The sequence below is a fragment of the Triticum aestivum genome, chromosome 2D (genome assembly GCF_018294505.1).
Source record: "Triticum aestivum cultivar Chinese Spring chromosome 2D, IWGSC CS RefSeq v2.1, whole genome shotgun sequence".
Lineage (NCBI taxonomy): Eukaryota > Viridiplantae > Streptophyta > Magnoliopsida > Poales > Poaceae > Triticum > Triticum aestivum.
The window spans coordinates 564,952,656-565,024,744 of NC_057799.1; the positions used below are offsets into that span (position 1 = coordinate 564,952,656).

Sequence of the window (72,089 nt, forward strand, 5' to 3'; positions counted from 1 at the left end):
AAAGGAAAGGAAAAAAGAAATAAAAAACCAAAGAAGTAAAGAAAATAGACAGAAGCAAGGAAAAGGGAGAGAAAAGGAAAAAAAAAGAAAAAGAAAGAAAAAAGAAAAGAAAGAGAAAGAGAACAACAAAAAATCTGGTTCGGGAACCTTCTAGAAGTTTCCCAAAATCGTAAAAAACCGACTGGGAACCTCTAGAAGGTTCCCAAAACAGGGAATGCCGAAAACGCTTAAACGGGCCCAGCCAATCTGAGCGATCGCTAGATCGCCTGTGCGAAATAGCGACATCTTGCCGCAGCGCGCTAAGAATAGGGAATTCCTCGATTCTTTGCTTTCGCTTCAGCATGTACCGGGGTTTGCGGTGCAGCTCGCTTGCCATAACCGTGTCTTACAGCCTATGGGCGCTAGCATCTTGGAGTTGTCAAGTGACAAGGAGATATTGATGATCTTCATCCGCTGCCCTGCTCCACTCCCCCTTGCACTGCCCCCTGCTCCACGCCTTCCAAGAGCGGCCACTCCTCCTCCTCCTTGGCCCTTGGAGGTCGCAACCGGGCAAGGTTGTTTCTACTCCTTGCATGGAGAGCCGGCGCGTCACCACGAGCAAAGACAATCACACTAGGAATGTGCAAGAGAAAAGGTTGGATCACAAGAAATCAATTGTTTAAGCAAGAGAAAAGGTTGGATCACGGAGAGCCCCAAGAAAAGGAGCACGAAGACAAGTATTTCACCATGAATCTCTTTAGGCATTTAACGATTGCAACGAGGCAGCGCCAAATCCACGAGGTCTCCGGCGAGATTTACGGCGCTGCCAGACAACCTGCAGACTCCCGCCGGCAACGAGTGGTATAGGTACGGCGAGGCGCCTCGGGACTATGTACAGGACAGGGGATGCTCGCTCGCAATGGGAGAGCCACCGACGAAGGAAGGGGACTCTACACGGAGTCTATAGCAAGTACAGTAAGATGACATAAGCTTAAAATATTATATTTTTGCTTAGTTAGAGGGGAAAGAAGAGGAGGGAAAAGAGAAGCGAGCTCTTGGTTAGTAGCCGGCTACAACACGAAACCCAAGACACTTTGTGAAGTTGTAAGATGGGTCAACTTTTAATAAAGTAGTACATATCTAAAATTTACTATTGTACATGCCGGCTATGTGGTTAGCTCTAAATGCCATGGCAATTCCTTATAGCCAACCGTTGGCTGTATTATTAACCATGCTCTTAGGACGAGGGGAAAAGACAATACATTTACAGTTTTGCTGATCTCAGTCTGACTTAGACTTCGTTATGTCTTAGTTGATGCTATATGCCTTCGATCTTGTATGAAGATTCGTATAAAATTTCTCTTTTCAGTTTTCTTTTTCTTCTTACACACTAAATCACTTGACTGAGACTTGGTTAAGTCTGAGTCGACTAAGACCTAGACACACCTATACATTTATTCAAAAAGTGTCTCACATTATGGGACAGAGGGAGTACTATAGATGAAAGAAGAGAAAAATATGTTTTTGGTCTCTTAAATTTGAAAAAGTAGACATGTGAGGAGAACGACATTGTGGAGCACCCCTGGAGGCCTTTTTTCAAATTCAAAATTCATACTTTTTTGTTTCAAAAAAAGGGAAAAATTTGTACAAGTACACAAGGATGTGATCTCCATGTGTGTAAAATTTCATAACGGAGTAACTTAAAAATGCGACCTGTTTAAAAAGAACAATTTTTTGGATTTTTGGAAATAAATAGTATGATTCGACTCAGACATTTCCGTCTTCTACCGCTGCGCTTTCGAGGGCCACCATGACACGATGTACGCGCACTCGCTCCGTCAGTTCTACCGCGACTGCCACATCGTCGGCACTGTTGACTTCGTCTTCAGTGACGCTGCCGTTGTCTTCGAGAACTGTCACCTCCTGGCCCGCGCCCCGCTCCCGGGCCAGAAGAACTTCGTCACGGGCCAGGGACTCGTCAATGGCTCCAGGAAGAGTGGCTCCGTCTTCCAGTTCTGCAACATCTTCGCGCACGACGACCTCCTACGCGCGCAGGCCAACCAGGCCGGCAATCTTGGTCCAACAAATATTGGACCTTAGTGCGAATTAAATAAATATCAATATTTATAGTAAAATTAATACTTATTAATTTATAAGTAAATTTTTTCAAACTCACAATGATTGCTAATTTTAAGATAAATTTATACATTTTTGTAATTAAAATACAATCTCTTAATAAACACACCTTAAAACATGTTTAAATCTATTAAACTTAAATATGATAATAAGAAATGACAAAATTCCATGTCTCCTTTGATTTATTTGCGAATCTTGTTTTAGTGTAGCATATATGTATGTGTTTGGGAGCAACTAGTTAGCGAGCGCTCCTTCGGGAGCCTCGCAACGATCAGCGCCACTTGGCGCGCTCTCAGCCATTCGCCACGTGTCGCGCTCTGGACGCTCCCATCGGATTTTGTTTTTTTATTATTTTCCCGCACGCGTTTTCGGCTTTTTATACGGTTTCCCCCCTTTTTTTCGACGTTTTGGTTTTCCCCCGTCTTTTTTAGCTTTTCGATCAAAAAAATATTCAAAAAAAAATTTGCTCGAAAAAACGCATTTTCTTTTTTTTCACTTTCGCGAAAGTCACGGTTTTTCTTCCGCAAGAGGCACGGTTGTGCTTTATCAAGAGTCACGGCCGTGCCTTTCGGAAACGAAAAAAAAGAAGCATTTTCTGTTTTTTTTCTTTCGCGAGAGGCACGGTTGTGCTTTCGCGAGAGTCACGGCCATGCCTCTCGGAAAGGGAAAAACAAAACACGTTTTCTGTTTTTTTTCCTTTCGTGAGAGTCACGGTTTTGCTTCCGCGAGAGGCACGGTTGTGCTTACGCGAAAGTCACGGCCGTGCCTCTCGAAAAAGGAAAAAAAACGCGTTTTCTGTTTTTTTTTCTTTCGCGAGAGTCACGGTTTTGCTTTCGCGAGAGGCACGGTTGTGCTTTCGCTAGAGTCACGGCCGTGCCTCTCGGAAACGGAAAAAAACGCGTTCTCTGTTTTTTTTTCCTTCCACGAGAGTCACGGTTTTGCTTCCACGAGAGGCACAGTTGTGATTTCGCGAGAGGCACGGGCGTGCCTCTTTCGGAAAGGGGAAAAACCGTGCTCCCGGTTCGGTTTTTTCGCCCGTTTTTTTCGTCCGTTTTTTTCGTGAAAAAAAAGTTCGTCAAACCTATCAACATGGGATCTACTTTTGAACATCTTGACGCGAGGAATCCAATGGTGAAAACGGTTCGAGATTTGGACGCACGGTTTAAGAGATAAAACGTTTTGAATAAACGGATCTACGAAAAAAGGGAAAACTCCCTGGTTGCGACAAGTGGCGCGCTGCATGGGCGCCACTTGTCGCGACCTGGGAAAGTGGAGTGTTCTTTGCAACGAGTACTCCTTAATTAGTGATTTCGATGTGTTTGTCGTTCTTAATAAGTGTGTGGTATACAAATATATCTTGATAATGGACTTTACAATTAGATATTTGCAAATAGAAAAATCTGGAGTACACTAATGTTTATGAGGAGTTTGCTTCCTAATAATTGGCATATGTTGCTTTATTCATTTTTTGGGTCAAATATGTGGAATACGATATGGCAAAGGCGAGGAATATGAAGATGGTTTTATGTCTTTTTGAACAACTATCAGGGTTGAAAATCAATTTCAATAAGAGTGAATTATTCTGCTTTGGGCGCGCCAAAGAAGAACAAGATAATTATAGACAGTTGTTTGGGTGTGAGTTGGGAGCTCCCCCATTTAGATATCTGGAAATACCAATTCATCACCGAAAGCTAAGCAATAAAGAATGAGAATGCATTAAGGATCGATTTAAGAAAAAATGAAGTTGTTGGAAGGGCAATCCTGTGTCTTACAGGGGACAGCTTATTCTCATTAACTCCATGCTGACGACTATATTGATGTTCCTTTTGTCTTCCTTTGAAGTACCTGTTAGGGTACAAAAAAGATTAGACTTTTATCGATCATGTTTTTTCTGGCAAAGCGACAGAATAAATCTAAATACAGGTTGGCTAAATGAGACATAATCTATAAACTGAAGGACCAAGGGGGCCTAGGGATTGAAAACCTTGAAGTAAAGAATAGATGCCTACTTAGCAAATGGTTGTACGGACTATCGGTGGAGAACGAGGGAGTGTGGATACAATTATTGCGTAATAAGTACTTACATTCCAAAACACTCGCAAGTGACGGCCTATCCGAATGATTCATTGTTCTGGAAGGGATTTATGTGTACTAAGTTAGCCTATTTCAATAGGACCAAATTCATTGTTGGGAAGGGTAGTACCACTAGGTTTTGGGAGGACACATGGCTAGGGGACAAGCCGCTCGCCATTCAGTATCCTACCCTCTACAATATTGTACAATGGAAAGAGGCTTTCACAAGTACTCCCTCCGTCCAGAAATACTTGTCGGAGGAAGGGATGTATCTAGATGTATTTTACTTCTAGATACATTCATTTTTATTCATTTTTGCGACAAGTAATTCCGAACGGAGGGAGTACAGTTTTAGGATCAGTTCCCTTAAACATTCAGTTCAGAAGATCACTTGTGGGTGAACGGTGGGATAGATGACTACATCTCGTGCGTAGGTTGATGGAGATCGGCCTATCAGATAAGCCGGATACACTATGCTGGAGACTGTCGGAATCAAGAGTATTATCAGTAAAGTCAATGTATATTGATTTAAATACTAGACCAATCCCAAATCGCTACACATTTGAAAATTTAAGGTGCCTCTAAAGATAAAGGTTTTTATGAGGTTTGTTCACAAGAAAGTGATCTTGACAATAGACAACCTGGTAAAACATTGTTGGGAGGGTAGCAAACGGTGTTATTTTTATGACTTGATGAATCGATTCAACATCTGTTCATTCAATGCTCATTGGCCAGATTATTGTGGCGCACAGTGCACGTGGCCTTTAATGTTAGTCCACCTAATAACATAACACTTTATTTGGGACTTGGCTTAATGGGGTGGAGCCTAAAATAGCGGCGCACATTTGAGACGGAGTGTGCACATTACTTTGGGCAATATGGACCGAAACGACGTCATTTTTAAAAGACATAGTGTTACCATTTTTTGCAGGTCATCTACAGAGCAACTTACTCGATCCGTACGTGGTCATTACTTAGTCGTGCAGAAGCCAAGAAGCATATGGCTTATGGGTGCAACCGTTGAAAGACATCTACAACTGATTGGATGGTGGTCCAGCAATAAAATATGTATATAAGCATCAAGTTTTATTTATGCCGGTTGTGGCTTTGTGTATCTTTTATTTCTTTTTCAAGACTTTGTACCGCACTTCATTTTTTTTTGCAGCCTTTTTGTTTTGATAATATGGTTGCATATGATGCAGAGTCCGGGGGGCAATTCTCCTTTTAAAAAAATGGTTTTTGTCTCGAGGAGGTGGTGAGACGCCACTAGGTTGGTTACCCTGCATTGAGAACTTCGGGTTATACGACAGTGACTGGCCGAGGTACAAAAAATGCTTACATACTCTACGCATGGACGACTTGATGTGTATAATCATGCGAAAATCTTCCAAAATCCGCCGTGTGTGTAGCATCACTCTCCTGCATTTCTTACCGGCTCATACAACTCATGCCTCCACCCACTTACAAAGCTCCTCACGATTCTTGTCACTTATGGTCCAACTATACGCAAAAGATTGAACAATGGAACAAGAATATTTGTGTTGCAGAGAAAATGCATGTACGCCAAAGAGCTATAGATAACAGAAAGTGATGGCAGGTATAATAAACTGTGGATGAGATATGTTGGGTGGTGGGTTTTTTTTTCCATTGCAACGGACGAGCTTGTTTACTAGTCTATTTAAAAAGTAGAGTATGATAGAGCATACATCACGGAAATGCTAAACCGAGACCGAGCTTCATGGAGCACTTTATTTTCAAAATTTAAAAATCTCATTTTGAAGTTTCAAAAATTCTAAAAAAAATCACACGTGTTGATACGGATGTACAGTACAAAACTATGGCATACATACATAAATCCCCCCTAATCTCCCACACACGCCCCTGAATTTCGATGTGAAGCCTGCGATCATAACCAACAAAAAGATGCCACGGCACCTCGTGAGTTAAAACGGTAGCAAAGCTCATCATAGAGTTGGCACCTATAGGAAGTCCTATCCACAGCTAGTTTTACAGTCTGGTGAGCAGAGTGTCAACTCGAATTCCGGCGAATTCTGTTCACTCTGTAGCGAGTTTTACAGTCCGGTGTTCGGCTGATCTCTCAGCCAGTATCTTCTTCACCTTGGCATCATCAAGGTAGTGCTGGTAGATGTAGGACAAGAAGCCCCATACGGCAACGAGCATGGCCAGCACCTTCACTCCGTCCATCCGGTCGCCGAGGAAGATGACGGCGATGATGGGCGACAGCGGCAACCCCACGGTGCTGATCACGTTGGTGAAGAGCGACGACACCGACGCGACGAGCCCCATCAGGCCCATGGTGGTCAGCTGCCACGATATGGCCGTCCACGCCAGCGTCATCCCGTAGGCCACCCTGCCCTTCTTGTACCCGTCCATCTCGCCGTGCAGGGTGCTCCACTCGCCGGAGATGAACAGCCCGGCCACCGACACGATGGCCGCGGCGGTGTTGCTCCAGAACTGCATCTCCATCACGTCATAGAAGGTGTCGCTCCTGAGCACCTTGTCGAAGGTCAGCTGCATCAGGGACAGGATCAGGGAGAAGAGCGCCGACGCCGACAGCGTCAGCGCGAACCCCAGCGGGAACTTCCCCGGCGGGACGCTGCTGTTGGTCCCGTCCGAGCCGTGGCTCACGCCGACGAGCGCCGCGGAGAAGGTGAGCAGCACGACGGAGTTGAGGATGAGCGCGGTGAACTTCTGCTTGTTGAGGAAGTAGGAGAAGACGGCGTTGAAGGAGAGCTGCGTCGCGCAGACGAGCGAGTAGGTCGACAGCGGCAGGTAGAGCAGCGCGTAGGAGTACATCAGGTTGTCGCCGGCGAGGAGGACCCCCAGGCCGGCGTAGATGGCCGAGATCTTGAGGAGCGGCGGCCGCGTCACCGCGGTCGCGGTGGCCTTTGGGCGGCGCCCGAAGTAGAGGAGCAGCGGGATGGCGAGCGGCGTGCCGCAGGACTGAACCACCGTGGCCATCCACAAGCTGCCGCCGCCCTGGTCGTAGTAGATCCTGCCGAGGAGGTTCGCCACGCTCTGCCCGGCAAGCACGAGCACGATGTTGACGAGCACCACCGCCCACCATTGTACGCGCTCCGACACCGACGGTGGCGCCGGGGACGTGCCATTGCCAGCTACGGCTCGAGCTTCATCTTCGCCTCGTGTACCTGCATCGCCGGCCGATTAGTCCGGCAAATGGATCCAGCGGCCTACAACCACAAGAAAGTTCCAGTATCAAGAATTCAAGATGGAGGGCGAGAGGGACCTGCAATCTGAAGATGAATTTCACCCGCATCGCCCATATCCGCACAGAGTCCTCTGTATCCTGCAAACCCGAAGTGCCGAAAAGGATGTGCAAGAGGATAGCAACCGGGGCAGGGGAATAATCTGATCCTCTTGCACACGGATGCGTGTCGTCTTCCTCCTCCTCTCGTTGAAATCGGAGACCACCGTCGATCGAGTAATAAGGCGGACAACAATGGCGCTAGCTAGGGTCTTAATCTGCGGTCAACATGAGCTTGACTTAGCTCAGCACCGCACCGTTGCGCAACGCCTCTGCCGTGAGTCAATTTTCCCGGCCCCTTGGAGGAAAAATAATCCAGACGGCGCCAGCGTCGAGCACTGGAGCCGTTGATCGTCTGGTGAATCCACACGAGAATCAAAAAATATCTCCAGCTTAACGATCTCGTCTCATCCTAACGTATATTTAGGGATCTGACAGTTCATCGCAATTTTAAATCAAAGTATGCGAGATTTTTCTCTCCCCAGGTGATCGTGTCCACTCGTCCATCTGACCCCCCCCCCCCCCCCCCTCTCAAACCCACACCTACCATGGTGATCCTGCCCACCACTCCTGCGTGCCCTCTCTTTCTCTCTCTCTCTCGTCATCGTCAACCCATGTGATATTCTGTCCCAGCCTTCTCTCTCCTGCAGGCGCGTTCATGTGACCCTCCGAGTAATTTAATTTTTTTACCAAGTTGGAATTTGAAATTTTCAAAATTTTAAAAGTTTGGAATTGCTGAAAGTTCCTGAAGAAGAACAGCACGACGAAGGGGCGCCTCCCCTTTTAGTATCATATATATACACAGGGCGTGTCTAGAACTCAGTCGACTGAGACTTAACGAAGTCTCAGGCGAATGACGTCAGCGTGTTTTTTTTTTTGCTACAAGAGGCACGGCTAGATGCTACAAACGGCGGCAAAAAGTGTTGCGACGACATTACAAGCAACAATAATAAATGCTACAACCGTTCTAACTAAAATGCTACAACCGTCAATGAAGATGTTGCAACCATTGAGATGACGTGCTACAACCGATGAGGGACGACATGTTACAACCATCAAGACGGATGTTACAACCGGTTGAAAAAAATGTCGCAAACGATGGCATAAAATACTGCATGGTCGACTGAGACTTCGTTAAATCTCAGTCGACCGATTTTTAGCAGGATTGATATACATATGCAAGAATATGGGGTTGTCATTAACGCCATAAGGGCAACCAGTGAAGACCCCTCTAAGGCCTTGTACAATGCTAGGTGCTTAGGGAGGTGCATCAGATTTTTCTCAAGCACCGGTGCTTATTTCTACAGGAGAGACGCCTTATTAAGCGCCTGCCTTGTAAAAAAAAGCCTGGTTTATTTCTCCAAGCACCTCTTCCTAGCACCTTGCATTGTACACGGCCTAAGACATAGGAGCTATCTATCAAGCAGGTGTGTCTATGTAATAAGGAATAGAATTTAGATTTTTTGTCTATCTCTAAAATAGGGAGACGTGATTTCTCAGTAAGTCTGCTTAACTATCTTTCTGGCGGGATAGACTTTGCTTGGATTTCATGACCGCCTAGAGGTCGTTCTGGGGGCATTTTACTTGGCGTAAATACATGGACTATAGATGTTTTGGCTAGTTCGGATGGTGAGTTTCATGTTAAACTTCATATTCGCAAAGCCGACAACTTCACATAGAACCTCGTCGTCGTGTATGGGGCAGCCGAGGATGAGTTCAAGACCGATTTTCTTCAGAACTGGTTAATCTTGCGAAGGATAATCCCTACCCCATTCTTATAAGCGGGAATTTCAATTTGCTACGATTTCCAAATGAGAAAAGCCACGATAGGTTTGATAATTATTGACCTTTCCTTTTCAACGTTGTCATCGACAGTCTAGATCTGCGAGAGATTTCCATGATCGGAAAACAGTTCACTTGGGAGAACAGTCTTTCGAAGCCAACATACAAGAAACTAGATCGCATGCCATGTGCTCAGGTCAGCCGCTGGGCTAGCTGATGCCTGAGTATCCAGACACCCAGGAGTCAGACACCATCGACGTTGATGCTCCTGACAAGGATGGTGAGCATGTTCATGTGCTTGATATCAAGAGGAATCAGGGAGGCTTGATGGAGGACGTTGGTGTGATAGTTTGTAAAGGTTTAGTAGTTGTGGGTAACCTCGCCAAGTGTGGTACAAGGTGAGCACAACTCTATGCTGGTATGCAACCAAACAACATGCACTCGTATGAGCACAGACAATGCGAGCAACCAAATACAATGCGTAGAGGCATTGCTACGATGCAGGGAGAGGATATGCAGGCAACCAATCAACGTCCAGATGATGATTTTTTGCCTGCATATGCTTAACAAGGCCCCAGTGCAACAAGTATGCAAAGTGCCTAAAAACGATGCTAGCAACCAAACGCATCCCTAGTGGACAAGACAGAAGGAAGAGGAAAAGAGCGGTCACCGTTCGGCGGATCGATGTGTCCGCCCGAACGAAAAGTTCTGACGTGTCACCCAATATGCATCAAGATTCGTGCGCCCAGAATCTAGTGGTATCCAACACGTTCGGCCTGAATATCTGAATTCCTAACACGTGACACTTATCATTTGGAAATAAAAGCAACCTATTTTTATTCAGTAGCATACATAGTACTAGATATATATACTCTATAAAGGAAAAAGGAAAAATCCTGCAACATATAGCATTAGCAAAGCTCCTAAATATAGCTAGTTTCCTCGCAGCTAAGAGATGATCAGGAGAGCAAAAAAAAGTTAATTCCTATCGATGGCACGAAGGAGAGGAGCATATATACTAGCTAGCCACCAGCTGCGGCCTTCCTAGCTTTCTTGTCATCGATGAAGTGTTGCATGAGATAGGAAACGAAGCCCCAGGCGGCGATGAGCATGGCAATGATCTTGATCCCGTCCATGGTGTCGTGGAAGATGAGGACGGCGAAGAGGGGCACGATGGGCAGCGAGACGGTGCTTATGACGTTGGAGAAGAGCGAGGAGACCTCGAAGACGAGCCCCACCACCCCGACGGAGGTGATCTGCCAGGACACGGCCGTCCACACCAGCGTCATGAAGTAGGAGAACTGGCCGGAGCGGAAGGTGTCCATCTCCTCCGTCATCATCCTCCACTCGCCGCTGGCGAAGAGGCCGACCATGGAGGCGACGGTGGCGACGAGCGCCGTGTATATCTGCATGTTGAGCACGGCCGTGTAGGTGTGCTTCTTGATCACGTTCTCGAAGGTGAGCTGCATGAGGGAGAGGATGAGCGAGTAGGTGCCCGACGCCCCCAGCGTCAGCAGGAAGCCCATGAGGTACTTGCCCCGAGGCATGCCGCTCATGTCCTCCGTCTCGTCGTGGTTCACCCCGAGGAGCGCGTCGGACAGCGTCAGCAGGATCACGGCGTTGAAGATGAGGCCGGTGAGCTTCTGCGAGTTGAGCACGTAGGAGAAGACGACGTTGAAGGCCAGCTGGCTGGCGCAGATGAGCGAGTAGGTGGACACCGGGAGGTACTTGAGGCCGCTGGCGTACATCATGTCGTCGGCGGCTATGACGAGCCCCAGGACGACGTAGATCACGGCGACCTTGGCGACCGGGGCGTCCCCGCTGGCGCCGCCGCCGCCGGACGACTTGGGGAAACACAAGAGGGCGAGGAACAGTATGGGGAAGCCGGCAGTCTGCACGAACGTTGATATCCACTTGCTGCTGCCGCCCTGGTGGTAGTAGTACCTCCCCAGCAGCGTCGCGGACGTCTGGCCGGCGACGACGAAGAAGACGTCCACCGACACCATCATCCACCACCGCCAGTTCTTGGCGCCGGAGTTCTTGGATGGTGCCCCCGGCTCGGCTTTGGGTGGCCCTGTGGTTTAGAGCGAGAACTGTAAAATTCAGTGACGTCAATGACAGAAATGTGTTCTGTAGAAGAATCACTAGGAGTTTGATTTTGATATACAAGTAAAATTATTTTCTTTCCCTCATGTTCACATTTCGCTCTTCGAAGAATAACACTGTAAATCAATTTAACCCCGCGTTGGCGCCATGGATGCCCGAAGCAACGAACGGCAGGACGGATTGAACAAATGAAACCCGTCCAGGAGTGAAAATTCGACAACCGGAGATGGAGTGGTCAGCACTCGCAAACTGACCTGCGGGGATCTGTATCTGGACCTCGGCACTGCTCGTGCTGCCCGCATTGTTGCCGGCGCTGGCGTCGGCCATCTCATCCGATCGAGATCCAAGTCAGGAGAAGGGGGAGGAGGAGGAGAGGGGAGGCGATTGCAGATCGAGAGGACGAGGAGGTTTAGCGGTGGAGAGGAACAAGAGGGCATGCGGAGGTGCGAGATGGAGTGGAGATGGGTGGGAAGAACAAGAGCCCGAGTCCGCCCGTTAATTTCTCTGCCGCTTTCCTCGTCTCGCTGTTGCCCGCTCACTCTAGAGCATGCAGAGATCGATGCACACGCAGAGTTTTACGGGTCAATGCAGGAGCTGTCCGTCTCCATGCATGTGGTGCAGCAGAGGGCACCAGGTATGTGTACTTCGGTCGCCACGTTTGACAGGCCACCGCCAGGGAAAACCGGGCCAGCCGTTGTGGACAGTGACTTGCGTACCACACGATCGTTACTCTGTGCTGCCCATCCATCACTGCAACATGCTCCATGTTGCAAACTTCGTTGCAACACGTCCTTTGTTGCAGAAGCACCTCCAACGAGTCGTCGGCATGACCCCCGTTGCATGCATCTTTTGCGAGTCCCCCCTTGGAGCACGACCCATATTGCAAGAACCTCTGGCATGTCCCCCTTGCTGCACGACCCATTGCAAAGCACTTCCACTCAAACCCCCATTACATCATCCATGCTGCCATCTCCGCCATCCTCCACATAATCACTGATGTTGCAATCGATGCCCACAACATCGTCGGCATGTACCATCGTCGTCACTCCCACAGCACCAGCAATTGTGGCGTGGCAAATGTTGTGATGAGGCAGATCCCAACACCATTTTTCGGTATTGTGCTACCGCCGTTGCGGCACCGCCATCGTTTGCGGCGGGCTAGTCTGCAACATCCGCGCATGTTGTGTTGGCCGACCTGCATCACTGGTCGTGTTCCCCATGGCAAGTGGTGTTGTGATCTCTGTCGACAGATGATGGAAGAGGAGCGTGAGAAGAGGATGAGTCTCCCTTGCAACCCATCGACAGTAGAGAGAGAAAGAGAGACGCCATGGCTAGATTGTGGCTTTGTGGGGAAGAAGGATGAGTAGTCGCTCCTAGGAGAGAGAGGAACGAGTGGATAAGTGGTTCAACGATGTGATGCATGGGGTTGGGTATGTGTGGACTAGCGCTAGAGAACCCAGGCGACAGATCGCTTGGTGTAATCGGTCGGTTGATTATGATCATTTCCCTTTCCATTAGGCCATGCTCGGTTAAACCTCCTACCAAAGAGATTGGAGTGGATTTTTACTCTGAGGGTATTTCATCTCCCTCAATCCCTTTCATTCCTTGTCAAATCAAGTTGGCCAAACAAGCCCTCAAGGGAAACCCAAACATGGACATCAACTCGTTACTTGTGGCTCAACCCTCCCACCGGCTATGTGCGCCGGCTGAGCCCACCTACAAGTATGGGTGGTGTGGGTGTAGAGTCATGTGTATCATGTGTCATCGTTGGTGTGATCTGGGTCACGAAAGGCAGGAAAATAACCGTGGTCATTGCCTCAGCAAAGTGGGTGGGGTTGTTGTTTGCCGCTCTTAGTTGGCTTTGTGGTTATTCGGAAGGGTTGCAAAGCTGCTTGGTTGCCAAAGGGAGCGCTTCGTTGCACCATAGGCCTTCTGTTTGTTGGCGCCACCTCTCTTGTCTTGCTCGCTCCGGGGTGGAATTTGTTCCTCTATTGAGTGCGAGCCAGGCTCCATAGCCTTTCTATGTGAAGTTTCACGGGTAGAAGTGCAAAGAAGAAGAAGAAGAAGATGTAACCCTACTATCAAAAACACCGCGACAAAACCGTGTGTCTACTTTTAGTCAACGATGATAATGTCTACCTTTTTAAACATTGTGCATCCACATCGAGTGAGACTAGTAGTGTCGCCAATATGATTTTACAGTATTAAAAAACTTATACACTCGTGTGTGTGGTGGTAAAAGAGCAAAGTTAATGGTTTCACTTTTGGTGAGCCACCTTGGAGGTCCGCAAAGCTGCATATCAGCGATGGAGCCTCGTCGAGCTTGGGTGAGGAGGTGATCCATCGTTTTTTTTCTTTGGTGGCTGCTGTGGTGGTGCCAAAGGCAGGTGATGGGCGCTGGTGTCAAGTTCAGAGGATCCGTCAGTCTTGATTGTATTTTTCCTTCTTGGCTGATGTTCCTTTGTGCAAAGACTAGCGTTATGCTGTCTTTTCAGTTTTGTCAGGTCGGTGTGTACGTGACTTGTACTATGATCCTTATATGATATAAATGAGACCCATATTATCATGCAAAAAAGCTACAAATCCTGGCATTTTTATGGTATAATTATGCAGGCCGAAGCCCATGGGAGTGCGGCTTTATGCCCACATAGGGCCCTCAGATTGTTCAGATAGTGTATATAGCCCCGTTTGTGAGGGCGCCCCTATGTGTCACCTGACGCGATGTGGAAACAACCCTCGCCCGCTCAACAACGTCTTCATGGGCCAGCTGGGCCGCAGGAAGTTTATAACAGACTCACTGTACGACATCATCAACAAACATGCACGAGTCACAGTGGCTCGAGTTGTCAGCCTTGGTCAATGCGGCGCGGGGTCAATACATTGTTTTTGCTTCCATTTTATATTTTGTTTATACTTCCAAAATATCCTCTCTCTCTCTCTCTCTCTCTCTCTCTCTCTCTCTATATATATATATATATATATATATATATACACAACATTTTAAAAATGTTAATCAAGCATTTGAAAATGTTAATTGTGTATAGAAAGAATGGTTCTCCTATATATAAAAAATGTATACAAAAAATATAACATGTGTATGAAAAATGTATATAAAAATGTTAGTCAAGCATTTGAAAAAGTTAAATGTGTATAGAAAAAATGTTTCGCATGTATACGTAAAGTATAAAATTGGTATGAAGTTTTTTGATCAAGCCTTTAAAAATGTTAAATATCCGATATTTGTCTTTTTTTGTATACAAAAAGGATAGAAATGTGTATGAAAAAATGTTGATCATATATTTAAAAATATATTAAACGTGTATAACAAAACGTTTGATAATGTATTCAAGAAATGTTAAACGTGTATAAAAAATTATTGATCATGTGTGCAACATTTTTAAATGGCAATACAACATTTTTCACACACCCTGTAGCTTTTTGTATACATCTAGGACATTTATTTTATACATATTTAACATTTTTAACAGAATTAACTTTATATATATATATATATATATATATATATATATATATATATATATATATATATATATATATATATATATATATATATATATATATATATATATATGATGTCTACTTTTGCTTAGCGTGTGTCCTACATTTTTTGTATACATGATCAACTTTTTATATACACGTTTATCATTTTAAAATACATGATCATCATTTTCTCATATAAACAAAATAAAAACAAAGAAAACCCAAAAAAAGAAACAAAGAAATAAAAAATAAAGGAAAAACCACTGCAGAAAGAATAGAAAACAGTAAAAATGGAGCATGAAAGAAAGAAAATGAAGAAAACAGATAAAAACAAGAAAGATACAAGAAGAAAATCGAAGAAAAAGAAAGAAAATAAAAAAAATCAATGAAAACTAGAAAAGAAACAAGAACAAAGAAAAAACCCACTGAAAACCAATAAAGAAACAAAGAAAACCCGTGAAATAGAAAGAAACATAAACCCAATGAAAAACTGAGAAGAAACAAAGAAAATAGAAACGAAAAAAATATTTTTAAAAGGAAACCAGACCAACCAGTACAGCGATCGACACCTCGAGCGAGCGAACGCAATAGCGAGAAGAACAAATGGGCCGGCCCAGATAGAATGCAGAGGCGAAATCCTTGAGGGGAGTGTAACTTCGGTCTCGTTGAAGAATGAGAAATAGTGTTTACGCGTTCATCAGTAGTCATCAAAAGTTAAAGAAAATGTCAGTTGGGAGCAACTAACCAAGGATACCCCTTGCGGGAGCCCCGCAAGGATCAGTTTTTGTCAGCTAAGAACGCGTGAAGTGGCATCCTCTCAGCCGTCTTTATGTGTCGTCTACTGGGCGCTCTCTCGTGATTTTATTTTTTATTTTCTGTACCTGTTGTAGGGTTTTAGATGGTTTTTTTGGGTTTATTTTGGCTTTTCGGTTTTTGCCCACTTTTCCGTATGTTTCTTAGAAAAGAAAATTTGCGTGAAAAAATGCGTTTTTTTTGCTTCCGCGAGAGGTACAGACTTGCTAGTCGGGGAGCAACAGATTTGATTCCGTGGGAGGAACATATTTAATTTTCATGGAGGCGTATGTTTGATTTCGCGTTTGGAAAGAAAAAAGACGCTTTCTTTTGCTTTCGCGAGAGACACATGTTTTTTTCTTATGAAGGCACCGTTTTACTTCCACGAGAGGCATTATGCTCTCGAAAATGAAAAAAAAAAAACAAGTTATTTTTTTTGTTTCCATGAGAGGCACAGTTTTGCTTCTCGTGGAAGCACAAATTTGCTACCGCGAGAGGCACATATGTGCCTCTTGAAAAGGGGAAAATGTGGGGAAAAACGTGCTTCCCGCTACTTTTTTATCTTTCGGATTTTTTTGGATTTTCTCGAGAAAAAAATTCATTGAAACCTATTAATATTGGATCTAGTTTCGAAAATCTCAACGCGAGAAATCCAACAGTGAAAACAGTTCGGGATTTGAACGCGTGGTTTAAGAGATAGAACATTTTGAATGTACGAACTACAAAAAGAAAAGAAAAAAACTCTCATGTTGTGACAAGTGGTGTACATGCAGTGCGCTACTTGTCACAACCTGGGAAGGTGCGAGTAATCTTTGCAAGAGGTACCCTTAGTTAGTGATTTCCCCATAGGTGGGCATCTCGCCTCTGCAGATGGGTCTCTTCAGTCCTGACTACTAGCCCCCGAACAACAAATTGGTGAAGCAACCGGTCGATCGGTCGAGGAAGTGCATATCTACCCATGTATGGCGGTAAGAAGCGCTGAAAATGCGCACCCGCACCCCCTACGCCCTTTTAGGCCACCCCAGGTGGGCGAAGAGCGCCCTTTTTCCTCTTTGTTTTTTTTCATTTTTCTGTTTTTTATTCAATCAAACTCAGGATTTCCAAAACATGTTCGTAAGTTTTAAAAAACAAATCCTAAATTTCAAAAGATGTCCATGAATTTGGAAAAAAAATGTTCATGGATTTCAAGAAAATGTCCGCCGATTCATGAAATGGTCATAAATTTCTAATAAATTAACATAATTTGTATTTGATGAACTTTTTTTAGTTTGATGAACAAATTGTGAATTGGATGAAGCAAAATTTTGAATTTGATGAACATATTTTGAAAATCATGAAAAAACTTAAAAAATTGAGCATTTTTTAAATTGTGAGAAAATTTTATGTATTTTAAGGCGCTCTCCCTCCTGTATGTACTCTTCCATGTGGTGGACTACGTAGTAGACGTCCGAATCAATGTTTTCTGGTTGCTGCAGACAACGGAGGTCGGTTTTATGGCCGAAGCGTACCATTTTAAATTTGGCAAACTCGCGATATCCCTCTTTGATAATTCCTTCCTGACGAGTGCTTCATCCAGGACCTTCTTGATGCCTCTGTAGTTTTCCTTGACTTTGCCCGTCGAATCCAAAATAGGACATATTAAGTGCTAGAATTTTAATGAAACATAAATTAATCAACATTTTCCCAAAACATGGCAACTCTATACATTCCTTGCAAAAATATACATATATAGCCTGAAACAATTGCGAGCAACACAAAAAATATGTGCACCTAAAATTCAACTCCATTAATCACTACAACAATTAAAACTACAAAATTTCAACGGCATTCCATCGTATAGATCACCAACACAACTCACAATATTAGAACTACAACTAATTTACTCTAAAAATATAGCAATTAGAACAAATGTGTCTGATTGTTTTAAGACCTCACTTGCCGACGAAATCGGGCGGATAGGGTGGGAGAAGGACGGCATTGGGGCGGGGGGAGGACGCGGACACAAGGATACCGTCGGCGCTGCTAGAGGCGAGGTCGAGGCGGTTGGATGTGGCGGCGCGAAAAGGAGAGGTTGCCACGAATGGGGGCGGCGTCGGCGAGCAAGGATCTTGACGGGGGCGGCGGTGCCGCGGGAGGAGGAGTACCCTCCGGTCGTTCGCACGAGAAGAGAAGGCCAAGGCGCGAAATGAAATTTTGGAATTCAAGCCACCACCCCCCCCCCCCCCCCCCCAATGGATAAATCAAGTGGGAAAATACCTATGGTGTTTCCGACGTCAGCAACGCCATAGGTATGGTTATCTATGGCGCTACTGATGTTAGTAACGTCATAGATATTTTTTTCCTATTCACTAATTCCCTTTGTTTTCCATATTTTAGAATAACAGTAATGTATATTTATTACATTTATACTAAAATACGATCGGTATCAATGCTGAATAATAAAATATACATAAATTCAACTACAGAGATGTCATTTCTCAATTCTCTCAGCAAAAGTTTCTGACTCAGACAACGTACTTTTGCTCCTTTCGGTGCACTATTTCTCGTTCTGGTCGTCATCTTCTTCCACTGGATAGATGCCAGATCGGTCAAAGTGTTCCTTCTTGGCCAGCTCTTTGTCAAAAAGTTTTCTTGCTTCCTGAACCTCCGCACGACCTTCTTGTCCGTCCAGATGATCTTCATGTTCGGCATCGGACTCGTTCTTCCCTCCTTCCGGCTCATCATCGAGAGGGTATCTCGCTTCCTCATATGTTGCCCTTTCAACGTCAACATCCTCCTCGTCCTCACTATGACTTGTCCATCATGTGTAATGAGGCATGAAATCATGTTTCGGCAAGTGCATCTTCACATGACTAGTAGAAGGGTTGATCAAAATTTTGTTTTTGCACTTCTTGCACAAACATAATATCTTTGTTTTGCCCTTACAATTCTACCTTCCAACGCCACCTTGAAGAACCCGTTTATAGTTCGATCCATATATACATGAATCGTTCAATCGATCCAGTTGCCTACAAGGGTAAAAAAAAGGGCATTAATTGCCTTTGCTAAATATTTGGCATATATGCCGAAATTTGGGCATTACCTAGATCATAGACGAACCGGTCACGTATGTTAGGATTTATAGAGAGATTGATATGAAGAGATGATTTTGAGAGAAGAGTGTGGTACAGGTGAGATAATCTGGTCAGATTGACTATGCAAATATTGATGGCGTGCCACTTTTAGCAACACCAATAGTAATTGTGACAAAAAGTGGACCCCACATTATATAATGGTGATGTGGCAGAACGAGTCATGCCACAAGTAGTCCTAATAGTGGTGTTGTAGGCTGGTTTGCCATGTGATGTGGACATGGCCTATATAGATACGACCAACAATATTGTCCTCATATACAACAATCAGGTGATTTCTATTAATAATTATATGAAATATTATTTTGTTGCTCAGAATAGAAATACGACACAATCTTTTATTAATTATTATATGCAGAATAAGAGAATATTTTTACAAGCCCAGTGTGAAAATGAGGAGCAGCCACAAATGCTTTTTTTTCATGTGCATGGAACACATACATGCATGGCCGTGTGAAGATGAGCAACCAAAGTGTTTTTTTCATGTGCGTGGAACACATGCATGCATGCCATCCAACGCCCTTGCATGCATGCCTCCACACCGAACCATCCATGCATGCATTCATGTGTACAAGGGCCACGACCAAAGGACTTGATGAGGCATTATAATATTTGGACTCTGCAGCCAGGCCAGCAACGTTTCCGCCGGTGCAGGCCCACCCGTGGAGTTGCACCTGAAGCCGTCCGTGTTCGGATGAGACACAGCAAATCGACCGGCGGCACGTGTGCCTCTAATAAATACTCCCTCTGTATCGAAATAGTTGTCGTTTTAGAATCTTAGTATAATTTCCGTCACGCTACCAGTTTTCTTCCATTTCCCATTTTGCCCTCCCACTCGCATCGACCAGGCGACCACTCGCTCTCTCCCCAGTCGCTCCTCCCGAGCCCAGATCGCTCGCCGGCCAGTCGCCGTCCACTCCCTCTCGTCGGTGTCTTCCTCACCGTCGTCTTGCTCCTCTACCACCCCGATTCGTGCCCCTAAGGCCCTAACCCTATTATCCCGCCTGCTAGCTCTTGGTCAAAGGTAACATTTTTAGAGCCGCTGTGCTCTGTCCGTGGGCGGCGTTGCTCAATCCATGGGCGGCGGTGCTCGATCCATGGGCAGCAGTGCTCGATCTGTGCTGGATCAGCGGAAGGAGGACGGCAGTGCTGGATTGGAGCAACGGGAGGAGGGCGGCGGTGCTGAATTGGAGCAACGGGAGGAGGACACCGGTGCTGGACCGGAGCAGCGGGAGGAAGATGGTGGTGCTGGTCCGAAGCAGAGCGTGTCGGAGCTGGAGTTCGAGGCCTTCATTCGGCAGCACGTCACCGCCGCCGAGGCCGAGGCCCAGCGGGGCAGGCGCGGCCATGGACCAGACGACAGCCGGTTCGGCGAGCACGGGTGGGACGACGGCATCTTCTTCCCTGGCGATGGTGCCAGACCTCTGCTTCGGTAACTCGGTGAGCAGCTGCTAGTATTAGCTCAGCCTTTAACTGAATTTCGTGCGTTTAACTGAATTTCATGGGCGGCGATGCGTTTAACTGCAGGAGTAGTTCATGCGCTTCACTGAGTTTCCTCCTGTGCTTAACTGAATTTCCTCCTGTGCTCCAGCAGAACTCCCAGGAGCTGCAAGAGAGCAACGCCGGCCAATTGTGGTGGTCCGAAGGCCTCCGGGCGCCAAACCACCACACAGTCCCGACGCCGACCAGCCATCTCCGGTATGCACAACATACTCCTTCAGCCTATTTTGCTTGAATGTGTGTTTACTGAATGTGTATTTTGCTTGAATGTGTGTTTACACAGAATGTTGTAGGTTAAGTCAACACCTGTTTTGATTGAATGTGTGTTTACTGAATGTTTGTTTTGCTTGAATGCTGGAGTTTGTGAGGACAGTAGGTATACATTAGATATATAAAAAGCTTGATATTCTGAACAAGCTGGAGTACATGTTTCAGTACAGTAGCTACATGTTGGAGTACTTTTGTGTGACAGCAAAACTTGATTGTATCAAAACAGTTAGTTTTGTTAAGTTGGAGAATGTTCAGAATGGTACTCCTACTTTGTCAAATGAAGTATTGAAGAATTTTGCAAATTCAGTAAACAAAATTTCTATTCTTAGAAGTAGCTTGAAGGAGTACAATGCAGCTTTTTTCTCCTCTTTTTCTTCTCATTCTCTTCTCTGCTAACAAGAGCACTGTAAATAATTTTGGATAGGATAAGCCTGACAGCAACTACCTCATATTTAGGGAAACACAAGTGCAATAGTTAAAACTTAGTTCTTGGACTAGGAGTATGGTGTAGGATCTCTTATCTTCTCCTTCCTTTTCTTGGATTTCCAGTAGCAATTCCAGTAGTAGTAAACACAAATTCTACTCCTTAGAAACCACTCACCTTTAAGTTAATTAAGGTGCAGTATGATGAAACTTTTAAGTTAATTAAGGTGAGTGAGATGAACCAAATGAAAATTTGAAGTTAATTAAAACTAAATGAAACTTTTAAGGTAATTAAAACTAAATGAAAATTTTAAGTTAACTAAACTAAAATGGAAATTTTAAGTTAATTAAACTTAAAATGGAAATTCTCCTCTCCTCTCATCCCTTCTCCTCTCCTCCAACATAATTCGAAAATCAATTAAATAAAACTAAAATAAAAAACTTGGAGTAATTCAAACTAAATTCAAGGATGCATCAAGGAGTTACACAAACTCCAACAAGGAGTTTCATCTTCTCTTTATGTTAATTTACACGAGAGAGTTGCCAATGTTGAAAGACAACAAAAATAATTGCTGAGCATGTACAGTTTGCTTTCAAACAATCCAGACAAAAGTTGAATTATGAGCCTGGTTTCAGGATAATAATCCAGTTAGTATCCCAAGAATCTACTCCTTGTTGTTGATCATTAAGAGTACTTGGATTAAAAATGGAGTAGCTAACCTACTGTTGATCTTGCTTTGTCAATTTTCTGCTGATTTTTCAATCTTGCTTTTGTTTTCACAGGTGGACAGATGGACAATGGTCAATCCAAGCAATTCTGATCAAGTGGAGTAACACAATGGGAGGACCCATGTTGCTGCAACACTTCTGATCAATCCAAGCAATTGATCAATCCAAACACATACACCTGTTGGTCCCTGTTGCTGTTCACAAACAGAGCCCTGTTACAGGTAGCAATTCACAATTTGGTTGGTCCCTGTTGCTGTTCTTCCTCCAAACAAACCCATGTTGATGTTCTTCCTCCAAACAGGAGCACCCCTGTCGTTGTTCTTGCTCGATTTGCTTGGTCCGCCCGTTGGGAGGCTGAGGTGCTGGAGTCGCCGGCGCAGGAGTCGCACAGCAGGCGCGACGGGCAGGAGTCGTCGGCGGCTGGAGGCGCTGCTGCTACAGCGGGCGCGACGGGCAGGAGTCGCCGGCAGCTGGAGGCGCCGCTGCTACAGCGGGGGCGACGGGCAGGAGCCGCGGGCGGTTGGAGGTGCGGACGTGACAGGCACGAGGGCCGGCGGCTGTGCTGCTACAACGGGGCCTGGAGGCTGGGCGGCCACGGCGGAGGGGAGGAGCCTGGCAGAGGGAAGACGACGATTAGGGACAATTTCGTTTTCAAGTTAGGGGTACTTTGGTACATTTCCCCCTTTTCACCTGGTCGGAAATTCATTCCAGCAACAACTATTCTGGAACAGAGGGAGTAGTTATCCTAGATTAGATTTTAGACCTGGGTTTTATTGTATTGTCTAGCCATCACTACAATTAGCATCTACGAGACGTGTAGGACTACCGCCTTGTCAGATCCACCATGGAACCCTAACTTTTCATCTAGTTCGTGTACTCAATTTATGATCCGCAATTTCAGTTGCAATTCACCTTTGTTCTTGTTGGTTCTTCAATTGCTTGCAGGAACTCGAACCTCGTTGTTCAGGTTGATCGTGCCTACGGCAAGGTCAATAACCATCGGAGATTGGTTTAGCGATCGTCAGGTACGGTATAGCCGGATCGTCAAGGTCAAAATCCACCAAATCGATAGTTATCCCCTCTCTCATCGAAAGATCGGGCCGCCGTCACATCACCATGTCACTAGTAAGTTGCACATGGTCAGAATGATGGGTCCCACCTACAAGTGACATGCAATAATATGCCAACTCCATCGCTATTTGGGAAATTAGTTGGGGCGTTGATTGAAAATGGTGCGTCACCAATTAAAATTGTGGCTAGCCATTTCTCTACTGGTAAAACCTTCCTCGGAAGGTTATTTAACCTTCCCAAAACTAGAAGAGGGATTGTGCTTGGGCCATCCCAAATTGAGGTAACAAGTGAGAGGGTGCGCGTTTGGTCGACAATGGTCGACCTACGCGATAAGTAGGGACTACGGGGCCGAGAGACCTCCTATAGAACACTTCGAGCACTGGCAGGCCGAACCGGCGCTCACCTGCACTACCCACATGGGCCAACACAACTATGCGAGCAGCTCGCTTGCTCGATCGCTCCAGCCCTTCCTTCACTCGCTCGCTCGCTCCTGCCCTTGGTTCGCAAGGTTAACCAGTCAACTTGTTGGCCGGCTGGCTGTTGACTTTCTAAAAAGGTATCTAGAAAAAATATTAATGTTTAAAAAGTTTGTGAATTTGAAATAATATTAAAAAAACTTCACAAAATTTGGAAAAAGTTGATGATTTTGGAAAAGGTTAGTAAATTTGGTAAAAGTTCATGAATTTGGCAAAAGTGGATAAGCTTTGAAACGGCTCGTGAACTTGAAAATAGTGTCTATATTTGAAAAAGGTATGCAACATTGGAAAAGCTCGAGAATTAAAAAAAAAAGATCGCAAATTTGGAAAAGTTCAAATTTATCACAAATTTGAAACAATTTATAAAATTTTAAAATGGTTCGCAAACTTGAATTTTTTTTGTAAATCTTAAAAAGTATATGAAATTAAAAAAAGTTCAAGAATTGAAAAAAGGTTCCCAAAAATGAAAAAAACTTTCATGATTCTTTCATATAGAAATAAAATGGAAAAAATTAAAAAAGAATAAATAAAAATTCGGCAAAACTAAAAGATAAAACTAGTGAAAATACCACAAAAAACCAGTGGAAACCTTCTAGAAGGTTCCAAAAACCGTAGAGGGTGATAATGGGTCGAGGGGCACCTAGACTAGCGAGCGAGTTGGGTTTGTGCGCATTGTACAGTTTGCACTTTATTTGGCGTCTTGAGCACCAAATAAGATTCAAGATCGGTTGTTCCTCGCCAATCGCTCAAGGCTCCAGCTAGGGATTTAAATGATGCGATAAATGTCGCTGCAAGGCCCATTTAAATAGCTCGATAGTTCATTTTCTAAAGAAAAAAAAACTTTCTTAAACTATTAGACCAATAAGTGGGCTTAAACGGCGCGCCGTTTACATCCCTAGCTCCAGCGGGTGATGGCGTGGGCGACAATGCCACAAGGTGATTGGATTGTCTATTCATTTCTTTCGTAGATCAGATCAAAGACCGGTCTGCAGGACAAGGAATAGAAAAGAAGGCAAACGTTCAAGCCATCGCCAAACGCTCGAGCTCCAAGCTCTAGGACCGACGGCCCCATGTGGCCTTGATCGTGAGTTTCACTTTCCACCATGCTGTTTAGTTTTGGCTAAAACATGTACTCTAATTTTATTATTTTCATTTGTATATAATAGGCATCTAGTGTTGAAAGAACCAACATTAAGTCATGTCTTCCTCTAGAAAATATAATCAGATTACCAACAACGTAAGAAAAACAAAGAATAGAGGTTTCAACTATTCCCGTGACATGAAAGGAGTAGAGCTTTTCTAAACTGAAGCTATTGAAGTCCTATATGGGTACTACAATGACACAACAAAGACTTACTGATTTCGCGACAATAGCACATGGGAGTGGAGTAGAGAAGATTGATTATATGGGTACTATTGAAGATTTCATTTCAAGGAATGTTGAAAGAATGATGTTATTTAAGTGAAGATTATGCAACCAAACATTGAATATGCATGATTTTGATATGTAAGACATTTTGATCCATACATTATTGTAATTGTGTTTACATAGTTCTATTTTAATGTGGTAGGCCCATTTTAAAGTACGGCAGGAGGCCCTTGATTTAGCCGGACCAGCCCTGTAATTATGACTGAAATTGCTAAACCCACGAGTTACATGCTACGTAATTAGCTTCGCGCGTAAATTCCTAACCTAATCTCACTAAACCCTGAATTTCATCGTAGGGCCCACCCCTAGCCAACCAAAGGACTCCACCTCAATCCGTAATTAATCTCCATAGAAAATCATTCCATATGGGGGTAGCATGATTGAGTTGTGACTTGTAATATCCATTCTCACAAGATGGCGCTTGCTACACATGTTACTAGTGTAAAGCCCCTCAAACTATGGAGCAAACTTTGGTCCACATGTCCCTCCTCACTGGATATAGCAAAATGCTACTATTTATATATACAGCCAGGAGATTCCTTCGCAATTACAAACCCTATTATGCGCCTGGTGCATGAAATAGCTGCTTAGTTGCGCAAGCGCTATATAATGGCCCATTACTCTGGTTTTGTAGTCGACATTTTATATAATTCCTCTTCATGTGCCGATTTCTTTGGTTTAAGCAATTTTCTTCCTTTTCCAGCGATATCTTTTTGTTTTCAGCAGTTTATTCCTTCTTTCCTTTCCTTTCATCTTCTAGTTTTTATTTTGGTTTGTGTTCTTTATTTTGTTTTTATTTTCCCCTTTCTTTTTATTAATTTTTTAATTTTTCCGCTTTCTACATCTTTTTTTTACTTCTTTTTCTTTGATCTATCATGTAAACATTTTAAAATACATGGATTTCATTTTTTTACATGTACGTGCATTGAACATTTCTATCACATACGTATGAATACATCAATTTATTTATAAATACATCCACTTTTTCATGCATGAATATAACATTTTGCATATACTAATGTTTTTAACTATCATTTAACATTTCAAAAAACTCATGAACTTTTTCTTCAAAATGCATAATCTTTTTTAATACATGAATATAATTTTGTTTTACATGCTTTAATGCAAGTTTTTATTCTGATACTTTATTTACTTTTATCTCCAATACGATTTGATTTTTTTTCCTTCCACTTTCCTTTATCTCATTTCCCTTTTTTTCTCGATTATTGCATTTTTATTTTAATCCATTTCCTTCTGTTTTATTACGATTTGATTTATCCAAACTTATGTCAACTTTCTAATACATGGAAGATTTTTTGTGTTCATGAACTTGTTATTAGATACTGTCTGAACAATTTTATTTCATATATACAATTTGTTTCTGAAGAAAAACAATGGTTTACATGAATATAATATTTGTATACATTAATATATTTAAAGAAACAAACTGAATTTTTTAAAATCCATTGATTTTTTCTTAAAAATACATAAGCTTTTTCAATCTAGGGATTCAATTTTCTTATACATATATTAATTTCAGCAAGTTTTATTTTTTGTTTTTATCACCTTTTCTATTCCAATTTTATTTTTTCTTCCATTTTCCTTTCTTTTTCCTTCTATTTTTAACAATATCTATTTATTTTTCCTTTTCAACATATTTTTTTAATTTTTCTAGAATTCTGGTGGGTCATCTTGCAGTATATCTGAAACTAGGTTTATTTTAACATGTTATGCCCATAATATGTCTATTTTAGTGGCGGGGCTACGATGGGGCAAAAATTGGTTGTTTTTTTCTAATTCGTGAACATTTTCTTTAAATTGATGATTATTTTTTTAATTTGATGGACTTTTTTCAAATTGGATGAACTTATTTGAAGTTCCATGAACATTTTTTCAAATCGACGAACTTTTTTCAAATTCGATGAAAGTTTTTTTTCAAATTGAATGAATTTTTTCATATTTTATGATTTTTTTTTTCAAATGGATGAATTTTTTTCGAATTTTTTGTTTTTTTGAAAATCCATGAACTCTTCCAAATTTGATGAACTTTTTTTCAAATTCCATGAAAATTTATCCAAAATCGTTGAACTTTTTTCCAAAAACGATGAATTTTTCTCAAATTCCATGAACTTTTTTCAAAATCAATAAAATTATAAATTTTGTGAACTATTTTTCTAAATAAATGATTTTTTTAAAGAATTGATGTACTTTTTTTCGAAATCGGTGAACTTTTTAAAATCGTTGAACCTTTTTCAAATTTAATGAACCGTTTTAAAATTCGGATGAACTTTTTCAACATCCGTGAACCTTTTTGAAATGTTAAGTTTTTTTTCATTTTTTGTGAATTTTTTTGATTTAGTTTTCTCCTTCTTTTCAAAGTCAAGGGTTGACCAGTTAACTGGTCAACCGTGACCATTCAATCAGCGCTCGAGCGAGCGAGCGACCAGGTGGGGCGAGTCAAGCGCTCGGAGCGGGCGAGCACCCCACTCGTGTAACTGGGCCGGCCCAAAACCATGCAGCTGCGGGCGCCAGTTCCTAATCGGGCGCCTACAACGCCGATTAGGAGCTCCCCCTTGGGCCACCCATGGAATAGTTTGTACCGTCAACACTCCTGCTACCTACCTGTATGGAATTGGCGAAGTATGCATGACATAACCGACGTTAGTGCAACACCTCATGTAGTTGTCACCTCTCCTAAAAAAACTTACGGTTCCTCTGCCTCTGGTGTCGCCGTGGGTCCCCCTCTTTTCCGATGGCATAGGAGGCTAGGACCATGGGGCGCGGTGGATCCTGGCCCTTGCCGTTGGGAGGGCTTCATTTTTAAATTTTATTAGGATTTGTATCATACTCAGAAAGGCGAGACGACGACAACTCCCTTACGATGGGATAAGTTTCTCCCTGCCTAACCCCTGTCCTGGCGGTGCGTTTAGCATCGGCGGTGGGCCTATGGAGGTGTGTGTCTGGTCAATCTATCTTGATGGATCTGCTCGGATGTCGTCGTTGTTCGTCTACGTTTGTGTATCTTCAGGTTCAATTCTTCCGATCTATACTAACTTCATCGGTGGCGGTTGCTAATTTGGTGCGCTGGTCCTATGGGGCCATAGCACGACGACTTCCCGACTGTCTACTACAGCAAGGTTTGTTCGGCTTCGGCGAGGGAGGGGCTATGATGGCAGCGGCTTCAGCTCGCTCCAATGCTTGTAATTGTTGCTAGGTGGCCTACATACATGGATGTAATTTTTGTTGTTTCTGATGTTTTTGTACTACCTTGATGTTTGATGAATAGATTGAAAATTTTCTCAAGAAAAAAAAAAGAAATATAAGACGTTTTAAATCACTAGTAGTGATCGAAAATGTCTTATATTCTTTAGTAGTGATCTAAAACTTATATCTTTAAACAGGAAGTACATGGTAACATTTGGTTGGAAATCATGAGGCCCACACAGTAAAATTTAGGATTATCGTAAGCTTAGAATCATCGTGGCCAATTTTCCGAAGTCTGCATCTTTCCCCCGCAAAAAAAATAAAAATAAGTTTGCATCTTCGACTCGAAACGTTCGCGCACGCTGGTTTGCCGCCTCCATCCGCGCGCGACGACGCTGACTGCCTGACCGGACATGGCCTTCGTGGCTGGACCTTACCCGCGGTGAGGCTGGCGCCACCTGCAGGCTGCGGCGCCGTCGGACACAGCATGACCCATGCATCCATCATGTGCTACCGGTATCAGATTTGTTCTGCAACCATCGTTGTGACGTTTCGCTGTACGTAAAACACTTGAAAATGATATGACTAAACAAAAGGATACCGGCATCCGCTATTTTGATGTATGTGGCAACTAATACGTGTGGGCGTATTCGATTGCCTTGCTAATCAACAAATGGCAACAATAATATAATCTTGCACTTGCCTGGCAAGCATCTCTTGCGTACAAAATTCGTTAGCGTGCCGCGCATGGGCATCTCATCCCATGCCGTCAGATCTCCTGAACATTGGCAAACATTGATGCACGATGGATGCTCATGCATTCGCTTTGATGGCCACGATCGTCCCAAATTGTGTGCCGTGTTCTTAATGACTGCTATGTCAGTTCACCACGATCCATACAGGATTATATTCCAGGATTATATTGATCCAAATGATTATAGACTTTTGTCGCTTACAACGTGTTCGTTACAGCGAGAGCGATGGAACACTCCTTACTGAACTTGGAGTCCTCGTCGGCCAGCGGCGAACTCACGCCCAGCTCGCGGAACCCTTCCTCGCAGGTCTGCGGCGCGTCCGCAGCGGCGCTGAGGTTCGTCAGGGCGTCCTGGAACTTCCCCGACGAGATGCCCCTCGCCGCCGCGTCGAGCTGGTCCACGGCGCTCGAGTACAGCTCGTCGCAGTCGGCGAGCGGGCCCTGGATCCTCCTGTCGTCCCCTTGCGATGCCTTGATGGTGGCGATGCGCCTGCCGGTGCTCACGGCCGCCGCTCGGATGATCTTCGTGGCGATGACGGCGAGGCCGCGCTTGTCCGCGGTGGCGCTGCCCTTGCACGCCTGGAAGAACTTGACGCAGTAGTCGTAGGCGAGGTCCTTGTTGCTCGCGCTGACGGACTTGCAGGTGTCGTCTAGAGTGGAAGCGGCGCTGGACGAGACGAGGAGGAAGAGGAGGAGGACGGCGAGCTGCGGGAGAACTTGCGAAGGCCTCGTCATCTTTGCGCTGGTTTTAGTGGTGGTTGTGTCAGACGTTTTGTCTTTTGGATGTGGAGGGAGACGATATATATATAGAGAGACGTAGGGGGGATCCTGCTAGGCAATGAAATTCAGGTGGCGTCTGCTCGATGGGAAATTCGGGTATGATTAACTGTAGACGCCGGGGGCGTGGACCTCGTTGTGGAGTTCAGTGACTGCGACTCCGGCGCTGCTGCTACGCCGGCTGGACTAGTCGTGTAGGTAACTGGTTAGATGGAGGAGGACGAAGCAAATCTCTGGACAAAGCTCAAATTTAAGTGCTAAGAGTAATAACAATGTAACTGTACTGTAATTATAACAGGATGGACTAAGTACTGTACCTGTTGCTTGAACGTGTAAATGTCTCCAAAATCTTAACTGCAACATTAACATCAAGTGCAATATCTGATTATTAGACGGAACTTATGGTTGTTTTATAATATAAACTACTACCTAGCTTTTTCTGAAATTGAGTTAAAACCTATACGAAAAGGTGTGATGGCACCCGGGTTCCCCGGCACCCTCTTATCTGGCGCGTCCAGCCTTTTTAAGATTCGTGCAGTGTTGCAGGCCGCAGCAGGTTATTAGCGGTGGCAGGTTTAATTAAGCAGGTAGGTTGTGTGAGGCAGAGTAGGCTTTTGCAGAGGTAAAACCGTGCACGGTGGTAGGCCTGGCCGGAGTTGAAAGGACAGGTCATGGGCTTTTGCATGTGGCGTCTGCGGTGCATGCGGCGTTTGTGCATGGACCCCAGGAACATCACATCAGCCTCATACTACTTTCCTTCACTTACTTCTTCCTTTTTCCTCCTTCTGGCGCGTCATACTACTTTTTTTTATTTCTTTGTTCTCTGTCATGTAAACTCCAACGTTTATCTGTCACAAGCTTTCTCTCCCTCTCTCCATTTTTTCTGTGTCACTTCTTCAGAAGAAAGTGAAGTTCTCTCTCATAGGCGCGCTCTCTCTCTCTCTCCATTATTTCTGTCACTTCTCCAAAAAGTCTGATGCAGCAGCGTTCTCTCACTCAACAGTGTACTACACTAAAAAAACGGAGAGAATTGTCATGTTGTTTCTCTCAGCTGGTAGAGAAATGGAATCTATGTCAGATGAACATTGCGAGGGCCACTGTTGATGTACTCTGGCCGCATGTCACGGACAGCAACCTCCCGCGCTTAACAGCCACTCCGTTTGCTAATCAAATTACGGTACAGTACATGGCACAAATCTCTATGCGGTGAATTCTGAACGTATGGTTTTGATAAGGGGGTGCCTAGACACCTCAAACCTATATTATATTTGTCTCTTTTGCAACTTCTGATTTCGATGATCAGGATTATCGTCTAACCCGGCCGGTATGCAGAAGACGTGGGTTGGGAGTATGCAAAAGTTGAACTATAATGCACATGTACTGATGTACATGAAGATGACAAGAACAAAATTAATAGATGCACTTTCATAATCATCGAAACACGTATCCGATAGAGAAAATGGACTAAATTAAATGGGCTTGGTGTATACGTGATGGTAAAATTTTTGAGGGAAAAACCTGATGGTGAATTCGTGACGAGATGGCGTGTCAAGGTCATGCCCCAATCCCGATCGCACTCGGCCTGACATGCGTCATTGCTTGAGCGTTGGCGCCGCTGCCGTGCAAGTCGATCCTTCCTGACTGCTTGGCGTTGCGTCGCTAGGTGCGGTGCGACCGCCTCTTGGCTGCTGGATTTGGCCGCTCATCAGATAGCGATCGATCGGAAGCAATCAAACCAGCCGATCGATCGGAGAAGGAAACGACTCGTGTGACCCGGGCTCCAAGCCCAAAACTGCATCGAGCATCACACATTGTAGTGAGAGAGCAAACCAGTAGTATTCTCATCCGGCATGTACATTCTCATCCAGCAAGATCTGGACGACTACACCCCAACACAACAAGATCAGAGAGTGACCTTCAGTTCAATGCAAACCCTTCCTGCTATGCCCTGTGTCACAAGAGATAGAAGAACTAGAGATTGAGAGATACTAGAAGATAGAGAAGATGCAGATAGAGATAGAAGACCAGAGATAGATTTAGAGAAGATAGAGATAGAGATGTACTTAATTATTTTGCATGCATCTTTTGCGAATAAAATTAGTTACCGTGCATTTCTCTCCCTTAGAGCATCTAAGGCCAGAATTGCCTAATCCGGATCCCTATATGTCTGTGGACACGCTCGCGGAACGTGACCGGACATGCCTCACATGCAAACACAAACACAAAGTGACCGGAATTTTGCTATTTGCCACAATAAACCCTATTTTTAAAACATCAAATACATGCAAAGACATGCACGTCGATCATTTTGGTCAAACAGTGCACACAAATACAAAATTTCAGGTCCGGCGGGGTTGGGGGTTTAGTCTCACCTCGCCACACGAGGAGCGACGTGAAGGGTATGAACAGCCGAGTCACAGTTCATATTCTTCACAGAGCCAACATTGATTGCCCTTCGCACTAAGAAACTTTTTAAGTTAAATCATTTTCCCACTCATAGCCATCATTCCACGGTGAATTCATCGATGATCTAGAAGTAATGACCACGGGGCGGCGTCCGATGGTGCTGACCTTGACCGTTTGCGACTGTACAAACGAGGACAAACAAAGAAGAGAAGAGGGCTGGTCTGGCAAGGAGGGGCGGATATGCGCGAATTGGCACGGGCCTAGCGGTCAGTCCGATGTTGCAGGCACGGCCGGGCGTCCCCATATTCGCCCCAGATTTGATGCGGGTCAGGCGTTTGGGCCGGTTGTGGAAACTCGGTTGGATACTATTTTTCTCCTCTGGTTAGTGACCGCGCAGCCTGCTCGAGCATTTGGGGCCGATACGGGGGTCTGGTTGTAGATACTCTTATGGCATCAGATCTCCTAAAGAAGGATGAACATTAACGGGCCACATCCATTTCCTCCATTAGCGCGATCGTACGCAGACAGTGCGCCATGCATGTAAATATGGACAGATGGAGTATTTCCATTCAATAGGCTTTACAAAAAAAGGAAATCACAAAATTAATTCTATAAGCTCCAGAGAAATAGTAATTCAATTCTATAAGAAAACAAAAATTCCGTCCAAACATACTTGCAAGATCTGAAATTGCAGGTTCCAAGAGTTTATTGGTGGATCCAAATGATCATTGGACTCATAGCTATTAGCCAGATTCACACATCCTCGGCGGCTAGCTTAGCTACAACATGGTCGTTATGGCGAGAGCGATGGAGCAGCCCTTGGAGAACTCGGCGTCCTCGGCGGCCAGCGGCGACACGACGCCCAGCTCGCGGAACCTTTCCTCGCAGGTGTCGGTGCCCAATATCACGCCCGTGAGGTTCGTCTTCGCGTCCTGCAAATTACCCGACTTGACGCCCTCCGCCGCGGCTTCGAGCCATTTCAGCGCCGCCGTGTAGTGCATGCGGCAGTCGGAGAGGCGCCCGCTGACCTTCTTGTCCGTCACCGAGGCCTTGAGGGCATCGATGCGCTTGCGGATGTTCGCGGCCTCTGCTCGGGTCATCTTCGTGGCGATGACGACGAGGCCGCGCCTGTCCGCGGTGGCGCTGGCGCTGTCGCCCTGGAAGAACTTGATGCAGTAGTCGTAGCCGATGTCCTTCTTGCTTGCCGCGACGGACTTGCATGTGTCGTCTAGAGTGGAAGCGTCGGAGGAGACGAGGACCAAGAGGAGGACGAGGAGACAGGAGGGAGCTTGCCAATGCCGCATCATGGTTTTTGGCACGACTACCATATATGTGTTGTTTGATAACAAAAATCTGGTGCATATATATAGCCGTGATCGTAAATGCGATAATACCTTATGAGTATATCAATCTTCCAATCTGAACAAACCCATGAAAAAGGTTTTCCCTCAAAAAAAATTTTTTGCCGCCAATTACTTCCTTTTCCAACGTTATCTTTTTGTTTTCAGCAGTTTATTCCAAAAAAATATTGTATTTTGCTATTAATAAATTACTCCATTGATCCATATTAATTGTTGCCGATTTAGTCCAAAGTTGTAATTAATCACCGAGAATTAATATGGATTGTTACTCTCTCCGATCCATGTTAATTGCTGCTCATTTAGTAGTATAAAGTTGTACTACCGAATCACTCAGAATTAATATGGATCATTATTGTCTCCAATCCATGTTAATTGTTGCTCATTTAGTATAAAGTTGTACTTATCACTAAGAATTAATATGGATTGGAGGGAGTAATTATATTCCTTTTTGGACTCAAGCTGCGCGCGGTCTTTGCGCTCCGTATTGCAATCAAGTTGTTGAGTGGCCGGACCGGACGGCGGTGATGACCGGAGAGGAAGGAGACGAGCAGAGGCGGTCCGGGTCCGGGCGGCTGCAGCGGCCGGGACGTACGGCAACGGCGGGTGACGAGGAGTAGAAATAGAAGAGAGGCGGGCCGTACGTGGGCAGGCAGCGAGGGAGCAAGGCTTTGCCGATCGATTCGCCGGGACTTTTTTTTTTATTTCTTCTGCTGGGAGAGACGAGAGATTGCAGTTGACAAGATTAATTAATTAAGAAGGGAAAACGAAGGAAGAATCGAAAAATGAATTGAGTAGGCGTCATGTTGACCTCACGTACGCCCCGTGCCTGTTTGTTTTGCGGTAGCGCGCGGCCGGTCTGGTGTGGCGGCGCGCGTGAGGAGGTCTAATTTAAGGATGCATGCAACGAGGAAAGGAATAAACTGACGGAAAGAGTAACAGTAACCCGAGCGTAGGTTGCGGGAGCAGTTACAAAGCACTTGATTAGCGGCAACAAGATCTTTTTTTTTCTGCGGGGTAGCGGCAACAAGATCGATCGTACGTCCTGCTTCTAACTAATCCAGTGGCCAATGATTAGTCTGATACACGATCAGATTACTAGTGTTACCTACCTGAAAGACAATTCGCTTCTAATCAAGCTACCTACCTATAACGAGTGCGTTACAGCCATCGCGATGTACACCTCCTTAGTGAACTCGGCGTCGGGCGGCGACTTCAGGCCCATCTCCCCGAACCCGGTCTCGCAGGTCTCGGGGGCGTCGAACGCGCCGGTGAGGTACATCTCCGCGTCAAATTTGACTTCCGGTGTGCCCGCCTCGACGCCTTTAGCCGCAGCATCGAGCTCGTCCACGGCTGTCGAGTACAATTGGCCGCAGATGTCGAGGCCCATCTGGATGACCTTGTCCTTCTCCGAGGCCCTGAGGGCGTGGATGCGCTTGACCATGCTCTTGGCTGCCGCTCTTCTGTTGAGCTTCGACGCGATGACGGCCAAGCCACGCTTGTCGGCGGTGGCGCTGCCCTTGCTGGCCTCGAAAAACTTGATGCAGTAGTTGTAGCCGATGCTCCTTTCCTTGCCGGCGGCGATGGATTTGCACGTGTCTTCTAGTACAACGGAAGCGCCGCTGGACGAGGAGAGGAGGAAGAGGAGGACCAGGCAGGGGACAGCTCGTGAAGGCCCCATGGTTTTCGATGTAGCTGGCACTACTATATACTGCATGTACTACAAGACAGTCATCGAGATATTCAGACTTGGCATGAACAACAGAAAAACAGAGACAAAAATGGCAGGGTTAAATAACTGTAATTTTTTGCTATAAATAGGAGCATAATCTATTTACTTCCAGAAAGAAGTAGGGATTTGCTTGTTTTAAAAGAGAAACTTCTCCAGCTTAACCTAGGCCTTTGAACCGAGCTGGGCTATACCTGTGTGCGTACAAGAGTAGCCCAAAGCATATCTACGAGTCACACTGTTGCACATTTTTCATAGGTACTTTAGCTACTGAACACAGAGTGTTGGAGATTTTTAGTGGGGATGAAAACGGCATGGCCAGAAAATAGACATAAAACTGAACAACAAGCATATATGGCATTGTTTTATATGATACATGGTTTTTAAGATGTGAATTTTCCAAAACGCTATGTTTTACAGAAATCTGGGAAAACATAGACTAACATTATCATGCCTATTTGAGCAGAACAATCAGTGGCTAGGCAATTTTATTAATTTGTGCAAGTGGCATATAATAGATGCAACACCGAACAGAAAACACATAGGACTTGCATTTGCATCCATAAGAGCTACTGATGAATTTACGTTGATTTACAAAAAAGCTACAGAGCACAGATCTTCACAGACTTGGCATAAAAAAACAGAAAAACATAGATAAAAAGGGTGATTCGGGATTCGATCCCAGCACCACCTGAATTGTGCGTCGGCTGATGACCAATGCTATACTGCTATGGTATGTTAAAGAAGTAGCTAGGCCGAATATAAAACTACTACGCACACGGATCTGAGCTCAAACAAGCAGAGCGTGCTCCGGCATGGCGAGAGCACGGAGGGCGCGACGATGGCATGATACGGGTGACTCCTAAACGAAATGATAGCGCACTATAAATGGCAGGGAGGGATCGGGCATTACCTAGCTCGCCTGGGACACGAAGAGGTGGCCGGAGGCACGCCTTCTACGACGAGAGGAAGCGCTGAACTTGGCGGGGCTCCGGTTCCGTGAAGAAGATGCAGCAGGGGAAGAAGACGGGGTCGGGGAGGTCGTTCCAGGGGCCGTGGTGTCAGGCCTGCACTTTCATTTACAAGTGTTTCACTTCTTCAGTTAACGAACGGCCAGGATCTCCGCTATCGCCATCGATCCAACGGCTCGCGAGGCTCGCCGTATCACTGTACCGTTTCGTTGTAACTGTAGCTTTTCATTCCCGTTACTGTAGCTGTCACCCATTGCCAGCGTAGCTATAAAGCTAGCGGCCCCCGTCTGTAAGAGGCATGCCATTATTCGAGAATTCTCTCTGATACAATCATATATCTTACAGTAATACAAACCCTAGCTGCTACTTTCCCCTTCCTTTGCGTGAGATCGGTTTGTTCTAGCTCGATTCCGCCTTGATTCCCTCTCGGGGCGTGACAATTGGTATCATGAGCGTAGGTTTTCCTCGGCGGCGCGACAGATCGGAGCTGCGACGGTGATTTCCCACCCTACCCTCCCTTTCTCGTCGGCGGCGGAGGTGCTGGTGGCGATTGGCGGCGGAGTAGGAGGCGCAGGCGGCGGTAGACCTATTCGACGAATGACCGTATAAAAGGAAATAGGCAGCAAGGGAGTTGGGTAGACTAAAGATACTGCCTTTAGCCCTCTGCGGCCTTTTTTTTTGAAGTCGACTCCACTTGATTGAATTCATGTCATTGAAGCAATGAACTTGCTAGCCAGCGTGCCAAAAAGGTTGCTGACTTTGGGAAAAGAGTTTTTTCGTACCTTGATTGGACCCACCCAAAAGCAACGGGAATCCCTTTCTCCTGCTGCTCCTGTCCGCCCCTTGATTTATCACCGCTTTGGTCTTTTATTGGTCATTGATTTATAGACGGGAGGTAGAGATGGAGGGCGGCCCTCGGGGGGAGGGCCATTACACTGTTAGGTTTCCTAACATAGGACTGAGCATGTCTCAAGGGAGTGAGACATGCACTAACCTAGGAGGGCAGTCTACCACAAGATAGAGTTTGAGCCTGGAGCCAAAGCCCCAACTCCTCCATTTTAGGTTTTTATCAGGAAAGAATTTCAGGAAGAGCGAAATCCCCGTCTGGGGTATTCCGAAGGTGTAACCTAGGCAACAAAAAAGGGGCCCGATACTTCAACTAAAGGAGCGACCTGTTGGTTCACCAAAAGAACCTAGTGGAATCCACTGCGAGGGGAAGTGCTGAAGTGAAGAAAAGCCCCAATTTTGGAGAGGATTGCATAATTGGAGAGTAGAATTGGAGCAAAGCCGTGATCTGGCACCTTCCCTCGATCAGTGGCTTCAACCCTCGTCGGGTCGAATGGATTAGTTCTTGAATATAGTTTCCCCCATTCCCATTTTGGGCGGAACAGATCTACTAATTCTTTTATTCCAGTTAGTAAGATGGATCTTGAACTAAGAAATAGACCTAGCAGCTAAAAGAGGGGCTTATCTATTTTATGGGGAGACGAGACACTATCTTGGATGAGATAAAAGCAATAGAAAGTTGCTCCTTCCACTGCCGAAGCGGAGTACCGTGCCATGGCACACTCTCAGTATTTAGCAAAGCTGTTCCTATCTAACGGATAAAAACTGGATCAAATGACAAAGACATTGTTTGTGGAGAAAGAGGTGGCTTTTCCCGGATGAAATGAAACATTTGATTTGTGTAACAGATGAGACTTTCTTTTTCTTTTTCTATTTTCCCTGAACCAATTTGCTCCAAAGACTCTGTCATTGAAAGGAGTCCATAGGTTGATAAAATAGGTTTTCATGAAAATCACACGTAGATAGAAAAGGTAAGAGTTACACGTGCCAGAAGCGAGGAATACCGCTCGGAAGCCCGATTGAACCCGTCCTCATTCACTGCTATCTCCATATATTGGATGCAGACTGGCAAAACAGCAGTAGCCACAGATACAATTCTCAATCAAAAAGGGCAAGGAACGCCGATTGATACGTGTCAATGTCAATAAGTGGATGAGTGTTGTTAAAGACAATGTTTGTTCCTCTTCTTTGAAACGATTTTCATGAATCTCGAGATTCTTGAAAGGCGGAGGAAATAGACTTTCTTGCTCCTGCATCCTGCACCTCCCATCTCGGCACAGTGGAACGTGTAACCCGCCTGCTGTCCAAGTCAACCACTGAATTTCCTGTAATTCATAGCGCCTCGACACATTTGTACTCACGCCTAGGACGGTCTTTCACACGGCCGTTGGGCAGCTAGCTATTGCATTTGAAGGCTCCACAGAAAGAACCCGCAGGTACTATTACGACAGGTTCTTAATTGACACCCACTAGTGGTCAGTTTCTGCTTCCAAGTTGACTGGACCAGGTACCACATTCCTATTTCTTGCTCGTAAAACAAGTGTCTCCTTGGGTTTTGCTTTTTTCAGAGATCAGGAAATCTGTAAAATGTGTGGAATTTGAAAAGGCTAAACCTTAGTTCACACCTCATCCAAAAGTGCCGATCCAAATGAATCATTCTTCTGGTCTCTCTCTGCCCCCCCCCCCCCCCCGCCCCAAAACTGACCCACGACACAACGCCCATTCGTTTTGCTTTTTTTAGAGAACAGGAAATCTGTAAAATGTGTGGAATTTGAAAAGGCTGCTGTTCCGGTGATTAGATCAAAATAGAGTTCTTTCTACAAGAGCATCTCAAGTTGGTCAGGCGTCCCCAGGAGTAACAGTAAATGTGCAAGATTTGGACCACTGCCATTTCCTTAAACCATCAATCAACAAATTGAAATAGAGATATCGGTATCTTCCTGGTACTAGTAGTCCATAGAACTGAGATTTGCATGCATGGTGGGTAACAACATTGTATCTATCTTTTGCAGTCTGTAGCGAAGGAACTTTTTCCGGTCTTGCTGCTTTAAAGCAAACGAGTCTTCCTTCCCATAGACCAACCTCCCGTTGGCGGACTACCAGACCTCCAGCAGGAAATGGCGCACGCCGCCCATCCCGAAGACATTATTGCCGAGCTCTAACGCTTCTATAAAGTGAGAAATCATGGTACCTTCACGTCTACCTTTCCCAAGGGCTAGTTCAATTGCACTTATTGCGTATCGTGATCACAGGCATAGGGCTGTGGTTGGTTCATCGAAAAAGATGAGCCGCAGCCAGGACAATCGTACTGGTTGCTGTCCTTGAAGGGCCTCGCAGCATCGAAGAGTACCTATGCACTATGTTCCGGTTCACTGATAAGGAAGATAGAGTTGGGGTGGGGGTTTTAGATCCTTGGGAAATCCCTCTTCTTAATACCCCTATTCTCCCTTCATCCGGAGCTGATGCAAGATTTCCCCTGAGTTTCCATTAGGAGTAATAGGGAATTCCTTCTTACACATTTAGTAATGGAAGCAATCCTTGGTGCAAGACTAGTATAGCTTCACGGACATCTCATCGGCGCACCCTAAGCCCAGCTTCTCGGAGCTGCTACTGCGAAATACGGCTTCCTTAATATCCAAATTTCAGAAGAAATTCCAGAATTGGTAGCCTCCCAAATCAAACATACATTGATTGAGTTTGTAAGAAAAGATAGTAGGTTGAGGGGCTTCATTGATTAGTAAACCTACGGTGCTGGTAAGGGCCTACTCGGGGTGTCAAGCACATATTGAGTGGGTTTCAGCCTTGCTTTCCTAAAGAAGCAAAGGCTGAGAAACCCACGCTAACAATCTGTGAAGAAAGGGAGGTCGAGGTTTCCAAACCCTTTTTCTATTATGAAAAGCAAGGAAACACTAGTAATGGTGGAAACAGAACTTAGAAATCTAAGGCAATATTTCAAGGGTAAAAACAAGCCCTTGATGGATAGGGTTCCCAAGAGGTCAAACTATTTCTTGCTCGTAAAACAAGTGTCTCCTTGGGTTTTGTAACCAGTTTCTGGGCGTGGATTCTTTTAAGGATCTAAAGGATACTTTCGTAGATTTACATTTCAAGGGGCGCGAAAGCTTAACTTGGAAATGATGGCCTTTCTGATCTCATTCGTTTTCCGATCGCATAAAAAGTCATGAGATCAAAAAAGAAATGTGAGAATGTAGTTACAGATGTAAAAAAAGTCAATATCTCGTTCTCTTGGTCGATGATGGCCTTTTTATTAATTTTGACGATTGGATCTCTCTATGAATGGAGTTGCCCGACGTCGGACAGAACAAACTTTCGAGCACCCTGTTCATTTAGCCTCTTAATCGATGCACCTTAGATTGAAATCGACAAATTGAGTTTTGCCAGATGGATTCTTTAGAATGATTCCCCGATAAAGTTCAGTATAATATTTAGTTAGAATCTAAATAAAGGCGCATACGTGGGCGGGCAGGGGGCCCCACTACTTCTTCATTCAGGGGGGGGCTAGCCTCAGGAAAACCCCTCCTTCTTTTGGGAGGAAATCAAATGAGTAAAGGTTTCTGCCGACTCCCCTCAAGGAACCACTCACTACTCAACTTGAAACCACAGACCTACCTCCTGCTTTTGACTTTCTTCTTTGTCAGAATGAATGGTATGGCTTGCTCACTTGCTCAAAAACTTATTTTCAAAAATAAGGAGACAGAATATAAATCTCCGAATGGAGAAAAGCATATTATAGTATTTGCCCATAAGCTTATTCAATGATCCGAAGCTCGAGTACGGTCCGTGCGCCGTTTTTCTTCTTTACCATGACGAATCAATTGATTTTTTGTAGGCATCCCTCTTTCCTATGTCCTTCCCCCCTTTGCCCTTTCAAAAGTGGTTACTCCCGACCACTGACTTTTGATGGAAGGCTTCTGAACATGGATTGGTTGATAAAGCCAATTTTTCGGCGAATCAAATATTTTCTGAGAACACTAGACCTTCTTTCTTTCAGGATTGATTCCCACTCACTGCCTGATAGCAGGCTTGCAAACCGCTTTGTGAAGGCTGACTGAGAATGAGGGACCTAGTAGTGTATTTCGAAGCCTACGCACATAGGCGCAGGAATAGACAAGCTCTTCATGCATGAAGAGCTTATCTATCGTGCGCTGAACAGATACCGGTACCGGTCATGAAGGCTTCGCCCTTCTCAAGTCAAGTGCAGAAGCGAAATCCGTTGAGCAAGAAGCCCTTTTTGGTATAGAAAGTTCCAGCCAATTCCAATAGCTTGTGATAGAGTCAAGGGTGCGATTACCCTGGAATTTCAGCTCACACTTTCGGAAAGCTCGATAGTATCGTATTCCGAGATCTAGATCTTTCTATAGATAGATCCTTTGAGAAATTTCTATTGATCCGCTTTCAAGATCTATGAACAAGAGAGATCCAAAAAATCTCCATGTAAAAAAAAGAGATGAATAGATAGGGCTGAGCCTTCTTCCTTATTTGAAGAAATGATATCCGACGCCCATGGAAACTCTTTCATTTCAAAAAAGATTTGATGAGTTGTAGGGGCGGACCCACTTCCACTGATTTCTTGCGGGAAGGTTCTATAAGGGAAGAAGAATCAGAGCTGTGACCTGGTTACCCACTGCTAGCCTAGCGGAGATTTCTCTATTTGTTGAAAGTGGAAAGGAGTCATATTTGAATCGGAAAGTTGGGCTCGTTCACTCACACCTTTCTTTGATTATCGATGACTTGCAAAATGGCTCATCGATCCAAATGAATCATTCTTCTGGTCTCTCTCTGCCCCCCCCCCCGCCCCAGAACTAACCCACGACACAGCGCCCATTCGTTTCGCGCGCGGGAAGGCAACGAAGTTCAGTTCAAAAGACCGCAGCGGAGTGGAGCAGCCGCGACACGAAGTTCCTTACCTTAGCTGGATCTCGTTGCTACTCAGATGTTTCAGTTCGCTAAGTTTGAAAAGTTCAAAGAGCGCAGACTAGCCACGGAGCACGATCCCATAGGAACGATTTCATCGCCCTAAGAAGCAGAACGCGAAGGCTTAGAGTCCTTTTCGCTAGGTCCAAATTCGTCAAAGCGAAAGATCTGATCCAACGGAAATCCCGCATATTGAGCGCAGCTGGGGCTGGCTGTTAGCTTTAGTCGTTCGGCACTCTTCCTTCATTCTCATTCAACAAGGAAAGTGTCTAATCAAAATCATTGGTTGAGCCTCGCGTATATTATATGATGTCGTCCTGGAATTGAACTAGCGTTTAAGGTCGATCAAGTTCAAACAATTCGCAAGTCTCTCCTTCGGTTTTGCTTTTTTTTGGCTTCCTTAATTTGAGGAAATCAAGCTGTTCGACCACAGATAGGATCGGTCGCTCGGGAAAAGCCCAATAAATCCACTTAGGTCTACGTTGCCGCGATATTGTTCTATGGAAGCGGGTGGGCTGCTTTTTAGAAGTTCGGCCCGGGTTTTCATTAAAAAATCAAAAAGGGGGGAGGGATTGCTCTAGCATCACCAGTTATCTATTAAGCATAAAGATACATTCAAGATAACAATTAGCGGAATATAAGAAACAAAGAATAGATATTGAATAAATAAAAAAAGAGGCGGAAGCCTAGGAGGGCCAACCGAGCGAAGCTCTTTTATTTTGCCGTGCCGTGAAGTGCAATTTTCTCGTATGCATTTTAGAGAGGGCCGACGTCACACTGCCGCTTCAATAGCTAGCGGGTAATAATCAGAAAGTGAATCATCAACCACTCATTTAGAAGCCGCCCGCCCTACTTCATTCCTATCTCCTTCGGTGTCAGCCCCATGTACCCCCTTAAACTAACCACTTGAATTGATCAGGCGTTTGTTTTGTTTTGAATTGACATAGAGAAATCTTTCTCGCGTTCCCTTAATTCAGGAATAGGGCAGCACGTTGAGCCCGACTGGTTGTTTGAGCACACCGCTCACTCTGTAAAATCCCAGGTCGTGCGACGTGTGGTGCTGTTTCGGCGGCGATCTCGTTCGGCGGCGGCGGCAGGGTAAGCGTTCAGATCTGGTTCCCAGCTCGTCCTGGAGGTAAAATTCCCCTCTGAACGGCTTTACCAAGATGGGGCGTGGGAAGAATAGCCTCGATGAATCAGAGGTAGCTGAACTTCTAGCCATGAAAGGGGAATTTCTGCAACATCGCGAAGAGACCGCAGAGCTTCGTGGCGAAGTGGATGATCTGCGCAAGGACGTGCACGGCATTGGCCTCAAGCAGGACACCATGGTCAGTCATGGATGGAGTATAGAAAGCGGTCTCGTACCTGAATACACAGCTTGCAGCCATGGCAGATGTGCTCAAATCCCTATCAAATCCAGATGCGTCAACGTCAGCACACCCGGGCCAATCCGCAGCAGAACAACAACAAGTCCACAAGGAAACCAACGCGCCAGAAGACAGGCCACTCACAGCAGAACCGCGGAAACGTTTGGAGATTGAGCAGGCCAAAACCCGTCAGGTTGCTGCACAAATCCCACCAAACCTTCCACCGATTCAGGTCCCTAGGCCTTCTGTTCCTCCTGGTTATGGGGCGACCATCCCGCTGGACGTCCCCTCTGCAAATGCAACTCCTACAGCTGCATACAAAACTGCGCGCACTCCCACTTTCCACAACTTTCAACCACCTGCAGTGCACCAAGGCTGGGACGATTTTCAGCGACAGTATGAACAGGAAATGAGGAATCAGTTTCTCAAGAGTATCACCAAAGGCCCGCGCATGGATTTCCCACGCTTTGATGGTGAAAACCCAGCCGGTTGGATTCGGCAGTGTGAAAAATATTTTCAGATGGCAGGCGCACCAGCAGAGTTCAAGGTCAGTTTGGCTCAACTGTACATAGTGGGTAGGGCAGATGTGTGGTTACGCTGATCGGGCATCCTAAAAAACAACTATCATGGGCACAATTCTGCGAAGAAATTCTCCGACGGTTCTCATCAGCAAGCTCTTATGACCTGACAGAGAAGTTCACAAATCTGAAACAAAATACACTCACCGTGTCAGAATACACAGATCAGTTTGAGGAATTGATGGCAGAAGTACAAGCTGAAAACCCTATTATGGACGAAAGCTAGTTTATCAGGTGCTATGTAAATGGACTTCGCTCTCATATAAAGTTTCAGGTACGGCCATTGAGGCCCTCCTCACTGACTGATGCTTACTGGCTGGCAGTCGACTTGGAAAAGGGCCAGCCAGAGAAAAAGGCTTATAGCACATATTCCAGTACTGGCAAGAGCTCTGGCAATTATCAGAAAACTTACACTGTTCTACCTGACAAAGCAACTAAAAACAAGACAACAGTAGTTAACCAAAGAGCAAGAGAGCCTGGAAAATGCTGGAGATGTGGAGATGTGTGGTTTCATGGTCATAAATGCAAGATGGCACCTGTATTAAATGTTCTCACTGGTGAAGAGCCACCAGAGCAACAGAAAGAACAAGAAGTTTTAGAAGAACCTGAACTGGAAGAACAACCAGAAACTGAAGAACACTGCATGACAATATCAGCACAGGCCATGCAGTCAGACAATGTTCACACCATTTCCATCCTGGTGCAGATAGGGGGAAAACAAGGCATAGCTTTGGTGGATTATGGAAGTAATTCAACTTTCATCAGTCTCCAATTTGCACTGTCCACTACTTGCACAATTCTTAAAGACACCTCTAGAGCTGTTACTGTAGCAGGAGGAGGGACACTGTGGTCTGGTTCTTTTGTCCCAACAACCACTTTTATAGCAGGTAACACTAAATTTCAGCAACAGTTCGGAGTACTGGATCTCCCTGGTCATGACATGGTGCTGGGCAGTGATTGGATGGCCAGGCACAGTCCTGTTTCCTTTCATTATAATCCTAGACAGATCACTATAATGAAGGAGAAACTGACACCTGTCACTATAAGGGCTTGTGATACATTAGCTGATGCTACAACAATTGAAGCTGAGGAAGTACATAAGCTTCTCTCAGCAGGAGCACCTGGTTATGTGCTACAACTCATTAGAGATACCACCTTGAAGAAACCTGACAACAACACTGCTCCTCCACCTGTGGCAGAGGTTATCCAACAGTTTCCTGAGGTTTTTCAAGAGCCAAAGGGCCTCCCACCCAAAAGAGCACATGATCATAAAATTCCATTGAAAGAACAAGCAAAACCACCTAATTCCAGACCTTACAGAGTGCCCCATATGCAAAAGACTGAGCTAGAAAGACAAATTGATGCTATGCTCAGAGATAAGATTATAAGAGCAAGTGAGAGCCCTTACTCCTCCCCAACAATCCTGGTCATGAAAAAAGATGGCACCTGGAGAATGTGCATTGATTACAGAAAACTAAATGATGCTACTATCAAAAATAAATTCCCAATACCTGTCATTGAGGATCTCCTTGATGAGCTGCATGGAGCAACTTACTTCACCAAGTTGGACCTCAGATCTGGCTATCACCAAGTGAGAATGCATGAAGAGGATATACCCAAAACAGCCTTCAGAACTTACTTTGGTCATTATGAGTTCTTGGTCATGCCTTTTGGCCTTGCTAATGCACCAGGAACATTTCAAGCACTCATGAACAGTATCTTTGGGCCCTACCTCAGAAAGTTTGTGTTGGTCTTCTTTGATGATATCTTAATCTTCAGCAAATCATTGTCTGAGCACATTGCACATCTGCAACTAGTGTTGCAGCTGCTGAAAGAACACCAGCTCTTCGCAAAACTGTCTAAATGTGTGTTTGCAGTTCAGAAAGTGGAGTACCTGGGTCATATCATAACTGGTGAAGGAGTTTCCACTGACCCCTCCAAGGTTGCAGCAGTTGCTGATTGGCCACTGCTTACTACACCCACACAGCTGAGAGGATTTCTAGGACTATGTGGTTATTATAGAAGATTTGTTAAAGATTTTGGCACAATTGCAAGACCACTACATGATGTGTTGAAAAAGGACAGCTTCCAGTGGACACAAAAACAAACCACAGCTTTTCAGAACTTGAAACAAGCTATGATCAGTGCTCCAGTACTAGCCCTCCCAAATTTCTCTGAACCTTTTACCTTGGAAACAGATGCTTCTGGCACTGGCTTGGGAGCTGTCATAATGCAGCAGGGCAGACCACTAGCTTACTACAGCTCCACCCTCTGTCCAAAAAATGCTGCCCTATCTACATATTAAAAAGAAGCTTTAGCAATCATTGCTGCATTAAAGAGATGGAGACACTACTTCCTGGGTAATGATCTCATCATCAAAACTGACCACCAGAGCTTGCAGTATATGACTGACCAGAAAATCACCACTAGAATTCAGCACAAATTGATGCTCAAACTACTGGAATTCAATTTCACACTCCACTACAAGAAAGGCAAGGAAAATATTGTGGCTGATGCTCTCTCCAGAAAAACACCTCTCATGGTTATGTCTTTAGTGACACCTCAATGGATTGCTGCTGTGCAAGAATCCTACACTAAGGACAGTACTTGTCAATCACTCTTGGAACAATTACTTCTGTCCCCCCAACACTCTGTTAATCAGAACACCTTGCACTCAGGAATCATCAGGCATAAAGGAAAAATCTATGTGGGAAAAGATCTGGAACTCAGGCAAAGACTTCTCACTGCACTGCATGCTTCTGCTCTTGGGGGTCACTCAGGTATGAAAGGTACATACCACCGCATCAAACAGATCTTCTACTGGCCAGGCCTCAAAAGAGATGTTGATCAGTTTGTGGCTGTGTGCCCTGTGTGCCAAAAAACAAAGGAGAGAACTGTCCTTGTCCAGGCTATCTAAATCCACTCCAGCTCCCTGACATGGTTTGGACACACCTAAGTATGGACTTCATAGAGGGATTACCAGCATCTAATGGCAAAGATGTGATCATGGTTGTGGTTGACAGACTGTCTACATTTGCACATTTCATTCCCCTCTCACACCCCTTCACAGTTCAAACGGTGGCTCAGGCGTTTATCGATCATGTACTGAAACTGCACGGACCACCTCTGGCAATAGTTTCTGATAGAGATCGAATCTTCACCAGTCAACTCTGGCAGGACATTTTTAAGGGCATGGGAACCGAACTGCGTTACAGTTCTGCTTATCACCCAGAGTCTGACGGCCAAACGGAGTGTTAATCAGTGCATCAAAAATTATTTGCGCTGTTTAACTTCCCCCAAGCCTAAGCAGTGGGCGAAACACTTATCAATGGCAGAGTACTGGTACAATACATCTTACCATTCCTCTCTCCAGAAGACTCCGTTCGAAGCTGCTTATGGTTTTCCACCTCCCAACATTTGTGAAAACATCTTGCCTGATAGTCTTTCAACTGATGCTCTACAGTTTTTCACTGACAGAGATGCGCTGCTCCAACACTTGAAAAGCAATATGTCTGCTGCTCAAGCACGTATGAAAAAGTATGCTGATCGCAAGTGCACTGAAAGGACCTTGGAAGTTGGTGACATGGTCTACCTTAAAATGCAGCCCTACCGGCTCAATGCCTTCGGTCTGCGCACACACATCAAGTTACAAAGCAAATACTACGGCCCCTTCCGTGTGATGGCCAAAGTGGGGCATGTAGCTTACAAGCTCTTATTGCCGGACAGCACCAGCATCCACCCCGTCTTCCACGTCAGCCAGTTGAAGAAACATGTCGGCCCCAAGGCAGTCCCTTGCACTGATCTACCACTGGTGAGAACTGACGGCCTGATTCTGACCGAACCGGTGATGGTCCTGGAAACTCGCCAAGTACCACGCAACAACTTGCCGGTGGTGCAGTGGCTCGTGCAGTGGGAAAACTTGCCGCCCGATGAAGCTTCCTGGGAGGATGCGGCTTTCATGAAGAAAACCTTTCCTGCTTTCTTCAAGGCCACCATTGACCGCTGGTTCAATCGCTAAACTCCTTGGGGACAAGTTCGTTTTCGGCCGGGGGTATTGTCAGGCCTGCACTTTCAGTTACAAGTGTTTCACTTCTTCAGTTAACGAACGGCCAGGATCTCCGCTATCGCCATCGATCCAACGGCTCGCGAGGCTCGCCGTATCACTGTACCGTTTCGTTGTAACTATAGCTTTTCATTCCCGTTACTGTAGCTGTCACCCATTGCCAGCGTAGCTATAAAGCTAGCGGCCCCCGTCTGTAAGAGGCATGCCATTATTCGAGAATTCTCTCTGATACAATCATATATCTTACAGTAATACAAACCCTAGCTGCTACTTTCCCCTTCCTTTGCGTGAGATCTGTTTGTTCTAGCTCGATTCCGCCCTTGATTCCCTCTCGAGGCGTGACACGTGGCCTTGCCTTCGTCGTAGTAGGAGATGTCTGGATCCTCGGTGGTCCTTTCTACGGCGGCCGAGGGGTCGGGGGCGTGCTGGAAGCTAGCTCGTGCTCGCTCGGGTCATGGTGGCCAGGGCGACGGCGTGGGCGTGTCTCCTCTTACCTGGGCTGGCGGCGGCGGATAGAGAAGGGGAATGGAGAGGCTAGGGTTAGGGGGCGAGGTGTAGGACACATTTAAAGGGCGCTGGGAGGAGCTCCGGCCATCAAATCGACGCTGCTGTGGACGTGGCTGCCATGGATGCTCTGCCGTACAGGAGGAAGGAGATGAACAGAGGAGTTCGGCGCTGGTGGGCTGGCTGGGCTGAATTGGAGAGGTAAGCAGGTAAGTTGCTGGGCCTCCTCTCTCTCCATTTCTTTCTTATCTCTTTTCTCTCTGTTTATTTAAAACAGGAACTTGAGGGAAACTAAACGAGAGATACAGGGGACAAAATACCAGGATCCTATTTTCACTTGAACCATAGAAATATGGAGGATTTGATAAAACTGTTGGGAGCAATTTTTAAAGAAGAAAATTTCAAAATAATTTGAATAAATCCAATCTGTTTCTAGCTTGAATTCCATCTAGGTTAATTGAAAAAGGGGTTAAAATCATGGGAGGATGTACTAAACTTATGTAGTGATTTATGAACATTTTTGGGGGAATTTTAGAAGAAGTAAGATTATCACTTGAGTTTGAATGGAATAAAGAAAGAAAAAGATGTTTAATATCGGGTTTTGAAACTTGAAAGAAGGTTGTTGAAATATGGACCAATGTAAAAGGAAGGGTGAAGAGGAGAAGTAGGAGTCGGCACACGTGATCACAAAAAAAAAGTGGTAATGGCGATGTTTATGCATGATCTAAAATTATGATAGAGACCTTCAAAAAAAATTATGATAGGGCAAACAACACAAGGTTGCAAATACAATATGAACTCAAACATCACATGGCAATATGTCAAGATTATATGGCAAACATGGAATGCATTACATCTTGGGTTGTTACAGGGTGGGGATAGCTAGCAAACACGAACCACCCAGAGCGCTCTTGGGCCAACCCACTGAGGGGCGCCTGTTTTCTATTTATTTATTTTGGTTCCTTTTCTTCTCTGTTTTTTACACCGCTCATTAAAAGGTTCATTAATTATAATAGTGTTTAAGATTTTTTTAATCTTTTTTACAAAGCATTCTTAATATTTTACAAAATGTTCACGAACCTTAAAAATCACTAATCCGGGCCATCGCAGACGAATCCGGGCCAGGCCCTCCTAGACCCATATGGGGCCCCAAAGGGCCCAGATCTGGGCCGGGAGGGCACCGCAGTCAGCCGTCGCGCCAGCCTGTAGCCAAGTGCCACGTCACCGCCTCCTCTCCACCCGGAGTAGTGTCGCCCGAGGCCGCGCGTCGCCGCCGGAGCCACCGCTGACCGATGAACACCGCCGCGCGCCCGCGACGGGGAAGGAGGGGGAAGACAAACTCGTAGCCGCCGCGTCGAACCAACGCACCTGGGCACCACCGCCACGGGAGGACGTCGCCGCGCAAGCCGGCCGCCGCGCCGCCAGGCCCTGAAGCAGACCGGCGTCTCCACGCGCAAAGCCATCCCGCGCCAGCCCCGAGCCGCGAGGAGAGAGAGCAGGCCCCGCCACCACCCATGCCGGCCGGGCTTCGCCTGGCCGCGCCTCGGGGTGGCGGCGGGGGGAAGGAAGGCCGAGGGGAGGGAGTAAGCGGCGGCGGCGCTAGGCTTTCCGCCGGCCGCTCGCAGGAGCTACGCGGGGGACTCGCATCGGGGCTGGTTTTAGGTTCTCACCGCCTACACGGGAGACGGGGCTGTTTTTAAGATGGGGGAGTCGTGCTGATATTCACCTTTGAGGCTAGTCAAGCTTTTGCAAGTTTGTTCTTTTGCATGTTGTCCTCCGTAGGCTTGGAAGAGCATTGAGATTCAAAGAGTTACGGGTGGCGATGACTTTGGAGTAAGTTGATCAATGTGATAATAGAGTTTATCAAAGAGTGTTGCTGATTCTCTTTGTTTTAATAGTTTTTGATCCATTGCGTTGTGTTCTGTATTTAGTAAAATCAGCCCGCTGCTAAGGATATGGTGTGTTTTTGGTTATGTGGGTTTTGTTTGGATGGAAAATCGTGCGAATAAGAAGAAGAAAAATCAGTATGCGCGGAGCAGGTAAATGGATGTGCTTCCTAGTATAAGGCTGAGATTAGAGTTGCTGAATTGTGCTGAATTGTTCTCATACTTACTTTATGATTGGAATATGAAAGCAACTGTGAAAATGAAAAAAAAAAGGTTAGACGAGTGGTAAAATATGAAAAGGTTGTGTAGCCAAAGAAAATTAGTATTACAATCATCTCAAGTGTTGTATCTGTGTTTTTATTTCATTACACATCGTGACCTCAGCATGCATATGGTTCCGTTGGCAAACGAGTGATCCAAGTACGGTAAATCACTCGTTGCCCCCGTAGTAGAGTACTAGTACGTGTACGTCAGTGGTGATCACTCAAAAAGAATCTGCTGGCAGAGGTGAAACTACCAGCCCCGGTGAGCACCGCGCTTGTTTGGAATCGTTGCACCAAACCAGCAGAGATCCAAAAGTCAGAGCAGCTCTGCTTCTCGTTGCGGAAAGGGGCGCTCGTGTCGTGGGTTTGACCAGCACTTGGAAAACGGCACCAGAGTTCTGCTGCCGTCACTCGTACGGACAGAGTGGTTGACCAAATCACATCAGCTTGGCTGGCCGCGGCGGGACTGAATGCCATGCCGATGACATCGGCGACCGGGGAGGGACGCGATCTGACCGTCGCCCTTCAGATTCAGGCCGCCGTTCCCGCGCGCTCGGTTTACTTTGCAGCTGGGTTTACCACCCACTTTCATGTGTTGGAGACCGGATGTGCGCACGAGAAACGGGTGAAAACGGTTAGGTACGGGCGACCTGGTACAACGGTCACTGCTTTCTCCACTCCAGCGCTCGGCGGCTCGCTCGTGTTGCTGCCGTGCGTGGCAACGGGCACAACCTACCCTGTGACTTTGTGCATGGCGACGCGTAGACAACTGTTATTTTTTTCAAGCAACCGACCCGAGCTCTGCCATTTTATTATGAAGAGAAATTGATTATTTAATAAAGAAAAAGCCACTGTCCATTTGTCATTCGACTGAAAATCAATTGGACATCATTCAAATTTTTCGACCAATAACAAAATGACACTTCTATGTCCTTTTCTGCCCCTTCTTTCCTGTATGTCAACGATCCAAAACCCGCAACAGGCCTGACCTGCCGTTTTGCACTGTACGTGAACTGCACAGGAGCCGTTTTCCTAAGGCTGGCTTGGACCACCTAAAAGAGACACTGACATATTATTTCTATACCAGAGCACAAACATGTCAGTTTGTTTATAAGCACTAGAGAAGTATCATAAACCACATGATCTAGCATGTACACTAACAGAAATAGTAATTCTAAAGCACTAGGGGCAAAGGACATAGTATGATTGCTCTGAAGTCCAAACTGTAATTACACTCAAATTTCTAGTGTAATTACAATTAAAAAGCACTGTAATTCCACTGAAATGCACACTGTAATTACACTGGAGCATAACGGTTTTTTGCATCGGACCCGGTTCTCAACAAGTTCCTAACAAACTGGACCGCAAAACACCTGGACAGAACACCTGCGTCTACTAATAAGGTAACTACCCCTGAAAAAACTAACAAAGGAGCTGCCCATGCAAAAGTGCAAGGCACATGATGAGGGGGCGGAGGGGCAGGAAAGTAGACTGGGCAAGGGCCACTACAAGATAAAGAATATGAAAGTGGAGGGCATGGAGGACGACATGAAAGAGGTCGAAGGTGAAGAGCAGGGATCATCAACAACCGAGAACAAGAGAGATTTGAGAGAGATACTTGAAGAGAAGGCAGAGCTTGCTTTCAAGTGGGGGAGAACCATGGAAGATCATACAAGAGAAGAACCACAGGTCAGAAAATCCTTTGAAAATCATCTCCCTTTACAGAGCCTTAATTTCCGAGAACCTGTAAAAACAGCACATAGAAATCACAGATCACACTATAAACCACACAGTCAAAAGAAACAGGTCAGGTACTAGGGCAAAAAGAAACAGAAAATGCATTGTAATTACATAAGAAAATTACAGTGCAATAGCTCTTTGACTTACAATGTAAGTATACTGAAAGTTGCACACAAATTACAGTGTAATTTCCCTAAATTTACATAGTAAATGTAAACCCACTCAAATTACAGTGCAAATGCATTGAATTTACACCATAATTTCCATTACACGGTAAAATACACTGAATTTACCTACAGTAACAGTGTAATTCTCTGATGCTGCAAGAACCTTGAAATTACAGTGTAATAACCATGAAATTGCACTGTTAAATGTCATGCAAAATATAATGGAACTCACACTGTAATGCCCTAAATTAACTACACTGAAATTACACTATAATTTCACTGGAACTTACACTGAAAATTGCACTGAAATTTACCTAAACTAACAGTATAATTCTTTAAACTTACACTGCACTAACCTTGAACTTGAAATTCCTTCAGATTTTACACTAACAACATGTAGCAGTAAAGTAAGAAGCCACATAACATGGACATACAACTGATAAGGTTCTAAAAAGGATGAAACCCTACAAAGACAAACAGGAAATTACACTGTAATTGCCCTGCGACTTACACTGTAGTTACATTGAAAGTTGCACGGGAATTATAGAGTAATTTCCCTTAATTTAATACAGTAAAATCCCTCGAATTACTGTGCAAATGCACTGACATTACACTATAAATTCCAGTGAAATAGCCCAGAATATCAGGAGTATCATACTTGGTGATAGAATGACATTCTTTTTTAATTGGAACACATAAGCTCAAAAATCAAACCTAGTAGCAAGCTACTTGACAAGCCTAACAGGGACATCAGTTCTCACAAAATTAAGCAGACACTCCTTTCCATATCTCTGAATAGCATCGTTATACCTAGTGGACAAGCCATCAACAACACGAGAGAAAAATATCTAGTAAAGATAGAATAAACAGGAAAATCACTATATCTCTTCTGTCTCTACATGAAACAATAAGGAAAACAGATCAAAAACTAAGGTAGAATACTTTGCAAGATGACTATAAACAGGACCAATCCAAATACATAGGTAACACTAAAGTAAATTGCTAGAAAAGATGTGACTGATCTGATCTGAAAAGAATTTCATGCAACTAACCATGTTCCTTTTGCCGGCGGATGAAAGCTTCCGTTTCAAACATTTTACTTTCTGAAAAAATAACAAATGAATGAAGAGGATTGTCACCCAAAGGAAGGAAAAAACTGAAAGTGCGTTATATCGACTAGAGGGAGGGTGAATAGGCGATTTTTATGAATTCTTCACTGAGGAATTTGTGGGTGAGGAAATTCCTTAGCGAAGAACTACTTGCAGCGGAATAAGTACTCAGAAGTAAACATAACAGGATACAAGCATGGTCATCATGATGAAATAAAGACAGGCACAGAGTACAGAAATCGTAAACACAGGATAACACAGGATGAAGACAAACAGACTGAAGAAAATTGAACTGAGGAAATTGAGAAAGTCTTCAGTCAAAGTCTTCAAACACAGATATGACAAGCACACAACACAGTAATGAGGAAATGAAAGAGTTGAGGAAATAGAACCAGTTGGCTTGGTGAAGACAATGATTTGGTAGACCAGTTCCAACTGCTGTCTCAGTTGTACATCTGGTTGGAGCGGCTAGGTATTTAAACCTGAGGACACACAGTCCCGGACACACAGTCCTCACCGTATTCTCCTTGAACTAAGGTCACACAGACCTCGTCCAATCACTCGTGGTAAGTCTTCAGGTGACTTCCGAACCTTCACAAACTCGGTCACTCGGCGATCCACAATTCCTCTTGGATGCTCTAGACCATGACGCCTAACCGTCTGGAAGAAGCACAGTCTTCAAAGGTAACAAGCGTCGGATCCACGCAGGATCAATCTCTTCAGTGATGCTCAATCACTTTGGGTTTGTAGGTGTTTGGGTTTGAATTTTCCTCACTTGATGATTTTTGCTCAAAGTCCTCGGAGGATGGGATGCTCTCAAATGACAAGTGTCAGTTTCTCTCGGAGTAGCCAACCAGCTAGTGGTTGTAGGGGGCGGCTATTTATAGCCTAGGGAGCAGCCCGACATGATAAGACATAAATGCCCTTCAATGATATGACCGTTAGGTGGGTAGATATTTTGGGACAGCTGGCGCATAGCACAGCAACGGTCGGAAATTTGAGTATCAAATTCCTCAGGGCTATCATGTTCCTCACTGTGTAGGCAATCCACACTGGCGAATTCCTAACTCCTCAGTCAGAACAAATTCCTCAGAGACCAGAAGAACTTCGTCTCTGTCACTGAAGAATATGACTGAACTATATGAGATTTCCAATGGCTTCACTCGAAGGGATTGGTAGGTGTAGGATTTTTAGTTGAGCATCACATGGAAATTTTTCCTTAGTATTTCCTCGACCCCCTTTAACAATACGGTGTTTCCTATGACTCAAGAAAGAGAAAATGGAACTACGAAAACAAAAGTCTTCACGCTTCATGTTCCTCAAATGAATACCAAGTCTTCAAGGTCACACCAATTTCTTCACTTTCAAAGTCTTCAGAAAGTCTTCAGAAATCCAAAGTCTTCAGTCGAAGAACTTCATTTTTAGGGGTCGACTTTCTCTGTAAATATCAAACTCCTCATAGACTTATAGACCAGTGTACACTCATAAACACATTAGTCCCTTAACCTATAAGTCTTCAATACACCAAAATCACTAAGGGGCACTAGATGCACTTACAAAAACATATAAAAATGCAAGGATTACAAGTAAACAAATACACGCACATGATTCATATAGAACTCAAATAGAGCTTTGTCAAAGTTGCAATCATCTACAGATAGTTCCTGCATGGAAAAGACAACCAGGAAAATAAATAAATAAAACTAAAACAAAAAAAACTAAAACAAATGTGGAAAATATGAAAATAGTAGACAAAAATGCTATCCGCTACAACTGATATGAATCATCTTCTACGAAGTCGTTGGGCACAAAAGGTTCATCGAAAGAATCTGTAGTGCCAAAAGATGATAGTAAGGGAACCAACTACAAATTACTAGGAAGCATACAACAAACTGTAAAATGCAGTGAAAAAACTACCTACCTACCTGAACACTAATTACATAGCACTAAAATGCAGATTACACAACCTAAATACAGTACCAACATGAATTTCTAAGCTACTAAAGTATCAACAGCTCACAATAGCAGCTGCTAGTGAACACTACATTGGAACACTCAGCATGAACACCCTTTATACAAAACTGAAACTGTGAAACACAAAAGTCAGAGGGGAACTAAACACCTACATCCACATAAGAGGCCATGAGACTCAAAAGGCCAAACCACTACAAGGGGATAACCAAAAATTACCTCAAAATACACAAAACTAGAAGGGGATTCACCGCCAAAACCATCAAACTCTACATCTACAACAAAGAAAGACTAGAACAGAAGAATCGACCCCCTGCATCTACATCAAATGCTAACGGAATCGAACGACTGCAACTCACATCAAACAACAGGGGATTCAAAGGTCTACATCTGTACGTACATGTACATCCACCGCTGCATCCACACAAACACCTACATCTACAACAAATGCTAGGGAATCGAAGCAAACAACAGATCTAGAAAGGATTGAGCGCATAAACAAGAAATCCGGCGGGGAAAAGGGGAAGGACCGTCGGTGTCAAAACCGGCGGATCTCGGGTAGGGGGTCCCGAACTGTGCGTCTGAGGTTGATGGTAACAGGAGACGGGGGACACAATGTTTACCCAGGTTCGGGCCCTCTTGATGGAGGTAATACCCTACTTCCTGCTTGTTTGATCTTGATGAATATAAGGATTACAAGAGTTGATCTACCACGAGATCGTAATGGCTAGACCCTAGATGTCTAGCCTGTATGATTATGATTATCTCTACGGACTAAACCCTCCGGTTTATATAGACACCGGAGGGGCCTAGGGTTTGTACAGAGTCGGTTTACAAAGGAAGGAATCTACATATCCGAACGCCAAGCTTGCCATCTACGCAAAGGAGAGTCCCATCCGGACACGGGAGGAAGTCTTCTGTCTTATATCTTCATAGCCCATTAGTCCGGCCCATGTTACATAGTCCGGACGCCCGAGGACCCCTTAATCCAGGACTCCCTCAGTAGCCCCTGACCAGGCTTCAATGACGATGTCTCCGGCGCGCAGATTGTCTTCGGCATTGCAAGGCGGGTTCCTCCTCCGAATACTCCCAAACAGCCTTCAAACATAGAAAACGTGTCTGACTCTGCAAAACAAGTTCCACACACACACACCCGCAGGGGGTATATGAAGGAAATATGCCCTAGAGGCAATAATAAAGTTATTATTTATTTCCTTATATCATGATAAATGTTTATTATTCATGCTAGAATTGTATTAACCGGAAACATAATACTTGTGTGAATACATAGACAAACAAAGTGTCACTAGTATGCCTCTACTTGACTAGCTCGTTGATCAAAGATGGTTATGTTTCCTAGCCATAGACATGAGTTGTCATTTGATTAATGGGATCACATCATTAGCAGAATGATGTGATTGACTTGACCCATTCTGTTAGCTTAGCACTTGATCGTTTAGTATTCTGCTATTGCTTTCTTCATGACTTATACATGTTCCTATGACTATGAGATTATGCAATTCCTGTTTACCGGAGGAACACTTTGTGTGCTACCAAACGTCACAACGTAACTGGGTGATTATAAAGGTGCTCTACAAGTGTCTCCGAAGGTACTTGTTGGGTTGGCATATTTCGAGATTAGGATTTGCCACTCCGATTATCGGAGAGGTATCTCTGGGCCCACTCGGTAATGCACATCACTATAAGCCTTGCAAGCATTGTAACTAATGAGTTAGTTGCGGGATGATGTATTACGGAACGAGTAAAGAGACTTGCCGGTAACGAGATTGAACTAGGTATTGAGATACCGACGATCGAATCTTGGGCAAGTAACATACCGATGACAAAGGGAACAACGTATGTTGTTATGCGGTCTGACCGATAAAGATCTTCGTAGAATATGTAGGAGCCAATATGGGCATCCAGGTTCCGCTATTGGTTATTGGCCAGAGAGGTGTCTCGGTCATGTCTACATAGTTCTCGAACCTGTAGGGTCCGCACGCTTAACGTTCGTTGACGATATAGTACCATGAGTTATGTATGTTGGTGACCGAATGTTGTTCAGAGTTTTGGATGAGATCACGGATATGACGAGGAACTCTGGAATGGTCCGGAAGTAAAGATTGATATGTGGATAGTAGTGTTTGATCTCCGGAACGGTTCCGGAATCCATCGGAAGGGGTTCCGGATGTTTCCCGAAATGTTTGGGCACGAGAACACTTTATCTGGGCCGAAGGGGAAAGCCCACGAGGTTTTTGGAAAGCGCAAAAGGAAGTTTTGCGGAGTCCAGGGGCCAGACGCCAGGGTCCCTGGCGTCTGGGTCCAGACGCCGGGAACCCTGGCGTCTGGCCCTGGAGTCCGAGAAGGACTCTTGCCTTTCGGGTGAAACCGACTTTGTGGAGGTTTTTACTCCAAGTTTCGACCCCAAGGCTCAACATATAAATAGAGGGGTAGGGCTAGCACCCAAGACACATGAAGAAACACCAAGCCGTGTGCCAGCTACCCCGTCCCCTCTAGTTTATCCTCCGTCATAGTTTTCGTAGTGCTTAGGCGAAGCCCTGCGGAGATTGTTCTTCACCAACACCGTCACCACGCCGTCGTGCTGCCGGGAACTCATCTACTACTTCGCCCCTCTTGCTGGATCGAGAAGGCAAGGACGTCATCGAGCTGAACGTGTGCTGAACACGGAGGTGCCGTACGTTCGGTACTTGATCGGGACGGATCATGAAGGTGTACGACTACATCAACCGCGTTGAAAACGCTTCCGCTTACGGTCTACGAGGGTACGTAGACAACACTCTCCCCTCTCGTTGCTATGCATCACCATGATCCTGCGTGTGCGTAGGATTTTTTTTGAAATTACTACGTTCCCCAACAGTGGCATCCGAGCCTGGTTTTATGCGTTGATATTATATGCACGAGTAGAACACAAGTGAGTTGTGGGCGATACAAGTCATACTGCTTACCAGCATATCACACTTTGGTTCGGCGGTATTGTTGGATGAAGCGGCCCGGACCGACATTACGCGTACGCTTACTCGAGACTGGTTCTACCGACGTGCTTTGCACACAGGTGGCTGGTGGGTGTCAGTTTCTCCAACTTTAGTTGAACCGAGTGTGGCTACGCCCGGTCCTTGAGAAGGTTAAAACAACACTAACTTGACGAACTATCGTTGTGGTTTTGATGCGTAGGTAAGAACGGTTCTTGCTCAGCCCGTAGCAGCCACGTAAAACTTGCAACAACAAAGTAGAGGACGTCTAACTTGTTTTTGCAGGGCATGTTGTGATGTGATATGGTCAAGACATGATGCTATATTTTATTGTATGAGATGATCATGTTTTGTAACCGAGTTATCGGCAACTGGCAGGAGCCATATAGTTGTCGCTTTATTGTATGCAATGCAATCGCCCTGTAATTGCTTTACTTTATCACTAAGCGGTAGCGATAGTCGTAGAAGCAATAGTTGGCGAGACGACAACGATGCTACGATGGAGATCAAGGTGTCGCGCTGGTGACGATGGTGATCATGACGGCGCTTCGGAGATGGAGATCACAAGCACAAGATGATGATGGACATATCATATCACTTATATTGATTGCATGTGATGTTTATCTTTTATGCATCTTATTTTGCTTTGATTGACGGTAGCATTATAAGATGATCTCTCACTAAATTTCAAGATAAAAGTGTTCTCCCTGAGTATGCACCGTTGCCAAAGTTCGTCGTGCCCAAACACCACGTGATGATCGGGTGTGATAAGCTATACGTCCATCTACAACGGGTGCAAGCCAGTTTTGCACACGCAGAATACTCAGGTTAAACTTGACGAGCCTAGCATATGCAGATATGGCCTCGGAACACTGAGACCGAAAGGTCGAGCGTGAATCATATAGTAGATATGATCAACATAGTGATGTTCACCATTGAAAACTACTCCATTTCACATGATGATCGGTTATGATTTAGTTGATTTGGATCACGTGATCACTTAGATGATTAGAGAGATGTCTATCTAAGTAGGAGTTCTTAAGTAATATGATTAATTGAACTTTAATTTATCATGAACTTAGTCCTGGTAGTATTAGCATATCTATGTTGTAGATCAATAGCTCGCGTGTAGCTCCCCTGTTTTATTTTTGAAATGTTCTTAGAGAAAACTAAGTTGAAAGATGTTAGTAGCAATGATGCGGATTGGATCCGTGATCTGAGGATTATCCTCATTGCTGCACAGAAGAATTATGTCCTTGATGCACCGCTAGGTGACAGACCTATTGCAGGAGCAGATGCAGACGTTATGAACGTTTGACAAAGCTCGATATGATAACTACTTGATAGTTTAGTGCACCATGCTTTACGGCTTAGAACCGGGACTTCAAAAATGTTTTGAACGCCACGGAGCATATAAGATGTTCCAAGAGTTGAAATTGGTATTTCATACTCATGCCCGTGTCGAGAGGTATGAGACCTCTGACAGTACTTTTCCTACAAGATGGAGGAGAATTGCTCAGCTAATGAGCATGTGCTCAGAATGTCTGAGTACTACAATCACTTGAATCAAGTGGGAGTTAATCTTCCAGATAAGATAGTGATTGACAGATTTCTCTAGTCACTATCACCAAGTTACTAGAACTTCGTGATGAACTATAATATGCAAGGGATGACGGAAACGATTCCCAAGCTCTTCATGATGTTGAAATCAACAAAGGTAGAAATCAAGAAAAACATCAAGTGTTGATGGTTGACAAGACCACTAGTTTCAAGAAAAGGGCAAAAAGAAAAAAGGGGAACTTCAAGAAGAACGGCAAGCGAGTTGCTGCTCAAGTGAAGAAGCCCAAGTCTGGACCAAAGCCTGAGACTAAGTGCTTCTACTGCAAAGGGACTGGTCACTAGAAGTGGAACTGCCCTAGATACTTGGCGGATAAGAAGGATGGCATAGTGAACAAAGGTATATTTGATATACATGTTATTGATGTGTACTTTACTAGTGTTTATAGCAACCCCTTAGTATTTGATACTAGTTCAGCTGCTAAGATTAGTAACTCGAAACGGGAGTTGCAGAATGAACATAGACTAGTTAAGGGTGTAGTGACGATGTGTGTTGGAAGTGGTTCCAAGATTGATATGATCATCATCGCACACTCCCTATACCTTCAGGATTAGTGTTGAATCTAAATAAGTGTTATTTGGTGTTTGTGTTGAGCATGAATATGATTTGATCATGTTTATTGCAATACGGTTATTCATTTAAGAGAATAATTGTTGTTCTGTTTACATGAATAAAACCTTCTATGGTCATACACCCAATGAAAATGGTTTGTTGGATCTCGATCGTAGTGATACACATATTCATAAATATTGAAGCCAAAAGATGCAAAGTTAATAATGATAGTGCAACTTATTTGTGGCACTGCCGTTTAGGTCATATTGGTGTAAAGCACATGAAGAAACTCCATGCTGATGGGCTTTTGGAATCACTTGATGCTTGCGAACCATGCCTTATGGGCAAGATGACTAAGACTCTGTTTTCCGGAACAATGGAGCGAGCAACTGACTTATTGGAAATAATACATACTGATGTATGCGATCCGATAAGTGTTGAAGCTCGCGGCGGGTATCATTATTTTCTGACCTTCACAGATGATTTGAGCAGATATGGGTATATCTACTTGATGAAACACAAGTCTGAAACATTTGAAAAGTTCAAAGAATTTCAGAGTGAAGTGGAGAATCATCGTAACAAGAAAATAAAAGTTTCTACGATATGATCGCAGAGGTAAAATATTTGAGTTACGAGTTTGGCCTTCAGTTAAAAAAATGTGAAATAGTTTCACTACTCACGCCACCTGGAACACCACAGTGTAATGGTGTGTCCGAACGTCATAACTGTACTTTATTGGATATAGTGCAATCTATGATGTCTCTTACCGATTTACCACTATCGTTTTGGGGTTATGCATTAGAGACAACTGCAGTCACGTTAAATAGGGCACCATCTAAATCCGTTGAGACGACACCATATGAACTGTGGTTTGGCAAGAAACCAAAGTTGTCGTTTCTTAAAGTTTGGGACTGCGATGCTTATGTGAAAAAGCTTCAACCTGATAAGCTCAAACCCAAATCGGAGAAATGTGTCTTCATAGGATACCCAAAGGAAACTATTGGGTACACCATCTATCACAGATCTGAAGGCAAAACATTCGTTGCCAAGAATGGATCCTTTCTATAGAAGAAGTTTCTCTCGAGAGAAGTGAGTGGGAGGAAAGTAGAACTTGATGAGGTAACTGTACCTGCTCCCTTATTGGAAAGTAGTTCATCACAGAAACCGGTTCCTGTGACACCTACACCAATTAGCGAGGAAACTAATGATGATGATCATGAAACTTCAGATCAAGTTACTACCGAACCTCGTAGGTCAACCAGAGTAAGATCCGCACCAGAGTGGTACGGTAATCCTGTTCTGGAGATCATGTTACTTGACCATGACGAACCTACGAACTATGAGGAAGCGATGATGAGCCCAGATTCCGCAAAATGGCTTGAGGCCATGAAATCTGAGATGGGATCCATGTATGAGAACAAAGTATGGACTTTGATTGACTTGCCCAATGATCGGCGAGCCATTGAGATTAAATGGATCTTCAAGAGGAAGACGGACGCTGATAGTAGTGTTACTATCTACAAAGCTAGAATTGTCGCAAAAGGTTTTCGACAAGTTCAAGGTGTTGACTACGATGAGAGTTTCTCACTCGTATCTATGCTTAAGTCTGTCCGAATCATGTTAGCAATTGCCGCATTTTATGAAATCTGGCAAATGGATAAACAAAACTGCATTCCTTAATGGATTTATTAAAGAAGAGTTGTATATGATGCAACCAGAAGGTTTTGTCAATCCTAAAGGTGCTAACAAAATATGCAAGCTCCAGCGATCCATCTATGGACTGGTGCAAGCATCTCAGAGTTGGAATATACGCTTTGATAAGTTGATCAAAGCATATAGTTTTATACAGACTTGCGGTGAAGCCTGTATTTACAAAAAGTGAGTGGGAGCACTACAGCATTTCAGATAAGTATATGTGAATGACATATTGTTGATCGGAAATAATGTAGAATTATTCTACAAAGCATAAATGAGTGTTTGAAAGGAGTTTTCCAAAGAAAGACCTCGGTGAAGCCGCTTACATATTGAGCATCAAGATCTATAGAGATATATCAAGACGCTTGATAAGTTTTTTCAATGAGTACATACCTTGACAAGATTTTGAAATAGTTTAAAATGGAACAGTCAAAGAAAGAGTTCTTGCCTGTGTTACAAGGTGTGAAATTGAGTAAGACTCAAAACCCGACCACGGCAGAAGATAGAAAGAGAATGAAAGTCATTCCCTATGCCTCAGCCATAGGTTCTATAAAGTATGCCATGCTGTGTACCAGATCTATTGTATACCCTACACTAAGTTTGGCAAGGGAGTACAATAGTGATCTAGGAGTAGATCGCTGAACAACGGTCAAAATTATCCTTAGTGGAATAAGGATATGTTTCTCGGTTATGGAGGTGAAAAAAGGTCCGTCGTAAACGGTTACGTCGATGCAAGCTTTGACACCGATCTGGATGACTCTACGTCTCGATTTAGATACAAATTAAAGTGGGAGCTATTAGCTAGAGTATCTCCATGCAGAGCATTGTAAACATAGAAATTTGCAAAATTCTTACGGATCTGAACGTGACAGACCCGTTGACTAAAATTATCTCACAAGCAAAACATGATCACACCTTAGTACTCTTTGGGTGTTAATCACATAGCGATGTGAACTAGATTACAGACTCTAATAAACCCTTTGGGTGTTGGTCACATGTCGATGTGAACTATGGGTGTTAACCACATAAAGATGTGAACCATTGATGTTAAATCACATGGCGATGTGAACTAGATTATTGACTCTACTACAAGTGGGAGACTGAAGGAAATATGCCCTAGAGGCAATAATAAAGTTATTATTTATTTCCTTATATCATGATAAATGTTTATTATTCATGCTAGAATTGTATTAACCAGAAACATAATACTTGTGTGAATACATAGACAAACAGAGTGTCACTAGTATGCCTCTACTTGACTAGCTCGTTGATCAAAGATGGTTATGTTTCCTAGCCATAGACATGAGTTGTCATTTGATTAACGGGATCACATCATTAGGAGAATGATGTGATTGACTTGACCCATTCCGTTAGCTTAGCACTTGATCGTTTAGTATTCTGCTATTGCTTTCTTCATGACTTATACATGTTCATATGACTATGAGATTATGCAACTCCCGTTTACCGGAGGAACACTTTGTGTGCTACCAAACGTCACAACGTAACTGGGTGATTTTAAAGGTGCTCTACAGGTGTCTCCGAAGGTACTTGTTGGGTTGGCGTATTTCGCGATTAGGATTTGTCACTCCGATTGTCGGAGAGGTATCTCTGGGCCCACTCGGTAATGCACAATACTATAAGCCTTGCAAGAATTGTAACTAATGAGTTAGCTGCGGGATGATGTATTACGGAACGAGTAAAGAGACTTGCCAGTAACAAGATTGAACTAGGTATTGGGATACCGACGATCGAATCTTGGGCAAGTAACATACCGATGACAAACGGAACAATGTATGTTGTTATGCGGTCTGACCGATAAAGATCTTCGTAGAATATGTAGGAGCCAATATGGGCATCCAGGTTCCGCTATTGGTTATTGACCAGAGAGGTGTCTCGGTCATGTCTACATAGTTCTCGAACCCGTAGGGTCCGCACGCTTAACGTTCGTTGACGATATAGTACTATGAGTTATGTATGTTGGTGACCGAATGTTGTTCGGAGTTTCGGATGAGATCACGGATATGACGAGGAACTCCGGAATGGTCCGGAAGTAAAGATTGATATGTGGATAGTAGTGTTTGATCTCCGGAAGGGTTCCGGAATCCATTGGAAGGGGTTCCGGATGTTTCCCGAAATGTTTGGGCACGAGAACACTTTATCTGGGCCGAAGGGGAAAGCCCACGAGGTTTTTGGAAAGCGCAAAAGGAAGTTTTGCGGAGTCCAGGGGCCAGACGCCGGGAACCCTGGCGTCTGGCCCTGGAGTCCGAGAAGGACTCTTGCCTTTCGGGTGAAACCGACTTTGTGGAGGCTTTTACTCCAAGTTTCGACCCCAAATCTCAACATATAAATAGAGGGGTAGGGCTAGCACCCAAGACACATCAAGAAACACCAAGCCATGTGCCGGCTACCCCATCCCCTCTAGTTTATCCTCCGTCATAGTTTTCGTAGTGCTTAGGTGAAGCCCTGCGGAGATTGTTCTTCACCAACACCGTCACCACGCCGTCGTGCTGCCGGGAACTCATCTACTACTTCACCCCTCTTGCTGGATCGAGAAGGCGAGGACGTCATCGAGCTGAACGTGTGCTGAACGTGGAGGTGCCGTACGTTCGGTACTTGATCAAGACAGATCGTGAAGGTGTACGACTACATCAACCGCGTTGATAAACGCTTCCGCTTACGGTCTACGAGGGTACGTAGACAACACTCTCCCCTCTCGTTGCTATGCATCACCATGATCCTGCATGTGCGTAGGAATTTTTTTGAAATTACTACGTTCCCCAACAGTATAATATTCAACGAGTCCAATCTACTGACAACTTTTGTAGCGTGACATCACGTCGCTACCCGGTCCTTATTTAGAACCGTTTTTTTAGCCTCCCGCTCCATGTTTCAAGATGTAGTTTTATTGGCACGTCTTGTCGGAGCAGAGATTGTGTTCCCTTATTGTGGGATTCTCATCAATGCGGGCGTGGGTAATCCAACTTCGTCGTCTGCACGGCCCTTGGGGAATAGACGAGTTTTAAGGCGAGTGGGGAGGCGCTTGATATTCGCAGCCTTTATAAAGGGATAAGGATTTCACCTTTTCTCCCATGCCTTCTTTCTCTCTGCCCATCCATTCTCGAGCTCCAGCGCCCAAGCTTCCATCCTTTCCACCTCAAAAAAGCACTCCAGCCATGTCCGGATCTGGAGCGCAGGGCAAGTGGATGGTTTCCTCCGTCAAGGAGAAGGACATTGATGTCTACTACACAACCTTCTTCTTGTAGGCATTGTTGGGCCTCCAAGTGCAGAGGTTTCTAGGACAGTAGCAAATTTCCCTCAAGTGGATGACCTAAGGTTTATCAATCCGTGGGAGGCGTAGGATGAAGATGGTCTCTCTCAAACAACCCTGCAACCAAATAACAAAGAGTCTCTTGTGTCCCCAACACACCCAATACAATGGTAAATTGTATAGGTGCACTAGTTCGGCGAAGAGATGGTGATACAAGTGCAATATGGATGGTAGATATAGGTTTTTGTAATCTGAAAATATAAAAACAGCAAGGTAACTAATGATAAAAGTGAGCGTAAACGGTATTGCAATGCTAGGAAACAAGGTCTAGGGTTCATACTTTCACTAGTGCAAGTTCTCTCAACAATAATAACATAATTGGATCATATAACTATCCCTCAACATGCAACAAAGAGTCACTCCAAAGTCACTAATAGCGGAGAACAAACGAAGAGATTATTGTAGGGTACGACACCACCTCAAAGTTATTCTTTCTGATCGATCTATTCAAGAGTCTGTAGTAGAATAACACGAAGCTATTCTTTCCGTTCAATCTATCGTAGAGTTCATACTAGAATAACACCTTAAGACACAAATCAACCAAAACCCTAATGTCACCTAGATACTCCAATGTCACCTCAAGTATCCATGGGTATGATTATACGATATGCATCACACAATCTCAGATTCATCTATTCAACCAACACAAAGAACTTCAAAGAGTGCCCCAAAGTTTCTATCGGAGAGTCAAGACGAAAACGTGTGCCACCCCCTATGCATAAGTTCACAAGGTCACTGAACCCGCAAGTTGATCACCAAAACATACATCAAGTAGATCACGTGAATATCCCATTGTCACCACAGATAAGCACATGCAAGACATACATCAAGTGTTAGCAAATCCTTAAAGACTCAATCCGATAAGATAACTTCAAAGGGAAAACTCAATCCATTACAAGAGAGTAGAGGGGGAGAAACATCATAAGATCCAACTATAATAGCATAGCTCGCGATACATCAAGATCGTGCCAAATCAAGAACACGAGAGAGAGAGAGAGATCAAACAAATAGCTACTGGTACATACCCTCAGCCCCGAGGGTGAACTACTCCCTCCTCGTCATGGAGAGCGCCGGGATGATGAAGATGGCCACCGGTGAGGGATGCCCCCTCCGGCAGGGTGCCGTAACAGGGTCCCGATTGGTTTTTGGATGCTACTGAGGATTGCGGCGGTGGAACTCCCGGTCGAGGTTATGTTCTCGGGGTTTCTGTATATATAAGAGGTTTTCGCGTCGGGAACAAGTCAGGGGGGTCTTCGAGGCGGCCACGAGGTAGGGGGTGCGCCCAGGGGGGTAGGGCGCGCCCCCACCCTCGTGGGTGCCTCGGGACTCTTCTGGCTCATCTCCGATACTCCGTGGGCTTCTTCTGGTCCAAAAATAATCTCCGTCAATTTTCAGGTCAATTGGACTCCATTTGGTTTTCCTTTTCTGCGATACTCAAAAACAAGGAAAAAACAGAAACTGACACTGGGCTCTAGGTTAATAGGTTAGTCCCAAAAATCATATAAAATAGCATATGAATGCATATAAAACATCCTAGATGGGTAATATAATAGCATGGAACAATCAAAAATTATAGATACGTTGGAGACATATCAGCATCCCCAAGCTTAATTCCTGCTCGTCCCCGAGTAGGTAAATGATAAAAACAGAATTTTTGATGTGGAATGCTACCTAACATAATTTTCAATGTAATTCTCTTTATTGTGGCATGAATGTTTCAGATCCATAAGATTCAAGAAAAAAGTTTAATATTGACATAAAAATAATGATACTTCAAGCATACTAATAAAGCAATCATGTCTTCTCAAAATAACATGGCCAAAGAAAGTTATCCCTACAAAATCATATAGTCTGGCTATGCTCTATCTTCATCACACAAAATATTTAAATCATGCACAACCCCGATGACAAGCCAAGCAATTGTTTCATACTTTTGATGTTCTCAAACTTTTTCAATCTTCACGCAATACATGAGCGTGAACCATGGACATAGCACTATAGGTGAAATAGAATGGTGGTTGTGGAGAAGACAAAAAGGAGAAGATAGTCTCACATCAACTAGGCGTATCAACAGGCTATGGAGATGCCCATCAATAGATATCAATGTGAGTGAGTAGGGATTGCCATGCAACGGATGCACTAGAGCTATAAGTGTATGAAAGCTCAAAAAGAAACTAAGTGGGTGTGCATCCAACTCGCTTGCTCACGAAGACCTAGGCATTTTGAGGAAGCCCATCATTGGAATATACAAGCCAAGTTCTATAATGAAATATTCCCACTAGTATATGAAAGTGACAACATAGGAGACTCTCTATCATGAAGATCATGGTGCTACTTTGAATCACAAGTGTGGTAAAAGGATAGTAGCATTGCCCCTTCTCTCTTTTTCTCTCATTTTTTTTGTTTTTTGGGCCTTCTCTTTTTTTTGGCCTCTTTATTTTTATTTTTCGTCCGGAGTCTCATCCCGTGTGGCACCCCGGCTCAGAGCGACCGGTTGACCATGCATTGCCAGCCCAGAGACGATGTCTTCTGGCAACACACAACATCTTGGTACAGAAAACAACCGCTTTATTGATGCTAGCGGAATAGAGTTTATATTACAACAGCTGCCGAGGCCAAGCGGCACACCCGGTGTGGCTGAACAATATGTACATTATTTAGTGAACATAAAGGGGCCTCGATCACAACAACTACGCGGCAGCGGAATAACGTCGTAGCGGAAGCTCCATATCACAGGGACACCAATGTGGACACGATCTAGACTCGAGCAGCGCTCCTCTCCAACGAGACTTTCCTGAAATCTGGCATGACATGCCAGGTCAGTACATTGAATGTACTTGCAAGCTCACAACAGGCATAATCATAATGGCAACCAATATCATGATACTTATCCAATTAATAATAATGCAACACTATATGTCAAACATGCTGTGATCATGATCGAACGTCCCTCGGGACAACTTACCAACTGTGATCATTCTTGGATCACAAACAAACCATCACTGTGGTCTTAACAAGAGTAACTCGTGATCCTTACGGTGATCACAACCACAACCAAAATTTGGTCCCGAACATCGCGATGGCCTTTCTGCCATCGTCATCAATGCAAAGTTCATAGCTTACTGTGCAAATTTTATTAAATGTTGACTCATGGTGGGACCTACTACGAGGTGTCCGTGACCGTGGACTCGGCTATCGATAGATTATACACTCTGTAGAGGTAGCACACTGTACCCACACCACGGAACCCATGGCCCCGCACTCCCATTCGGGTGGACCAACGACATTCCGACGAAACCCTTCCATTGCCATGACACTCTCCCGGCCACTCCGACCCAATCGCCAACGGGCTAGTCCTGGGTGGCCCCGTGTCTACCAAAGACACACCGACCACCGTCGTGGCCAAAATGATCCCACTCGGGGACCCGGTACCATAATCTCAACAACGGGCACACAAGGTTATGCCTGCTTACCGGGCCAGGGTAAGCACGATGTAACCTTCCCTAGTTGGAGGCACCGACCAGAGGCAATGTCAATGGACCGAATCAAGGCCTTCCCACAAAGGCAAATGTGGTTGCACTGGGAAAAACTCGATTCAGCGGCACCATGACCCAGTCAACGGTATATTCAAGTTGAGTTATATTCAGGTTCAACTTAAAATGAAAATGACCGGTGTCATAGCATGCCATGAAATGCAAAACTACACATGCATCACTTAATAATGAAAATGACCGATGTCATCCATATTCACACTAAGCTTAAACATCAACAACTCATATTACTTTGCTGATCAGGATACTCACATATTAACCAAAATATTTTGCAGCAAGTTTTATTATTTTCTCATGCAAGAACGTAACTCCGATTAATTTCTCACATGAATAACGAAGATTTTACCACAAACAAATCCGAATTTCTTTACCAACCAAGTGAGGTTCCAACATTCTGTAAGTCAAGTAAAATGACTAAACAAGTACTTAACATAATATTTTCTAGCAAATTTTTATCATTTTATTTATGCAAGAACATAACTTTAAATAATTATTAACATGCATAACACAAATTATTTCTATCATCACCACAAATAGATCTTAGCTTTGCTTCACCAACTAAGCTAGTTTCCACATTCTGTAAATCAAGCATATTAACTAACAAACACTTAACAGAATATAAATAACACAATAGTTATTTAAATGCATGGATTAATCATTTCATTCAAGTAAGAAAATCATAAATATTGAAATGACACCATGAAAATGTTGCTGTGGCTTGCCTTAGTGCAAATGAGGTTCACAAGCCTTCTGGTGATCCTCAAGACAAGCCTCACCCTCTGAAAAAAAAATTAAACACAAAAAGAAAATATCAAGAACACTTCTGAAATCACCAGAAATTCTAAACAGCTCAGAAAAATCTCATCTTTGGTGAGCTGCTAGATTTCTATGCAAAGAACAAGATGCAAAAAGAATCAATTTATTTGGACTTATGGTTGAGGAGTTATGACTGTTTGAAGTGTTCTGTAAATTCAAATGAATTTGAATAAAAATAAACAGACTGAGGGGGGTGACGTCGAAGGCGTAAAACCCAGGGGCGCCACCACTCGTACCGCTTCGCACGCGTACAGAGTGGCTGACTAGCGGGCCCTGTTGGGGAACGTAGCAGAAATTCAAAATTTTCCTACGTGTCACCAAGATCAATCTAGGAGATGCTAGCAACGAGAGGGGAGGAGTGCATCTACATACCCTTGTAGATCGCGAGCGGAAGCGTTCAAGAGAACGGGGTTGATGGAGTCGTACTCGTCGTGATCCAAATCACCGATGATCCTAGCGCCGAACGGATGGCACCTCCGCGTTCAACACACGTACGGAGCAGGGACGTCTCCTCCTTCTTGATCCAGCAAGGGGGGAGGAGAAGTTGATGGAGATCCAGCAGCACGACGGCGTGGTGGTGGAAGTAGCGGGATCCCGGCAGGGCTTCGCCAAGCGCAAGCGGGGAGGAAGAGGTGTCACGGGAGGGAGGGAGGCGCCAGGTCTTGGGGTGCTGCTCCCATGCGCCTTCCCACTATATATAGGGGTGGAGGGGGCTGGTTTCTTGCCCTCCAAGTCCATTGGGGCGTTGGCAAAGGTGGGGGAAAGAAATCCCATCATTTCCCTTCCCCACCGATTGTTATCCCCCTTTTTTAGGGATCTTGATCTTATCCCTTCGGGATATGATCTTATTCCTTCTAAGGTGGGATCTTGGTGCGCCTTGACCAGGGGTGTGGGGCCTTGCCCCCACTACCCACGTTCATGTGGGCCCCCCATGCAGGTGGGCCCCACTTCGGAACCTTCTAGAACCTTCCCGGTACAATACCGAAAAATCCCGAACATTTTCCGGTGGCCAAAATAGGACTTCCCATATATAAATCTTTACCTCTGGACCATTCCGGAACTCCTCGTGACGTCCAGGATCTCATCCGGGACTCCGAACGACTTTCGAATTTCCGCATACTAATATCTCTACAACCCTAGCGTCACCGAACCTTAAGTGTGTAGACCCTATGGGTTCGGGAGACATGCAGACATGACCGAGACGACTCTCTGGTCAATAACCAACAGCGGGATCTGGATACCCATGTTGGCTCCCACATGTTCCACGATGATCTCATCGGATGAACCACGATGTCGAGGATTCAATCAATCTCGTATACAATTCCCTTTGTCAATCGGTACGTTACTTGCCCGAGATTCGATCGTCGGTATCCCAATACCTTGTTCAATCTCGTTACCGGCAAGTCACTTTACTCGTACTGTAATGCATGATCCCGTGACCAAACACTTGGTCACATTGAGCTCATTATGATGATGCATTACCGAGTGGGCCCAGAGATACCTCTCCGTCATACGGAGTGACAAATCCCAGTCTCGATTCGTGCCAACCCAACAGACACTTTCGGAGATACCTGTAGTGCACCTTTATAGCCACCCAGTTACGTTGTGACGTTTGGTACACCCAAAGCATTCCTACGGTATCCGGGAGTTGCACAATCTCATGGTCTAAGGAAATGATACTTGACATTAGAAAAGCTCTAGCAAACGAACTACACGATCTTGTGCTATGCTTAGGATTGGGTCTTGTCCATCACATCATTCTCCTAATGATGTGATCCCGTTATCAATGACATCCAATGTCCATGGTCAGGAAACCATAACCATCTATTGATCAACGAGCTAGTCAACTAGAGGCTTACTAGGGACATGTTGTGGTCTATGTATTCACACATGTATTACGGTTTCCAGTTAATAGAATTATAGCATGAACAACAGACAATTATCATGAACAAGGAAATACAATAATAACCATTTTATTATTGCCTCTAGGGCATATTTCCAACAGGCCCCGCTAGTCAGGTGAGGAGGAGGGGAGAAGGAAACAAAGGGAGTCACAGCTCCGCCGGAGCTCTCGCCGGTGACGAGGACTCCTTGGCCAAAACGAGAGGGAGGGATGGAGAGAGGGGACGGTGGCGCACCTGCCCGTACCCGTCACGTAGCTAGGGGTGGTCGGACGGCGTCATAATCAACCTCGCAAGCGGAGGCAGAACACGGTGGTCACCGGAGATGA

At 44.6% G+C, this 72,089-nt stretch overlaps 5 protein-coding genes across 5 annotated transcripts; all 5 read right to left on the reverse strand.

Annotated features, from left to right (window-relative positions):
* Positions 1-5,978: 5,978 nt before the first annotated feature.
* Positions 5,979-7,891, reverse strand: LOC123054537 (probable purine permease 11). The gene is made up of 2 exons (XM_044478322.1): positions 7,457-7,891; positions 5,979-7,358 (listed from the first exon to the last, which is right to left on the reverse strand). The coding sequence occupies exons 1-2, from the start codon at positions 7,491-7,493 to the stop codon at positions 6,244-6,246; spliced, it is 1,152 nt and encodes a 383-aa protein (XP_044334257.1). The 5' UTR covers positions 7,494-7,891; the 3' UTR covers positions 5,979-6,243.
* A 2,177-nt stretch (positions 7,892-10,068) lies between these two features.
* LOC123049994 (probable purine permease 11) lies at positions 10,069-11,864 on the reverse strand. Its single transcript, XM_044472842.1, has 2 exons — positions 11,617-11,864; positions 10,069-11,330 (listed from the first exon to the last, which is right to left on the reverse strand). Exons 1-2 carry the CDS (start codon positions 11,687-11,689, stop codon positions 10,279-10,281), a joined length of 1,125 nt encoding a protein of 374 aa, XP_044328777.1. The 5' UTR covers positions 11,690-11,864; the 3' UTR covers positions 10,069-10,278.
* Positions 11,865-28,785: 16,921 nt separating this feature from the next.
* LOC123049995 (pectinesterase inhibitor 12) lies at positions 28,786-29,430 on the reverse strand. Its single transcript, XM_044472844.1, has one exon. It carries the CDS (start codon positions 29,375-29,377, stop codon positions 28,841-28,843), a length of 537 nt encoding a protein of 178 aa, XP_044328779.1. The 5' UTR covers positions 29,378-29,430; the 3' UTR covers positions 28,786-28,840.
* A 3,041-nt stretch (positions 29,431-32,471) lies between these two features.
* Positions 32,472-33,145, reverse strand: LOC123049996 (putative invertase inhibitor). The gene has a single exon (XM_044472845.1). It carries the CDS (start codon positions 33,130-33,132, stop codon positions 32,605-32,607), a length of 528 nt encoding a protein of 175 aa, XP_044328780.1. The 5' UTR covers positions 33,133-33,145; the 3' UTR covers positions 32,472-32,604.
* Positions 33,146-34,330: 1,185 nt separating this feature from the next.
* Positions 34,331-34,864, reverse strand: LOC123055930 (cell wall / vacuolar inhibitor of fructosidase 2-like). The gene has a single exon (XM_044479736.1). The coding sequence runs from the start codon at positions 34,862-34,864 to the stop codon at positions 34,331-34,333; it is 534 nt and encodes a 177-aa protein (XP_044335671.1).
* Between the last annotated feature and the right edge of the window lie 37,225 nt (positions 34,865-72,089).

Bases quoted from the DNA above. Each gene is read 5' to 3' on its own strand.
- LOC123054537 (XM_044478322.1), bottom strand. From the start codon at position 7,493: ATGGGCGATGCGGGTGAAATTCATCTTCAGATTGCAG. The intron at 7,359-7,456 runs GTCCCTCTCGCC...CCGGCGATGCAG, and splicing joins AATTCATCTTCAGATTGCAG to GTACACGAGGCGAAGATGAA.
- LOC123049994 (XM_044472842.1), bottom strand. From the start codon at position 11,689: ATGGCCGACGCCAGCGCCGGCAACAATGCGGGCAGCACGAGCAGTGCC. The intron at 11,331-11,616 runs GTCAGTTTGCGA...TCTAAACCACAG, and splicing joins CCAGATACAGATCCCCGCAG to GGCCACCCAAAGCCGAGCCG.
- LOC123049995 (XM_044472844.1), bottom strand. From the start codon at position 29,377: ATGACGAGGCCTTCGCAAGTTCTCCCGCAGCTCGCCGTCCTCCTCCTC.
- LOC123049996 (XM_044472845.1), bottom strand. From the start codon at position 33,132: ATGATGCGGCATTGGCAAGCTCCCTCCTGTCTCCTCGTCCTCCTCTTG.
- LOC123055930 (XM_044479736.1), bottom strand. From the start codon at position 34,864: ATGGGGCCTTCACGAGCTGTCCCCTGCCTGGTCCTCCTCTTCCTCCTC.